Source organism: Lynx rufus, unplaced genomic scaffold (genome assembly GCF_022079265.1).
Source record: "Lynx rufus isolate CCGP_SWC_20201006 ecotype Redwood Valley unplaced genomic scaffold, mLynRuf1.p SCAF_3, whole genome shotgun sequence".
NCBI lineage: Eukaryota > Metazoa > Chordata > Mammalia > Carnivora > Felidae > Lynx > Lynx rufus.
The window spans coordinates 161,455,684-161,527,623 of NW_025814845.1; the positions used below are offsets into that span (position 1 = coordinate 161,455,684).

Genomic DNA, 71,940 nt, shown 5'->3' on the forward strand with positions numbered 1-71,940 from the left:
ATTACAAGCGTTGACTAGGCACTAACCAAAGCTGCATAGTTTAATTAGATATATGTCAGAAAGTGTGCTTAAAAATAGCCAGTTCAGGGTGCCTGGGTGACTCAGTTAAGCGTCTGAGTTCAGCTCAGGTCATAATCTCATGGTATGTGAGTTCAAGCCCTACATCAGGCTTTGCACTGACAGTATGGAGTCTGCTTGGGATTCTCTGTCTCCCTCTCTCTCTGCCCCTCCCCCCACTCATGCTTTTCTCTCTCTCTTTCTCTCTCTCTCTCAAAATAAATAATGAAACTTAAAAGTTTTTCTTTAAAAAAAAAAAAAAACTAGCCAGTTCGTCTTTCTAGCTTTCCAAAGACATGCTGTGGCCCAGCCACACTGCTGATTTTGGCCATGTCCAGCCCTAGCTCATTATTACTACTATATTCCAATGACAGAAACAGAGCCTGGTGAAAAGGATTTCTATTTTTTTTTTAATGTTTGTTTATTTTTTGAGAGAGAGACAGAGACAGAGACAGAGCATGAGCAGGGGAGGGGCAGCGAAAGAGGAAGACACAGAATGCAAAGCAGGCTCCCGGCTCTGAGTTGTCAGCATACAGCCCGATGTGGGGCTCAAACCCACAGACTGCGAGATGATGACCTGAGCCAAAGTCAGATGCTTAACCGACTGAGCCACCCAGGTGCCCCTAGGATTTCTATTTTCAAGACATTTCGATAATCATCATCTCAGTTGATCATCCCAGTAGTCCCATAAAATAGGCAAAGCAGAAAATAAATGAATTTTGCAAGTAAGTAAACTGAGGTCCATACTATCCTGGCCAAGGGCACATAACTAGTACATTACAAACCTGGGAACAGAATTCAACCTATCCATGGGGAGCCTGGGTGGCTCAGCCAGTTAAGCAGCCATCTTCAGCTCAGGTCATGATTTCACTGTTTGTGAGTTCAAGCCTCACATCAGGCTCTGTGCTCACAGCTCAGCCTGGAGCGTGCTTCAGATCCTCTGTCTCCCTCTCTCTCTGACCCTCCTCCTCTCTATCTCTCTCAAAAATAAATAAACATTAAAAAACTTTTAAAAAAATAACAATTCAACAGATCTGTCGATATGCTACCATGGCCCTGGGCCTCACAGTGCCTTTTTTCCACACCACACCTACAGCTGATCCTTTTACCTGAACTCAAAACCAACCCCATTCTGCAGGCCGGCAGGTCAACAGCCAGGCCCCCAAACCCAAACTCCCCTTCCCATGAGATCCCCTCACCGAGTAGGCTGTCCTGTGAACTTTCTTCTGAGACTTCTGAGACTGGCAGGGAAGTGTGCAGGCAATAAAATGGGACTAAAATCAGGGTAGGATAGGGATAAGTTTCCATTGCCCATTTTCTTCCAAGTTCCAGCTTCTTTGTTGGAGGTCAGAAATCAAAACCCTTTGCACAGAGCACAGAAGGCAATGTCAAGCAGAGAAAGCTTGAGGTGCTGGAATCCAGTGATTCCCAAACTGGGTTTCCTGTCAATATCTGCTGGAAAGTTTGTTAAAAATAAAGACTCCTGGGGCACCTGGGTGTCTCCACGGGTTGAGCGTCTGGCTCTTAACTTGGGCTGATGTCATGATCTGGTTCGTGGGCTCAAGCCCCACATTGGTCTCTGTGCTGACAGTGCAGAGCCTGCTTAAGATTCTTTCTCTCTCCCTCTCCCTCTGCCCCTCCTCCACTCACACTCTCTGTCTCTCTCCCTCAAAATAAATAAACTTTGGGAAGAAAGAAAGAAAGAAAGAAAGATCCCTGTGTACCACTTGCAGAGATCCTGATCCAGGGGATCTTCAGGCAGACCGAAGAATTTGTGTGTTTCTCAAACTCCCTCGGGGGCCCAGCTGGAGGGGGCGGCAAGGTGCACAGAGGTCAGAGCATCGACAGACTCTGCAAGACAGGAGACTGATTCCCAGAGGCAGAGGAGACTTGCCCAAGGTCGCACAGCCAGGCAGGGATTTACAACTTTCTAACCGAATTCACATGCATTATCACACTAGGGCACTTGTCAGCCCTGGAAGGCAAGTGAGAGCCACATGTCCTACTCCCTCTGGGGGAGAACACAGGGCCTCTTGTGCTTCTAAGAACCCTCTTCATCGAAGTCTGCTCAGGCTGCCTTAACAAATGCCACATGCTGGACAGCTGAAACAGAGACGTTGATTGTCCCGAAGTCCCGGAGACCAGAAGTCTGCACTTGACCTGTCAGCAGGCCTGCTTTCTTCTGAGGCCTCTCTCCTGGGCTTGTCCATGGCCACCTCTCCCCATGTACTCATGTGGTCCTTCCACTAGGCGCCACTATGTCCTAATCTCCTCTTCTTGTAAGGATTAGGGCTTGCAGATGAGGACTTCTCCCTGTGTCTTCACATGCTCTTCCATGGGTGTCTGTGTTCAAAGTCCCTCTTCTTGTAAGGACACCGGTCATTGGATTAGAGCCCACCTAATGACCTCATTTTAACTGAATGACCTCTTTAAGGACCCTGTCGCTAAACATAGTGACATCTAAAGTACTAGGGGTTAGGACTTCAACACAGGAATTTGGTTCGTGGGGGGCACACAACTCATCTTGTAATACTCTCCCTACCACACAGTGTTGAAATTGCTACTTGATTTAGACTAAAATCAAGGTAATCAGGAAGCAAAGACCAAGCTTTCAAGTTAAGCATTAGTTAAGCATTTTTAATGCTTTTTAAGATCCAAAATATCTTTGGGGTTATTATTGCAGAAAAGTTTCTGAGAAATGCTATTTATAAACCCAAGGGCTGAAAATCTGTGTTGAAATTTATTATTTTAAAAAATGCTGTAATTCACAAGTAATTAATATTGCCTCTATTTATAAAAATCTGATGAGCTTTGGTTTTATCAAGGAAACCTCTAAAAATAGGTGTAAGAAGGGGGAATGAAACACATTTTGGAGCAGCTGAGTTGGTGGCATAACAACCTATCCCAATGTTTCATTGAACAAAATAACCTTTGATCTTGCTTGTGTCCTGTGAAGGCAGGATTCTGGAGGTCAAAGATTAATTAGTCTGGAAATGCTAATATGTTTATAAGCAAAATAAACTGAGAAATAATGTGCGAGTGAAAGCCACTCTGTTCTCACCGTCTCAAATTCCTAGAAAAATACAATGAAATGGACCATCCAAGCAGTTTCTGCACAAAAAAAAAAAAAAAAAAAAAAGGATATGTTTCCTTTTTCGTGCGCTGAAGAGACTGTGCCAATACAAACTTCTGCTTTTCATCTTCTGGGCTGTCCAGTGCAACAGTGCTATCTCTGACCCAGGGACATGTTTTTAGAAGCATTGGCTCCTCTTCACACAAAATTAATTGATGGTATATTTCCAAATCTTTCCTAAGTGCCCCTTCCTTGTTGCTTCCAACCCTCCTTCCACCCATGACTTGTTTAAAAAATAAATAAATAAATAAATAAATAAATAAATAAATAAAAAAGTTCTGCAAGATGTGGCTGTGCTGGGACACTGGACGGGCACTCCATTAGAAGTCTGTGAAATTGGGTTCTAATTTCTGATTTCCCACCTTCTGTGTGACTTGAGGCAAGTCTTCTCAACTCTCTAAGCCTCCATTTTCTCATCTGTAAAACTACAGGCTGAGACTCAATCACCTCTTAAATATTCACAATGAGATTTGTATTCTTATTTTTTTTTTTAAGGAAAAGATGTAAGATCTTGAAAAATGCATTTAAGTCTTATTTGTCTGAGAAAAGAAAGAAGAGGTGAAGGAGGAGGAAGAAAGAGAGAATCAGCAGAAAATGAATGAACTTCCTTACTTGTGATCATCGCTGCCCCAACAGTGGGGTCCCTGCAAACACACATCCCAAGTGGAAAGCAGCCTCTGCTGTTAGAAACTGGGACAAAGCACAGTGCTGTCACCATCTAGCTGTGTGACCTTTGGAAAGTCACATAAACATCTCTGGTGTCTAGTTTTTTCATCTATAAAAGGAGAGAGTTGGATTAGATGGTTTCTTTTTCTTCTAGGATTGCATTAGTGAGACAGCTGGTATTGTCAATTGAAAAGGAAGCCATTCAAAGACGATCCATCTGTTTTTAATTAAATTCCATTTGCGACATCTTTATAAACGCTCTGGGTCTAGGAGATAACATTTTAGGAGATACTGACAACGTACATATTGGAGCCATATGGCAATGTATAAAGGACAGACCCAATTAAATAGAATTAAACCAGTGACTGGTAAGAACCGGAAAGCCTATGCTTTGAGAGATTTGGGGAGGGAGTTAAAGTTTATTGGGCATCAGAAAAGTAAGAGGGTATTTTCTATGGAAATTGGACATTAGCAGAAATGTCATGATAGGAAATTGACATTCCATGGACTCTGACAGAGTAAAAAGACGTAAGGAAAATAAGCAAACAGAAACCAGAGGTAAAATAGGGGAAACGGTTGGGAGTGTCATCCATGGGGATGGGGAACGAGAGGAAGAGGAGCAAAACCTGGAGCAGATGACAGTTCCTATCCATAACTCACATTTACCCATGGGTTGTGGTTTTAGTTTTTAAATCAATAAACTTTATTATTTTAGGGCAGTTTAGGTTCACAGAAAATACAGAGTTCCCATATGCCCTCTGTCCCCACACATGCACAACCTCCCCAATATCAACATCCTGCCCCATATGGTGCCTTTGATACAACCGGTGAACATACACTAACACACCCTCATCACCCATATTCATAGCTCACGTTAGGATTCCTCGTGGTGGTGTACATTCTGTGGGATTTTGACAAATGTATGACATGTATCCACCATTGTAGCATCATGCAGGATAGTTTCACCGCCCTAAAAATCCTCTCTGCTCTGCCTACTCAGCCCTCCCTGACCTCTAACTCCTGACAACCACTTAATCTTTTCATTGTACCCATAGTTTTTGCCTTTTCCAGAATGCCATAGAGTTGGAATCCTACAGAATCTAAAGCTTCTGAGTTTTGGCAGTTATGAATATAGCTGCTATAAATATCCATATGCAGGTCTTTATATGGACATATGTTCTCGATGATTAATGATTATATTATTAATTGGTTATACGGTTAATATTGACAATACAAGCTGAAATACAAGTAATCTAGTACTATCGATTTTTTTAAGACAATATTATTTAAAGGAATTCAAAACAGTGCCTGACACACCAAAGGTGTTCAACAAATACTTGTGAAAGAATGAATGAAAAGTAATGCTAGAAGGGGAACCAAACTAACATCCAGTGACTTACCAGAAGCTGAGTTAGAGACTTGACCTGAATTATCTCATTTCATCCTCATTACAACCTGTGAGGCCAGTAATTAATTGTGTCTGATTTCACATAAGGAAATTAAGGGTATAGAGTTTTTGCCCATTAAAACATGCTGGGTGAATTGGAAGAAAGGAAGGAAATAAGGAAGAAAGAAAGATAAAGAAGGAAGGAAAGAAGAAAGAAGAAAGAAAGAAAGAAAGAAAGATCTCAAGGAATAGGTATTGCTTAGAGATGGACCACAGAGAAGGACCCCCTCATCCTCAGAAGCATGGGATTAAGAGCCCATTTTTCTCAGGGACAGGGTGTACCTCACCTGGCTGGACATACAACATATCAGAGAACACCTGGTTTTTAATACCAGCAAACCTGGTCACCCCTTCTCGACTCCATTATATTTTGAAGCAGTTGATTCTGACAATCTGCTTACTTTTGAAAGGATCCTATCACTTATGGCAGAACAATGCCAGTAAGAGTAGGAAAATTTGTCTTGAGGGCACCCACCCCCCATTTTCCCTTGCCAAGTCCTTCCCCTGCCTTCCTGTTAAGGATCATCACACAGAAGCCCACTTACTTCAAACCTCTCCCTTCTTCCTCTGCTTAGTCCAGGCTCACCTGACCTTTGTCCTATTCTCCATGGCCCTGTGTGGTCACTGACTAATCTGACAGCTACTAAGGGACAGTGGAGAAAGGTAACTTCTCTGCCATTACAGGATAAATAAATGTCTTGTCCTGGACTAACTTTCAGCAATAATTGTTACTGAGCGCTACACCCCAAATAAGCCCCCACAACCACTTATTCATGCCTTCTCCCAGGCACCATAAGCCTTTAGGCAGTCTTGGGGTGCTCAGGAAACCCTCTGAAGACTCCTTTGGGTTAGTCTCTGTGCCCCAACTATTCCCCTTAACACTTCTACACAGAAAGAAAACTCACTCACAACCTGTTGTACCCTCTAAAGTCCTCCAGGCTTCTAGGAAAAAGAGAAATCAGGGGCATCTGGCTGGTTCAGTCAAAAGAACATGTGACTCTTAATCTCAGGGTTGTAAATTTGAGCCTGTGTTGGGTGTAGAGTTTAGTTAAAAATACAAAATCATTTAAAAAAAAAAAAAAGAAAGAAATCAATCTAAGCTAACACATTCCTCTCGTAAATGTACCTGGGGAAGAAATTTACATTCATCAATTGTGTGCTCCTGGTTAAAAGGTTTGAGATCAAAGAAGCAAATCTAATAGAGTCTTTTGGGTAGGAGGGCCTTGGGCCATTTCTTCACTTACACAATGATTTTTTTTTTAACCTCTATTACTCAGTGACCTTGACTATCAGTGACTTAAATGATGGATTAGAAACCCTGTTGACTAAGTGTAGAGATTCCCTAAATTAGGCCAGCCACAAATGAGACTGATTGTCAAGGGTAAAAGAGAGTTTAAAAGGGACATGATGCAAATCTTACATCAGAACTAAAAACATACCACAAACAATATGGAGATCATATGGTTCAATATCACCCAGAAGGAAAAGGTATGAGGGGCTCAAAGGGTGAGCACGCAGTGCTTTCTACAGAGAAAAGTTCAATAACATGTGGATGTACGGTTTAGAAAGCAGAAAGGATTCTAGAACATACCAAACAGAATTCTGAGTCTATGGCCACTGATGTGACCTTCTCATAAAAAATCCTCTTTAAGGCCTTCCATCTTCTCTGTTCTTTTTCAGGGGGTTCTTCACTTCATTCATTCTTCCTGATTCTTTTCCAGCCCTGAGCTGTCCAACTCCTTCCCTCTGTAAATATGTCTCCATGGCCAAATGTCCAGAGGAGAGCAACTTTACTTCCCCCAAAGCCAAGATCTAAATATGCATCCCTTCTTCGACAGGCTAGTTCTCAGGGGGAAAAAATTTCTTAAATTTACAGTCTCAATCCCTATTTTGCCAATGCCCTGGCACACATGTTACTGTAAAGATATTTTTGTGATTAAAAGTTCTTCCATGTTTTAAGAGACTCTTAATGATGGAGAACAAACTGAGGGTTGATGGAGGGAGGTGGGTGGCAGATGGGCTAGATGAGTGATGGGTACTAAGGAGGGCATCTGTTGTGATGAGCACTGGGTGTTGTATGTAAGTGATGAATCGCTGAATTCTACTCCTGAAACCAATATTACACTGTATGTTAAATAACTAGAATTTAACTAAAAATTTTAAAAGAAAAATAAGTAAATACCCTTATTTGGCAAAATTTTTAAAAAATGAAACCACACAAAAAATAAATAAATGTGAGTCAACCTGAAAGGACCTCTTAGGGAATCATGCCATCCTTCAAATAAGTGCCCTAGTTAGCCTAAGACAGGTGCCTGAACCACACACCTGACGGGCACTTCCAACTCTAGAAAGATGCAATTCTAAGGGAGATTTGTTTTTCTTTTTCACTTTGTCAAAATTCACATTGAACCAGGTTCTGTGGAGATATGGAAATTTAGGCATCTATCCCAGAGAGCGATGGTGTGCCCTCACCAGAGGCCCTCTCATTCTTCCCATCTGTAATTTGTGAGGTCCAGTGCAAAATGAAAATGCGGACCCCAAGTTCAGAAATTCAGAATTTCAAAATGATGACAGCAGAACATTAAGCCAAGCGTGGGGCCCCTGGAGGTGTGGAGCTCCGTGAGACCTTGCAGGCCTCAGGCCCTCAAAGCCGGACTTGCTTCCAGCTACAAGACTGTGCTGGTGCAGAGTCAAATCTCCAGACCTTCCACTCTCACCAGCCACTGCAGACACAAGAAGGTTGCAACATGAGCCCAGACAATAAAGGCAAAGGACCTCCATTAACAACATGGCTCAATCCAATCTCCTCACTCACAGCGAAAGAAACAAAAATGCAGGCGAGAGCTGCTCTCCCGAGAGAAGTGTTCAGTACAACAGTTCGGACATCTGTTCAGCCTGTTTCCTGAAATTGGGACACATGTTGCTCTGGATGGTGAGACTGAAATAGGAAGGAACAGATGCTGTCTACTCAGGTATGCTAACAGTGTTCACTCAAAATGCAGTAAAGACATACAAGCTTCTGAAACAGAAGCAGACTTCAAATTACCAACAAATGCAGGAAAACGAAGAGGCGATCGTCCTTGGAGTTCTGTCCATTGTGCGAGCACACCCTAGAAGCAAGAAATGAAAACTAAGAACACGGATCTGATCTGCCCATCCCGTGCTGCTCTGATGCCTTGGAAGGAAAGAACAATAAACAAAACAAGCAATGTTAGATGAAACAGGGGGCTTGGTGAGCACGGCCAAGAACACTTCAAATTTCTTTAGTGTAAGTACATCTTTCAGTTTAAGCCTTTATGAAGGGCCTGGGAGGATGTGGTTGGACACAGATAGAACAAAGCTCAGAAAGGACAGGAGCTACAGAGAAGAAATAAACTGCAGCGTGGAACGCTGTTCATAAGCAGGGCAGAAAATGATCTCTGGGTTGCAAGCCGAACGTGAGCCGGCGATGCAGAATGGGACCTACATTGAAAAGCTTGCTTTGTTCTGATCAGGAAAAAAAAAAAAAGATTTTTTTTTTTTTAAATGAAAGGAATACAGGCCAGTCTCCGATAACATTCAGCACAGATTAATGTGGTTATTGGAGTTCTGTATCTTAGTTCTAAACACCAGAAAGTTATGAGAGGCTTACAAAAAGACTGAAGCTTTGGAAAAGAGATCCTACCATACAAGACAAAAAGAACTGGCTCGTCTACATTGAAGAAACAATAGAGGGGCAAATAAAAGGATGTTACAATTTTATCACTATCTCTCTTCTTTATTAAAGATCTTTGGGGTCCCTGGGTGGCTCAGTCAGTTGAGCATCTGACTCTTAGTTTCGGCTTAGGTCATGATCTCATGGTTCGTGGGTTCAAGCCCCACATTGGCTCCACACTGACAGTGAGGAGCCTGCTTGGGATTATCTCTCTCTCCCCATCTCTGACCCTCTACTGCTCTCTCTCTCTTTCTCTTTCTTTTGAAATAAATAAACTTAAAAAAAAAAGACTATTAAAAAAAAAAAGAAGATCTTTTACCTCTACCCCCACCTTGCCCTCACCCAAGCAGACACCAACTCTGTCACTACAGGTATATTAGTCAAGGTTTTCCAGAGATCCAGAAAGTCTGCAGGTTGGAGACCCAGGAAAGTTGGTGGTGTAGTTTGAAGGCCTGAAGGCCAGAGAGCTGATGGCATAGAACCCAGTCTGAGTGTGGAAGCTTGAGAACCAGGGTCACTCCAAGCAGGAAAGATCAATGTCTCAACTCAGGCAGGCAGAGAGCAAATTCCATTTTCCTCCACCTTTTTATTCTATTCAGGCCCTCTGTGGATTGGGTGATGCCCATCCACATTGAAGAGAGCAATCAACTTTACTCAGCCCACCAATTCAAATGCTAATCTCTTCTGGAAACATCCTCAAACACACACACACACACACACACACACACAGAGAGAGAGAGAGAGAGAGAGAGAGAGAGAGAGAGAGAGAGAGAGAGAAATACTGTTTCACCAACTATCTGGGCATCTCTTGGCCCAGTCATGTTAATTTATAAATTTAACCATCATAGCAGATACCTCATTATTCCCTGGGCACAGGGTCTGGGATATCCAATTACCTCCCCATCTATTAAAAACCCTCTTCTCAAGGTACCTGGGTGGCTCAGTTAAACACCCAACTCTTGATTTCAGCCCAGGTCATGATCTCATGGTCACGAGATGGAGCCCCACGTAGGGCTCCACTCTCAGCACATAGATTCTCTTTATCACTTAAGATTCTCTCTCTCTCTCTCTCTCTCTCTCTCTCTCTCTCTCTCCCTCAGTGCCTCTCCCCTGCTCACATACTCTCTATCTCTAAAATAAAAATTTTTTGATCATTTTAAAAATCCGTCTTCTCCTTCAAATCTGTACCCTCCCATATTATTATTTTTTTTTGAAGTTTTTATTTAAATTCTAGTTAGTTAACTCACAGTATAGTATTAGTTTCAGGTGTAGAATTTAGTGATTCGTCACTTACATACAATACCCAGTGCTCATCACACAAGTGAACTCCTTCATCCTCATCACCTATTTAACCCTTCCTCCACCTCACCTCTGTTAACCATCAGTTTGTTCTCCATAGTTGAGTCTGTTTCTTGATTTGCCTCTCTCTCTTTTTTCCCCTTTGCTTACTTGTTTTGTTTCTTAAATTCCACATATGCATGAAATAATATGGTACTTGTCTTTCTCTGATTGACTTATTTCACTCATTTCATTTAGCATAATACAATCTAACTCCAGCTACATCATTGCAAGTGGCAAGATTTCATTTTTTGACGGCTAAGTAATATTCCATTGTTCATATATACCACTTCTTTATCCATTCATTAGTGGATGGGCTTTTGGGCTCTTTCAATAGTTTGGCTATTGTTGATAATGCTGCTATAAACATCCAGGTGCATGTTCCTCTTTGAACTGTATTTTTGTATTCTTTGGCTAAATACCAAGTAGTGTAATTGCTGGGTTGTAGGGTAGTTCTACTTTTAACTTTTTGAGGAACCTCCGTACTATTCTCCAGAGTGACTGCATCATTTTGCATTCCCACCAGTAGTGCAAGAGGGTTCCCCTTTCTCTACATCCTCACCAACTGCTGCTGTTTCCTGTGTTGTTGATTTTAGAGGTGGTACTTCATTGTGGTTCCGATTAGTATTTCCCTGGTGAGTGAGGCTGAGTGTCTCCCCACCCTCCTGGCCCCCATGAGAATGTGATTGGACTTATTCCAGGCTTTATTTGTCCTTTCACTCCCAGCTGTTATGAATAAGTGCTTAATAAATATTTGTTGAATGAATTTACTTTCAAATCATTTCTCGAAAATCTATCATGAACAGAGTAATAAATATATAGGGTTCAAAAAAATGAGATACAAAGAACTCAAATTCCAACAGGGAGGAAAGAATGAATTTTTAAAACTATAGACCTGTAGCTTTGTAACCGAACCAATGTGAGTTTGTTCCTTGGTGAGTCAGAAACTGCACCAGATGGAGTTGTCACACAAGAAAGACTTTATTTGCAGCAAATAAGGAGATCATGGGGAATAACTTCCAAAGCCATGACTCTCTGAGCAAGGGTGGATGAGTTCCTTTCATTTAGGGTTAGGATGAAAATTTAGATAGGGATGCCTTGTCATCACATATGGAGGCAAGCATGAGGTCACGCGTGTGTCTTATGGATTGTATGTTATGTAAATGAGGCCGAGGCTCTTCCTTGGGTGGAGATTTTAGTATAATTAGGTAAAGATAGTCATCAGTCATTCTAGAGGTCTCTCCATGGTCCATCTGCCTCTGTGTGAGTCAGGTATTAAGCTCAAACTGGTCTGGGTGGTCTGGGCCAGCGGGTGGTCTTGTCAGAGCAGCTGCTATCACTTGCTGGAAGGGCAGCTTTGCTTTCCATTTGCCTGAGTTAAGTGATAAGCTGGGAAGAAGAGCTTAAGAAAAACTGTGGGACAAATGTCTATGAGTACAAGCAGGTGGGCAGTAAAGCTCAGGTCTTGCTTGGAGTCTAACTGGTGAAAGATTGACTTCAGCATCTTAAAATCTTAAAAGATTTTAAAAACATATAAAAGAATAAGATGATTGTTTGGAGCTAGCACAGGTTCATGGATCACAGATAGTCTCTGATTCATATTATTATCATTCTTTGGCCAGGGGTACTAGATTCCTAGATGTAGTAAGGATTATATGAGATCATGCATATAGGCTACTCAACCTAGTTCTTGACACTAGTAGCTCAATAAATGATAGCTATTGGTATATTATGTTGATTTCAGCAAGATATTTGACTAACTCTAGTGATATAACAGCAATAATCATAAAAACAATGACCACTACTTCTTATTTATCATGTGACAAACACATCCTAAGTGTTTTACATACAATGTCATATTGAAACCCTGCAATTAGGCAGACTGGGTTGAATAGCGTCCCCAAACATTCATGTCCATCAGGAACCTCGGAATGTGACCTTATTTGGAAATGGGGTCTTTGCAAATGTAATCAAGGTAAACCGAGGTCACACTGGATTAAGGTGGGTCTTATATCCAATGATTGGTGTCCTAGAAGGAGAAATTTGAAGACATGGAGGAGACAAAAGGGAGAAGTCTGCATAAAGAGAGTGGAGTCATGCGGTCACAAGCCAAGGAATGCCATGAATTCTAAGCAGAAGGAGTTAGGGGTCCCCAGAAAAAGAAAGATGAAACATAGCTTTCTTGACACAAAAAAAGTCACTTTGGACCACTTGGCCATCTTGTACTCTATGCCTCACCAGCATGACTTGCTCAAAGCCTGTGTCTTACAAGAACTTCCCAAGACGTGTTGAAACTGCAGAATAGACCTCATTAGTTAATTACCTTAAGGGAACAAAAGGCTGTAAGAACAAATAGCCATTATGGGGCCAGGAGAGAACCTAATCCTATCAGGAACAACTTATTGTGGAGAACTCCCAGTGCTGATTCAAAAGTAAAGATTGACCTGACATACATTCTTGAGTTATCTTTGCAGGATCTAAACCCCTTTGAGCACTCAGATACCAGACCAACTGGAGCCAGAGAATTGTTGATGCTGACCTTTGCTAACCCTTGGCACTCTAACCAACTAAGACCTGGACACTGTCATCTTAAGATGATTTTTTACCTCAGTTCCATCCTGAATGCCCCATTGCACAAGCCCCTTCATGAACATGTATGTGCCCTTAGCTTAAAACTTCCCCAGCTTTGTTGTTCAAGAATACACTGTTTCGGGAAATATTCCTAGGGTTCTCCTTTTCTTGTTGCAAGTTAAATGCTCCCTTTTCTTGTTTTTTATCATTTATTTGTTTTATTTAAATCCAAGTTAGTTAATACATAGTGTAATAATAATTTCAGGAATAGAACTTTGTGATTCATCACTTACATATAACACCCAGTGCTCATCCCAACTCCCTTTTCCCATTCTTTGGCTTGGTTGTGTCTTCTGGATTGACATCCACCAAGAGGTGCACCTGTTTCAAGTTAACAGGCTAGTCAACAATCAGAAACTAGAAGAAGCTAAACGAAGCAAGGAAGGATCCTTCCCTAGAGCCTTCAAATGGAGCAAGTTCCTGCTAACACCTTGATTTTAGACTCTTAGCCTCCAGACTGTAAGAAAATAAATTTTTGGCTTTTTAAGCCACCCATTTTGTGGTAATGCCATGGTAACCCTAGGAAACTAATACAGTAGGAATTATCACATTCATTTACAGTAAGGAAACTGAGATGTAGAGAGGTTACACATCTTGGCCAAGGACACAAAGCTAGTGAAGTGCAGAACTCACATCCCAGCTCATGTCTATCTGACCCCAAAGCCCATGTTCTTAACATGCAGACTGCTCCATAGATTTACAGCTGGCTTATCTTTTGCCATCCAAGAATGCTAATCAGCATGTTGATATCAACATGAAGAGTTCTCTGATGATTTTTTCTTTCTTTCTTTCTTTCTTTCTTTCTTTCTTTCTTTCTTTTCTTTCCTTTTTTCTTTCTTTTACTGTTTGCCAAGTAGTGAATATTATTGATAATAGCTAATATTTCTATGTCACTTACAATGTGCCAAGCACAATTTAAGCACCTTATATATATTAACACATTTATTTCTTAACCTCATATGAGGCAAAGGGAAGATTGATTACAAAAATGGTCCCAATTCATGAGGGAGATGAGTGAAATAGGTGAAGGGGATTAAGAGTACTCTTATCACGATGATCACTGAATAATTTATAGAATTGTGAATCACTATGTTATGCACCTGAAGCTAATATAACACTGTATTTAAAAGACAGACAGAAAGAAAGAAAAAAAAAAAGGAAAGAGAGAGAGAGAGAGAGAGAATTTATAACCATCCCCTCCCTCTCCCATCCTCTTGAGGCCCTCCATGATTTCCCTCTCCATGTCATGAAAACAGGCCCAAGCTGGCCTGCTGGAAAATGAGCTGAGACATTTCAACTAATGGCTAGCCCACCCCCAAAAACAGACCTCCTACTTAATCTGCAGCTCGCCCCAGACAAATGAAGGAGCCTACCTCGGACCAGAAAAACTGACTAGCAGAGCCTAGTTTAAATTGCCAACTTGAGAATTATAAACTAAGTAAATGATTGTAGTCATAGGCCACTAAGTTTCGAGGTACTTTGTTAGCTAAAGGACACAGGTAGGTACAATCATAATAGCATATTATTATTAGTTTCCTATTTTACATATGAAGAAACTGAGGCCCAGAGGGGTTTAGTAATGTGCCAAGATTATAGCTAAAAGAGCCAGGAATTCAACTCAAGGAATCTGGCTCCAGAGTCCATTCTCATGACCACCACAACATCTTCCCTCTCAATCATTTCCATGAAGTCAGGGAAGGATTGCCTTTAAGATCGGCCAATGACACCAAGCCAGGAAGGATGACTTCTTGCCATGGATGCCAGAATCAAGATCCAGAATACTTTCAACAGGCATGACTCAAAATCTATTGATCTTTAAAATAAAACTTCACAGGAAAAAAAAACATATAAAGTCCTGCATTTGAGTTTTTAAAAATACACAAACAAGAGGGAAGGCTTGACTTAAAAGCAGCTCATGTGAAAAATTCAGAGGGGTCTAAAGAAACAAAACTGAGTAAAAATCAACCATGTGATGCCCTGCAATGATGAGGGTCTGGTGTTCGAGCCCCAGGCAGTAATACTACTCCTGCACACGTAGCTGGGAGATAACAATGTCACACCAAAACTCTGTTACAGGAGATAGTACTTAATCTGAGAGGATGGGGAGGGGCACGAGTCTGTGAACTCTTACAATATCTAAGATTTGTCAAAATGTTGAAGAGAAAGTATATTGATTCTGTGATACTTTGGGGAGAAAATAGAGATCAGGGATTGGAAGTTTTATTGGGTGGAAGAATGAATTATGGTATTCTTCCTCCCATTGCCTCTCCCAGGCTACTTCCAGGGCTTGTTCTTTCCCATCCCTCAGTGAAATCTCCAGCAGACCCCTTAGCTTTCGGGCCCTTTTGATCAACTGAACAGTTTTGTTTCAGTAACTAAAATATCCCTTCAGTGTAACATCAACTCTCCAAGCTCATCTAAACTTAGGGCTTCTCCCTTTGCAACGTGGAAGCTAATGGGACACTTGGAGACGGATGCTTGGGGCTTAGTCTCTCTTCTTCACTCCATCTCCTTCCCCAGATTGCCAAGTCACCATGTTTCCTCCTTTCAGGGCAAACCCAAGGGGAAAGGAGATTAGAGACAAAGGGCAAAGTGGTAGATATAGGTGACATCTGGTAGTAGTGCCCTCTTGGGGGCAGAAGGACAATTATGTTTCTTTCACAAGCACTTGGGGGTTTCCCCTCAGGTGTCACACTGAGCTCCTTTGACTGAGTCAATGCCTCTCCTCCCATGAGTGGCTTACAGTTTTCCCTGGCCACCACTGTCTATTGGGATCCCTTTGCCTTTCCAGAAGTTCCTCTTCCATTGGATCTCTTTTAGGAAACCCAGACCAGTTCCCTACCACATGACCATTGGACCCCTGGAAAATACGTACCTTTGCTGCACCAAAACAGAGAAAGTGAAGCTCCTTCCCAACATAGCCTCTTCAAGTAGGTCACTGGAAAGGGGCAGCTACGGGCACAGCCTCCAGCCTTTAAACATTTCAGGAATGACGTCCTCAAACGCCAGGGAACACACTGAAAGCTCTCAGAATATTAGACTTGAATTCAAGTGTCTTGAATCCCCTCTAGTTTTGTTTGATATGAGATACCACAGCGCTCTACTAATCCTTCAGTAAAGAAGGTTCTCAAGGGTAACAGAGAGATGGGTGATGGGCTAATGCAGATAGGGTAGGTTTTTCAATTTCCTAAATAGGTCCATATAGATAGTCAAGTACCCAGCTTAAGCTACTGTTCTTAGCATCCGCTTGGTGGAATTCTAAGTTTCACTGTAACATACCATCTCAGAAGTTACACAGGAGTGGATTTCCCATCAGTAAGAGGTTATCTTCCTAACAAAACAAGTGGACCCAGATCAAACAGCTGTAGTCTACCAGTCTCTAGAATTAGTACTCAAACAGAGGTTGTAGAAGGAATTTCCACACAAAATGGGAGACAGGCAGGTAACATCTAACATCTTCTTTCTCACTCTAGAGTTCAATTATTTCTATAACAATATCCATTCTCACAGCTTTTATACATACATATATATATATATATATATATATATACATTTTTTTTTAAGAAAGCAATCTCAAGGAGTCACAAAAGTGAGTGCATGATTATGTAGCACACATGGTATTCACAAGTGCTCAGGGCAATTTAAAGGAAGGAAAACTCTTGGTAGAGTACACAGTTTAGTTAGAGAGGATTTGTCTGCCATTATATTACTCCATACTTTTAAAGAAATTTGTTTCAGGATGCCTGGGTGGCTCAGTCAGTTGTGCATCTGACTTTTGGTTTTGGCCTAGATCATGATCTCACGGTTCATGGGTTTGAGCCCTGCATCAGGCTCTGCGCTGACAGCTTGGAGCCTGGAGCCTGCTTCAGATTCTGTCTCCGTCTCTCTCTGCCCCTTTCTTCTCTTGCTCTGTCTCTGTCTCTCAAAAATAAATAAAATGTTTTAAAAAAATTTTAATAATAAAATACCTACAGGAAATGAGTGACATCAGCAAAATAGAAAAATAGGAGTTTTCTACTGTCTCTTCCCCCAAAGAACACCAATTTTGACAGTCATCCAGGGATGAGAGTGTTTTTGGGTAAGTCTGGGAGTCCAGTGGAGAAGTTCCAGCACACCTTTAAAGGAAAGAAAGAAAGAAAGAAAGAAAGAAAGAAAGAAAGAAAGAAAGAAAGAAAGAATCCAAGACTGGACATATTGAAGAGGATAAAAGGAACAGCTTCACTTTACCTGCACCACCTCTCCCCTAAAGATGCACAGCTAATTGCCAAGAGAGACATTCCCAGCCTGTGATTTCTCCCTCAGGGAAAGTGAGAGCATGTGAAAGAGAGCCCAGCTTCCTCGGTTGCATGGAATGCTGCCAAAGAAAGAAAGGCCTGAAACCATAAAACTCTTAGAAGAAAACACTGGGAGAAGCTCCTTGACATAGGTGTTGGCAATGATTTCTTGAACATGACAACAAAAGCACAGGCAAGAAGAACGAAAATAAACAAGTGGAACTATATCCAACTAGAGAGCTTCTGCAGAGCGAAACAAAACAATTAATATATTTAAAAAGTAATCTGCGGAATAAGAGAACATATTTGCAAACCACATATCTGATAAGGGTTTAATACTCAAAATAGATAAAGAACTTATACAGCACAATAGCAAAGCATAAGTAAACAATCCAATTGTAAAATGGATTAAAAGATCTGAATAGACATTTTCCCAAAGAAGACACATAATGCCCAACAGGTACATGAAAAGGTGCTCAACATCAGTAATCATCCAGGATATGCAAATCAAAACCACAATGATATAACACCGCACACCTGTTAGCATGGCTTTTTAGCAAAAAGACAACACACAACAAGTGCTGGGGTGGGGGGGTGGGGGGCGATGTAGACAAAAGGAAACCCTTGCACCCTGTTGGTGAGAATGTAAATTGGTACAACCACTATGAAAAACAGCATGGAGTTGCCTCAAAAAATTAAAAATAGAACTGCTATGTGGTCCAGCAATCCTTCTTCTGGGTATTTCATTTCCAAAGGAAATGAAATCAGTATCTCAAAGACAAAACTGTGCTCCTATGTTAATTGCAGCATTAGTCACAATAGCCATGATATGGAAACAACCTATATGTCCATAGTCAGATAGATGGGTAAAGAAAATGTCATATATATATATATATATATATAATAGGTATATTATATGTAATATATATAATATGAATATTATTCAGCCATGATAAAGAAAACCCTACCATTTACAACAACCTAAAATGAATCTAGAGGATGTTATGCTAAGTGACATCAGTCAAACAAAAAGACAAATATTGTATGATCTCAGTGATACGTGGACTCTAAAAAAAAAAAAAAAAAGTCTAACTCACAGAAACAGACAGTATAATGGTGATTACTAGGGGCTAGAGGTCAAGGAGATCTTACTGAATCAGTAAAAAAGTATCAACTTCAGAGACAAACCCTAGTCTTTAATGCAAAACAGGGTCAGATGATAGAACAGAATAGAAAATCCAGAAATGGCCACATATATACATATAAAAAACTGATTTTTGACACAGCTATAAAGACAATGAAGTGGAGAAAGGAGAGCCTTTTCAACAAATAATGCTGGAATAACTGGATAATTATATGAGGAGAAAAAATGAACTTAAATCCATATCTGTGGTAGGCAGAATAATGCCCTTCCCGAGATATCTGCACCCTAATGTGTTCCAAACCCAAGGATATGTTAAGAGAGTGAAAAGTCAAGCCACAGAATGGGGGGGGGGAGGGGCGGGGAAGACTGCAAATTGTATATCTGATACAGGACTATTCTCTAGAATATACAACAAAACTCTCAAAACTCAATAATTGGAAAACAAACACAAATTGCAAAAAAACTAGAGCAAATACTTCATCAAAGAAGATATAGGAATGGCAAATAAGTACATGAAAAGATGTTCAAAATCATTAGTCACAGAAAAATGAAATGTATAACTACAAGAGGATATCTCTATACAAACAGGGGGCAACCCTCATATACTATTGGTGTGAATGTAAAATGGTACAACCACTTTGGAAAATAGTTCGACAGTTTCCTAAAAAGTTAAACACTAGATATTTCGCCAAGAGAAATGAAATCATATGTCCATACAAAGACTTGAATATGAATGTCCAATAGCAGCTTTATTTGTAATAGCCCCAAACTGGAAGCAACTCAAAAGTCCATCAACAGATGAATGAATAAACAAACAATAGGAAATCCATACAATGCAATACTATCCAGCAACAAAAATGAATGAATTCATAATAACACAACAGATGAATCTCAAAATACTGTCTATGTGAAAGACAGCAAATGGTATGATTCATTTTACATAAGATTCAAGAAAATGCAAACTAACATATAGTGACAGAAAGCAGATCAGTGCCTAGGGAAAAGGAGCTGGGTAAGGATAGGGCAGAGGGATTACAAAGGAGCATAAGGAATCTCAAATTTTGAGGGAGATAAATGTTCACAATCTTGATTGATATGATGAGATGATGATTTCATGGTTGTATATATATGTCAGAATTTATTACATTTTCCACTTCAAATACATTGCGTTTATTGTATGCTATTTATATTTCCATAAAACTTTTAAAAATACAGTAAGAGAATATTCTTTTTTTTTTTTTTTTTTTTTTTTTAAATTTTTTTTTTCAACGTTTATTTATTTTTGGGACAGAGAGAGACAGAGCATGAACGGGGGAGGGGCAGAGAGAGAGGCAGACACAGAATCGGAAACAGGCTCCAGGCTCTGAGCCATCAGCCCAGAGCCTGACGCGGGGCTCGAACTCACGGACCGCGAGATCGTGACCTGGCTGAAGTCGGACGCTTAACCGACTGCGCCACCCAGGCGCCCCAGAATATTCTTAAAATATATAAAATTCAGGATGAGATAGTGGTGCTAACAAGTTACATCAGCCAGCACCAGCAGACAAGTTTAAGGTGGGGTTTCCTTGGCTGCCTTGCAAAAGTATGCTGAGTTAAGTGAGAGCCCCAGTGGCCAAGGAAATGAGAACTGCTTGTCCTCTCAGGCCACCTGAGGGATGTAGACTGGGGTACTGGATGAAAATCTTGGGGTAGGAAGATCAGTAACACCTCAGAGAATTGGAGGAAGGATGCTGGATGACAAAGCCCAAGCAGGTTCTTTGTCCTCTCTTCCTCCCACCCCTTTGCCAAAAGGGTCCCTAGGCTTCTGTTTTCTGTTTACAAATTTGTGTGAGCAGTTTATTTGGTATAGAGTTGGGTGGTGTCTCACGTGCAAGCTAGGACATCCAATCAAGAGTGAAAATAACACCTTACAACAGTGATCAAAAACTACCTGGACGATCAATAGGGAAATGACACAATGTGACAAGGAAATGACACAACGGGGAAAATCCCGAGTTTTAGACCTCAGCAACCGTCGGCAAGACACCGCCCTCCAAAGTTCTCCCCTTCCCCGCCCCGCCCAGGCTTTTCCTTCCTTATTGACTCCTCCGGGAGGGGCGGGAGGCGGAGTCAGCCTGGGCCCCGCCCGCTGAGCGCGCCTCCACCCCGCAGCGCGCAGCCTCACCAGAGTCGCTTTACGGCCGAGGAGAGGGTGGGTCCTCACCTCGAGGCAGGACGCCGAGCTGAGGGGCGGGGAAAGAGGTCTTTTGCGGCAAGACGTAAGTGACGGCGTAGGCGGTGCGACTGCAGCTGGAGGGCAGAGGAGGCGGGTTCGTGTTTCCCGGGCCGAACCGGGCTGTGGGGGGCGCGGGGCCTGGGCCGGGGCTGTAGCTAAAGGCCCGCGGTGACAGCATGGGTGAAGGGGAGTGGGGCGGAAGAGGCCTTGGGCTGCTTTGGCCGGTGGGAGGGGGGGGGTGGGGGGGCTGTCTTTGGTCCAGGCCGGGGATCTGACCCGTGGTTGGTGTCTCCCCGAACCCGCAGCGCGCCCGTCCTGTCCTCGCCATGAGGCCGCAGCAGGCGCCGGTGTCCGGGAAGGTATTCATTCAGCGAGACTACAGCAGTGGCACACGCTGCCAGTTCCAGACCAAGTTCCCCGCGGAGCTGGAGAACCGGGTACGCAGACTGGCTCCCCACACCTGCTCTGGGGCGAGGGAGGGGGCTCTTCAGGGACGGGAGGGAGTATGGGCCGACACCAGACCCGTTTGATGCCTGCCTCGCGGTTCTGAGGAGGGGCAGGCAAAGGAGGTGCCTTGGTCAAAGGAGGGCCACTAAGCAAGATGCGGTGTTGGGAGGAGGACGAATAAAGCCAAGCCCCTGAGTGTGATGGCCTTATAGAACTCGGTGGTGCCGAGTGCCGGGAATCTGTACCCAGCCAGCTGTCTTCTTACCCGGCCGTCTCCACACCTCCACCCGGGTTATTGACAACAGTGATGAGGAACTAATTCCTGAGGTTCCAAGCCACCTAACTCAGCATGTTGTAAACTGTGACCTCCTACTTCGCCACGCAAGAGTAATCATCATCATTCTTGTGACTGGCGTTTGTGGCCATTGTGCTGGTCGCACTGCTCAGCAGAAAGGGTTTATTAAATGCTGTGCCAGACAGTTACAGACAGGCTTTCTTGGAACCTGAAAAACCTAGAAAACCTGGACAGGGAAATGTCTCCGAACAAGGCCTTCAACTTGTTGTTCCCAGTTAAGATCACTGGGAGCCACCTGCGTTGTGATGCTTGCATATTGAAACTGTCCTCAGGATATAGGTCCCTCAGACAACTCTGCACACAGAAATGGAAGAAGGCACTGTTTCCTCTTTCGTAAGAGTTAGGGGGAAAAAAATCAGTGAATTTTATTTTAAAAGTACAATGAAGTGAGCATATGTGACTGTGTGTTTTCTTGGGCCCGCATGTGCTCACCTACCCAAAGAAAGATCTTTTGGTCTTGAGCCATGTTACCTTACATTCAGTTTACTTTTCAGAGGTCAGTTTCTGGTAAGATGGGAGCAGAGTTTTGTGCTCTTTTCTCCTTGATTGGGAAGTGAGCGACTGAGGTGATGAGGTGTGCTGTGGGTGTGGGCGTAAGAAATACTGGTCATGGGATAAGTGGGTGTAGATGAGTCTGTGCTAGAGAAATGTGTAGCAGTCCTTTAAAATCAGCTTGTAACAAGGTAGGTTGTTCTACCTGATTGCCAAGTTTGGGAAATCAATGTATATCAATTATAGTGTCCTTCAACACTGTGGTCAAGTTAGTGACCCAAGTATGTTTCTTTAAATGCAAATGAAAGATCAGATATGCTTTTCTTTTCTTTCTTTCTTTCTTTCTTTTTTTTTTTTTTTTGAATGTTTATTTATTTTTGAGAGAGAGAGAGAGAAACAGAGCATGAGCAGAGGAGGGGCAGAGAGAGAGAGGGAGACACAAAATGGGAACCCGGCTTCCAGGCTCTGAGCTGTCTGCACAGAGCCCCACACGGGGCTTGAACCCACAAACTGCGAGATATGACCTGAGCCGCAGTAGGACGCTTAATAAGACTGAGCCACCCAGGTGCCCCAGATCAGATATGCCTTTTAAAGAAGGTTTCATATTAGTTTGTCTGTGAAATGCCACATAAACGCTACAGTTTATCATTTCGATGTTATGAGTTAACTCAGCTTGACACTGGCTGGACATTTCCACTGTGGTTTGAAGAGGTAGAAATTGAGCACAATGCCTGCTGGCTAGAGCTACCAAATGTTTTTTTTTCTTTAAATAATTTAACATCACAGTTAACATGTTTTCTGTGTTAGGGTTTGTATGAAATGGATCAAATGTTTTATTTGCAAGCCTTTTATGGAAAGTCTGATGTACACTATTTATGTACTTTCAAATCAGAGTGTAAACTATACACTTATTTGGATGTTACAAGATTTCTTTGTTTAAAGGTTTTAAAGTCAAACTTCTAACTCATAACTAAGCCAAATATATGTATGCAGAAACACATTAGCCTTCCACTCTGTGTGGTAGAGCCTTTATTTTATAGTCTGAATACAGAAACACAATGTAGTCACAGTACTCCACTGATTTTTATCGAAAATTGATGTTTCTAAATTCTGGAGGCCTTTTTACTTCTTTGACTTCAGATTATAGACCAGAACTGCTTATGACTCTGAGTACTATACGGAGTGTTATTTGGTGCTGTTCAATTGTGTCTTTGAAGGATTTTTCTTCTTTTTTTCTTTTTAAATGTTTGGGTTAAAACACTAGTTTATGCTTTAAACTGCTTGGGAGAGCTTTTGATTTTTCTTTTAATGTGTTGAAATCAAATTTAAATTACAGGTTTAAATTTTCCTTGCTTTGTTTGATGGAAAATTGGAAGGTTTCTGTCTTTGTTTCTCTACTCCTTACCCTAGAAATTGTACTGATTGCTCTGCCACTGGGGCTGATTTTCCTTTTGTGAGAACATCACACTTGGCAATTTAATAGAGGAAGAAACTAATATACAATGTTTTGTATTACTTTAAAGCAACACACACACACACACACACACACACACACACACACACGCAGGCATTTGTACCCTTTAATCTGAGAGTGAGGGCACGTTCTGCCTGTTAACAAGTTTACTTTTTCCGTTGCCTGTTAGAATGTAATACTTTGATGCTTAAGTACTTTGTTGCCAGGACAATTCTTAAAGAAAGCCTTAGTCTCACTTTAGCCAAAATACAGACATCTAGACACCCTGGGTCTGGGTAGGAGAGAAATGAGTAAACTACAATTGAAGCATTTGTTCCCCTACATACCTTTAAAATATGTGTCTGCATCTGGTTCATAGAAATTACCTTTGACTTGTGATCACTTTAAGCTTCAGCCCCATGCTTTCTACCACATTATTCAACAAGAAACAAAATTTCTGGGAAAAGGAGTCTGATTCCTATTTCCGTTCTGATTTTCAATGTTTATTAGTCCAAATTTATGTTGGGCTCCCACTTCACAAATCTCCCAATTTTGTCATAGCACCTATATCAGTCTTCAGGTACTCAAGAGAGAATACTGAAAGGTATTTTTCATAGTGAAGGGAGTGAAAGAAAAATGCCCACATTTGTTCTGTTGAACCCTCATATGTTAGGTCCTTTGCCCTTGCTGCTGTCTACCCTGCTGTTTACCTTTTTTCCCCTTTTCTTTTTTAGTAATCTTTCAAAGAAATTCTTGACTTTTTAAATTTCTTTTTTAACCTTGTAAAAAAGTCCTTCATGTTGGTGGGCTGGTTTGTTTGTTTTTCTTTAATGATCTATGATTTGTTTCCATCCTATAAAGCATTACTGTCTTGGAATAGCTTTTTTAAGAATTCATGTTTCTAGTATGATCAGTAATTCTGATCTGAAAGAAGATGTTTCTGGGTTGGAGCCCATGGTTTTGAATCACGAAGCCAAAGAAACGTAAATAATTCATGGAACCTTCCTTATCAGATCATAACATTTAAGTAAATCAATTGTGAGTGTTTGAAATTATTTAGACTTTTGTGGATTTGCTGATGTGACAAACTGAAGGTGTTATTTTAGGCATAATTAGGTAAAGATAACAATTTGTTACAAATATTTGTTTGCAGAGTGAATAGAATTCATTTTCAGGGAATGAGAACTCTTGACGTCAATTCTCCAAATGACTGCTCTTCAAGTGGCGGCTTCCCGCACCATCTCTGCCCATCCAGCCCTTTTCAGAAACTCTTAATATTCTAGGAAATTAAAAGTAGTTCCTATTGAAAAAGCAGGAGAGCCACCACCATTTTAAAGTTCACATTAAAGTTTTTCATGCCGTTGGCTCACCGCATCCTCACAGTTTTTCCACACGCAGAACAAAACAATGATCACAACTGCCTCTAACCTAAAGGGTTTTAATAGCTTAAGGATGATGACCATAAATTGTTTTACATTTTAAAAAATTATGTTCGTGGGACTGTTTTGTCTCAAACTGTATATTGAAGTCCTTTGACTTTTTTCTGAGTCTATATGTATAGACTTCATAAAGGAGAGCATTCATATGTAAGGAGTTACTCTACTCGTTTCAGGAATAAGGGAGTTTGTGTGAGAGGGGCCCTATAGTAAGGACAGATAAGTTGTCCTTTGTTGCCAAGAATGATAGTGTGGCATGAAATACTCTACTAATGGGATGAAAATCCTAGGGTAGAGCACTGAGATGTGAAAGTACTGTTAGCAGAAGAAAGTGAAAGCAGATGATTAGAGTGAAAATGGAAGACAATGGTAGTATTAGGGTCAATGTGGGATAATGGTGTCACTGAATAGAAGGGTAACAGGAATGACTTGGTGTGAAGCATTGTGTGATAGTTTGAGATTTTGCCTTGTTCAGTGTGAGCTTTTAGTAAATTCCAGTGTTTAGGGACTCAATTTAAGATTACCTGCTCTTAGAGATTACCAACTTACAGGTGATGGAGAGTAAGGAATGCACTTGTGATGAGCACCAAGTGATGTATGGAAGTGTTGAATCACTATGTTGTACACCGGAAACTAATATTACGTTGTATGTTAACTCACTGGAATTTAGATTTAAAAAAACTTTAAAACAATAAAAAGATTACCTGTCCTTTCCAGATAAAGAGAACTTCTCCTTCCTTTTGTGCTCCCGCCATACTTTATATATGTGCCCACTGTAGTACTTTGTCAATTTATTATGTCTTTATGTTTACATACCTGTTCTGCTTACATGACTTGTCAACTCCTGGAGGACTGAGTGTCTTGTTCATCTTCCTCAAAGGCCTGTCCTAACATCTGATGATAGGTGCTCAGTAAATGTGAATATAAGTGAATGGAAAATGGAAGGATTGTATAATTTTATTAAGTTACTTGAAACTCAGTGTAGAGAATAAAGAGACACCATACTGAGCCTTGAAGATATCCAGTGTCCATAAGAGGGATAAGATTTAAAAAAAAAAAAAAAACTAAGCAGTTTCAGTAACATAGGTCCTGATTTAATCATCCAGGAGGTTTGCCAACTATTAGATAAGAATGTTGACAGAACAGCAGAATCAATTAGTGATAGCCAGCATTAGTGAGTGGCTGATCTTTTTTCCAAAACTTACTTTAAATTCTTTTTTCCATACAGATTGATAGGCAGCAGTTTGAAGAAACAGTTCGAACTCTAAATAACCTTTATGCAGAAGCAGAGAAGCTTGGGGGCCAATCATATCTTGAAGGCTGTTTGGCTTGCCTAACAGCCTACACCATCTTCTTATGCATGGAAACTCATTATGAGAAGGTGAGCCAACCTTTGTTTTCACGAAATCTCTTAAAATCATAAAAAAGGTGAATTGATATATTCATGTTTACATGGTAACAGTTGCCATAAAATTTCAAGGGGCATTTATAATAATAATTCAAATTCTGTCATTGCTCCTGTGTAGAGAGCACATAGTAGAGATTCCTGAGTCTTCAGAAACCAGTCAAAATTCATCTGTTAACATAGAGTTGACATACCAATGTTCAAATTGACTTACACTTAAGATTGTAGAAGATCTGTATTCTCATTCTATCTAGCTTTTTGAGAATCCTTTTACTTTTTTCCCCAAGTCTCTGTCTTCAGTCTTATCCTCCAGCTTGAGTTCTTCTCTTTGCAACTGCCTGCTAGACCTGGAGGTGCCAGCTTCTCAATGTAGATGTCCAAAAGGCAAACCTCACACCTCCCCATTTTGTTTAATAACACCCTTCCTTTTTCAGTACCATCTTTAGGTGTGGGGGATGAAGAAGAGGGAAAAATTTATCAGTTGTCAAAGACTGAAATATCTGCTATTTTCCCATTCATTAACTTTTCATGATTTCTTCTGCCACTTTTCTAATGTACACCCTTATTACCTCTTAGACTGTCGAAATAGTGTGATGAGTTTCATTTCTTCCATTCTTTCACTTGCCCAAACCATCTATTGCTGCCTTCATGGACACTGCATTTCTTCCTCTAGCACTCCTATAAATTCGGAGGCCTCTCCTGGCTTCCCATTCACTGCCAGTGAGTAAAGCTCAAGCCCTTTCTCCAGCTGACCTCAGGCCTCCCTTTCCAGCTTTCTCCCGCCCTTTTCTCACTGTATCTTTTGGCCAAACCCGCTTCCTCGCTGGGCACCAAACATACCCTCCTAGGTTTTCCTCCACCTATAGTGCCACTCTCCCTGTGTTCAAGTCTCACCAAACCCTTAGGTGCCTCTGTCCTGTAACCTTTCCTTACTCTTCTAATTAGTATCTTTCTGACCTATGTATCCCCGCATTTTATTTATGTCTCTTTCCTGGCACTTACCTCTCTGGACTTTTGAATGTAGCAGTTTGCTTTCTTATTTGCCCTTTAAGTATGTATTTTTCTTGAGGTCAAGGACAGTGCCTTAACTGTTTTGTGTCCCTCTTCATGCATAACACCATGCCCTGGGTGCATTAGGTGCTCACTGAATGTGTATTGAATGAATTTAAGCCAATCAGAGTAAACCCCTAATACATCATTTAATTTTGAGCATGTTTAGCAACTGAAATGCTATACAGGTATCTGTACTATACCCCACACAACAGAACTGTCCCCGTGATTGTCTTGCACTCTGTGTAGTAGAGAGCAGAGAGTTGCAGCTAAATTATTTTTGTGAGTTACTGGCTGGAGATGCTGCCATATTCATTAGCATCCTGACATGAATTGTGTTAGTGTTACTAAAAAGGGTATATCTAAATAACTAAATCAGTTGTTATATTTTTCTCCATATTACACAGAGAAGCAGCCAACTTTCATTCCTGTTTAATATTCAAAATCAGAAGTTGTAAAGGATCAGTATCAGCTTTCAGTCTGTGTTTTGTCTTAGCAGCTTCTCTTTAATAGTACACTTGCTGAGTGAAGGGACAAGGGTTTCATTCATTTGATAAATATTTATCGAAAGCCTACTATGTGCTAAACAATGCACAGGGGATATAATGGAATAGGACAAACATGGTTACTGACCTTGTAGTATTTATAATTTAGTGGTAACAACTGATGTTAAGGAAACAAAACCAACCAAATTATTAATGGCAATAAACGTCTTGAAGAAAACAAACTTTCCCATGATAGAAAATAATAGGAGAGACCTAATTTAGATTGTGTGGTCAGAAAAGGCCACTGAAATGGTAACATTTAAGCTGCTAAGTGAAGGCTGCAAATCGTCCAGACCATTCAGGCAGAGAGATGGTAAATAAAAAGGCCCAGAGAGCATGATGGGTCCTGGGAATTGTAAGAAGGCCAGTGTGGAAGAGAGGGGCTGTAGGTGAATTTGGAGAGGTAAGGAAGGAGCTGTGTCATGTAGGAGTGTGTAGTCCATGGAAAGATGTTCAGACTTTATTTTCAGTGCAGGGGGGAAGCTATTTCAAGGTCTTAAGCGGGAGAGTGATATGATCAGATTTTCATTTTAAAGCAATTTCTTTGCTCTGGAGGGAAAAAAAGATACAAAAGTGGAAGTAGGGAAACCAGGTACAATGCTCCATAGAAATCCAGACAAGAGATGACGATAGCTTGGACAGGGAACAGAGCAGTAGAGATAGAAGGAAGTGAACAAATTCAAGGAATATGTTGATAGTAGAACCAAGATTGAATGAGAAGCTGGATGTAGGAGGGGAGGGTAAGGCTGAATTCATATGGATAGAAACTAGGTCATCCGGGGATGGTCATTTAAAGAAGTATGTAATATTGCCAATTTAAAGTAGAATTACATCCTCCAGAGAGAGTATTTTGTTCAAGCCTAGTAGAGTTGTCATTTCACTACATTTCACATTTGTTGATACGATTTCAGTTAACTTTTATTTATCCATGTGCATTTACTGAAATAGATACAGAAACCTCCTTCTAATGTCAGTTGTAAAAAGAAATGGGTAATTGGGTTCCAGCCAAGTCATTCACTAATTATAGGATCATGGACAAATTAATCTGAATTCTTTCAACTATAAAATGGGTATTAGAATTAATGTATTGTCTTACATATGGTAGATGCTTAATAATAAATAGTGTTTTCTTAAGATAAATATAAGGGGCACCTGGCTGGATCAGTCAGTAGAGCGAACGACTCTTGATCTTGGGGCTGCGAGTTCGAGCTCCACGTTGGGTGTGAAGATTACTTAAAAATAAAATCTTTAAGAGGTACCCGGGTGACTCAGTTGAGCATCTGACTCTGGATTTTGGCTCAGACCATGATCCTAGGGTTGTGGGATCGAGCCCCACGTTGAGCTCTGCACTGAACGTAGAGTCGGCTTAAGATTCTCTCATTCTCTCTCTCTTTCTCTCTCTCCCTCTCTCCCTGTAGCCCTCTCCCTTGCACAAGTGTGTGCATGTGCTCTCTATCTCTAAAATAAAATAAAAATAGAGATATTATTATAAAAATAAAATTTTAAAATAAGTGAGAATTTAGTGTATCTACATATATACACATACACTAACTTAAGTGTTTACATATATACACACATACATGATTTAATCAGGCATTTGTGAACTCATATACAATTTTTTTTCAAATATGAGTAATCTTTTTTAGCAGCTGCTGGCTTATTTAGCTGCTAAAACATTTGGTAGCTTTTAATTAAAATCCCTTTGACTGGGGGCACCTGCCTGGCTCAGTTGGTAGAGCATGCAACTCTTGATCTCCGGGTTGTGAGTTCAAGTCCCACATTGGGTGCAGAGCCTACTAAAAATTAATTAATTAAAATTAAAATATATATATATCCCTTTAATTACTAGTCTTGAAAGGCAGTTCTCAGTATCAGAAATAAAGTGGAAATGTATTGATCCTAATATATGTTTTCACTTAGGTTCATAGGCAATATAGAAGGCACTACTTTATATGTCTAACCAAAGTTTCTTTTTACGGGGTTTTATAAAGCGAGTAAAGACCAAATAAAATTAGTCAAGAAACCAAAATTTAAGGTGTGGCTACATGTTTTAAGTAGGTGATTTTACTGGACAATGAATAACTAGATCACGCAAAGTGAACAGCTGGAATGGTCCTAATTAAGATATGATGTATTTATACTTTCAAAAGAAAAATTTTAAATGTATATTTGTAGTTTTGATAAAATGATAAAAGTGTAAGAAAAGCTGCCTTCTCCCTCCCTCCAGTTTGTCCCTTAGGAATTTCTGTGCTATTATTTTCTACTTTATGAAAGGACAGGCTTGAGTCATTTAGTCTGTATTGTTTTAAAGACTAAAATTTTCAACCTACAAACAGAAAGCCTAATATAATAGTACTTACGCTTTGTCATGTGGGTTAAATTTTTTGAAATTGTAAATAAGCCTTTTAAAACTCACTAGAACAATCATGCTTTTTTTCCCCTGTAATGTGCTATTTATTGATTTAAAATGAAGATAAAGACTTCAGTGTTATTTCTCTATTGTTGCTGCCCATTATAATTGGGGAACAAATGGGCTCGTAGAAGCTTCTCCTCGCAGTAGCTGTCTGCCTGGTTCATAACATCCTTTCTGCTTATGTGCTGTAATCTGTAAAAGGAACACATTAGAAGGAACTTAGATATTTTCTGAAAATACTAAGATCCTGCTTTTCTTGCTTAGCCGCACTTAGGATAGTTTTTCTTAAAGGTCTGTATTTCTTCTTGAGGCTTTCTCCAGTTTAATATTCTCAAGGAGGATAATAAATAGTCTTTGCTGAGGTTGGATTGTCTTCAGCTTTGTAAATATTACACAGATTGAGGTTTTGTTGAGGGTTTGAGGATAACAGATAATTTTGTCCAATATTCTTGTTTGTTTTGACATTGATTTACCAAAAATAATAAACTGTGAGCAAAATGTCAACATAAAGCTTCCTAGGAGTGAGCATGCTGATTTGTCCTGCCTGGGACGCAGTGTGAGTTTACTCATGTTAAAGCTTTCTTGTTGCTGAAGAGACTAAGACAGTCCTGCCTTCCGCAGAGCAATATTAAGAGGATTTGGAGCTTATGCAAAAAGAAGACATTGTTTTGTTTCTGAACTGATACCTAAGTGCACATGAATGTTATTAAAATTTAAGTAAAAACTTTGCACATCAAAGTTAATGCTTGAATCAAATAAAGGCATGCTATTTCTTTGCTCGTAACCTGTGCCCAAGGAGTGAGGGAGGAAAGCTGTTCTGAAGGAATCCTTTCTTTGCAACCAGCCATGCAGACGCTTTTCTGACTGCCACCCCCTAGTGTAAAGGTACTGGAGTGAGGGCACACCGACTCTCCAATTTCCAGTTCTGTCAGATAAGCTGGGAAAGAAATTGGACAGAAGATTGAGAGTCCTGACTTGGGCACCTTTATGGGCTACTTCCTTACATTTGTTATTTTAGCATGATTGATAAACTGATAAAAAGTACCTAAGATTTTTTTTTTGCCCATAAAGACCAAGCATTACTCAGGTTCTTTGTGAGTTGAAAATAGAATGATATTTGTATTACTTCAGGTAATTAGGTAAAAAAAAAAAAAAAAAAAAAATTCTTTAGAAGTGGTATTTTTTAAGTTTTTTCTTTTAATGTTTATTTTTTGAGAGAGAGCATGAGTTGTGGAGGGGCAGAGAGCGAGGGAGACAGAATGTGAAGCAGGCTTCAGGCTCTGAGTTGTCAGCACAGAGCCAGATGCAGGGCTCGAACCCACAAACTGCAAGATCATGACCTGAACCGAAGTCAGACACTTAACCGACTGAGCCACCCAACTGCCCCAGAAGTGGTGGTATTCTTAATTCACTACTTAACCCTGCAGACTGCTCTTTTAATGATATCATGCTCTTTTAGAACATGAGATTGTAGTATTCCCAAAGATGTAACTTGAATGAATTTATTTAAATTTCACTTTCCTTCAGTAAGAAAATCCACTATACAGACTACCTAGTGTTTTAAATTCTAAATCAATTTATACGAAAGTACCTAAATTGTAGCATCCTAATTTTGTTAGTTTGCCCCAGTGCATTGTAGACCCACTCTTAAATTGTTTCTTAATTTCCAACTATTTTCATACAGTTCTTTTTCCCCTTTATGTTGTGATTGCGCTTATCTGTGACTTTATTGTATTCTCGTAGTATGAATTTAAGAAAATATATAGTAATTAAAGAACTGGATCAAAGCCTTTTTGAACATTAGAGCCAAAAAAAGGGTTATTATGATGACTTTGAATCTGAAATAAAACATGTAACTCTTTGATTTTGTATATAACTTTTAAGATTTATTTTCCCCTAGCTTATCGGTCTCAAAATTGCCCTTATTAAAGCTGGATATTTGGCAATTTCCAGAAGTTCCTTTGTATCCTATCTGGTTTTTGTCTGCATTTGCTTTGACTTTTACAACCTTAATGCTAAACTTATAAATTGAAGTTCCCATCGAGGACACAAGAGCAAACTACAGAGTAGCACTATATGCAGACACGGAAATGATGGAAGACACTTGTCATCAGAAACTCCATAGCCACTGACAGTCACGTGCTTTACAAAGGAAATAAACTTTTCCGTTTTAAACTAACTGGGCTATCTTCTATCTTTTGTTATGGGCCAACTTTGTATCATTACTTACAATTGATGAAAACATACAAACGAGAAACAGCAGTTCTTCAGTGTTAAAGGGGACGGAAGGCCAAGAAGTACTCTTGGTATTAGAAGGTATCACACTGACAACACATTATGAGTGGGAAAGGGAAAAGTACAACTAACTTTTGTGTATGTGAGCATCCACTTATTTCTCTGTATCCAGGATTGAGACGACAGGGCGGGGAGGAGGGGCCGGCACTCATGCTTTTGTGTGCATTTGCACTTTCACCGTATTGAAGATAACTTGTGACTCGCCGAGTCCATCAGACTGTGCTGAATGTCGTGTACAACTGGTGTGTGCCACATACTCAGAGCTGTATCCCTCCATATGAATATCTGTTTCTGGTTTTGAAAACTAATTCCACTGCCTGAGTATTTGGAGATCCAGCTGCTACCTAAGGTAAAATCTGATGATGACATAAAAAGCTGTGGTGTTTCTTTTCTGTCAGGTTCTGAAGAAAGTGTCCAAATACATTCAAGAGCAGAATGAGAAGATATATGCTCCCCAAGGCCTCCTCCTGACAGATCCCATTGAGAGAGGACTTCGAGTTGTATCTTTTTAGTCCAGATCATAAGGTCTAAATATCTATAAAAAGAAAATTTTGACAGTACTCTTGGGCATCACCTGGAGAGAATTTAACTCCTTTCTCATGTATTTATTTGCCCTAGAAATCTTCTGTGTGAATTGCATACCTACCATAAGCCTCTTGTCTCCAACATTTTTCTTAAAGCAAGTCTCCTTCCTTTGCAATTGTGCAGGTCTCTGGATTGTTTAATATTCTGGTTACCGTCTTTCTTGGTGGTTCTGAGGGCATCTTGTAGTAATAATGGGGGTGGTATGAGTAATGCATTTCAGCTGCAGAAACTCTGAACCTATAGCCTCTTTGAAATGCATAAACTCATGTGTGGCGAGACTTGTCATCCAAATGAATTGCAGTTCCATGGGGGTTCATCTGACTAGTTGAAATCAGTTACAGCTGCCAGATGTATCATTTCATTACCTTTGACATACTGTGCATATTTTTAGAGGCAGTAAGCTTTGAAACTCACTAAGTGAATTTGGTAAATAAAATTGCAAGAAAACTAATTTAACTTGATAACTGGAGTAATGAGTAAAATAAATTTTTTTAAAAACCTAGGTCAGATAATCCCAGGCCTTCCAGCTGATAATAATTTCAGCAGTTTTATTATCTTCCACAGCAGTGGTTCTTAAACTTTTAGAGGTCATGAACCCTCTCCCAGGAAAAAGTTAGCAAATAATTTCAGGGCATTTTGAACCCCTGAATTCATTACCTCCTTCAGTTCTCAGCCAAGAACCCTCTAGCTTCTACACTATAGCATCTTTTTCCAGAATTTTTTTTTTCTTTCTTCAAAAAATAAATAATCAGTGTTTGAGAGGGAGGACATGTGGAGTACTGCAGGCAGTTACATTTCTTGAAGATTTTGGCAAGATGGAGAAAGCATCATGTTTAACTTGGGTAGGAGAAATCCTTAATAATTTAAAAATGAGCAAAGCGAATTGACAGCAAAGTGCACAGATCACACACACCATCTTGCCATGGTCCCCTTTTATATGTTCCACTCTACAGTGTGTTTTCTTAACAGCCATGCTGTTTAGATTGAAATCACCATTTATGAAGACAGAGGCATGAGCAGTGGGAGATAAACCATCGAATTAAAGGTAAAAATAAAATTATATGACATATATGCAGTTTTTATCATTTGTAGCATGTGTGAATTTTCTTTCCTGCATGGTAAATAAATCTTTAGATTATGGCATATTCCCTGTATTGGCTTTATATTTAAAATGTGTATTTAGCCCAAATTCCATTTGGTGATCTAGAATTTAATCCTGATTTTTTTTCCCCCTGTACTATTTTCAGACTGGTTTTCTTACTTTGTTTTAGGGCATGTTTTGTTTTTTTTTGGGGGGGGGGTTCTTGTTTTAGTATTTCAAGGCAATCCTAGACATTCAAATAGTTGGATTTTGCATATAAAAATCATTTCAGCGATTGCCCTGCCCATATGATGAATGGCTTTAATAACCAAAGAAACATTTCAGAGTGGAGGGGGAGATTCTGAATATTTCATTTATTTAAGTGGCTTCATTGCCCTGTAGAAGAAACCATACCCTTAGTAGGTAGAACCATAAATGTAATTCTTTTGTTTAGAATATTTATGTTCTTCTATATCCATATAATGACTCTGAATAAGTGAGAAATACATTAGTCAGTACTGATGGGAGTCTGTAAGCAAATAACGTGGAAGCCATAGTACATGAGCATAGCCTTCTAAGTAACAGAAAATCGTACCTCATGGTTTCTGCTGATTTCAGTCACATACACTTTCTACAGTGCTCTGCTACCGTACTTTCCTGATTGGCCGTTTGCAGGTATGTGTCACTAACTCACAGCACAGAAACAGATGCTACCAAAGCAGACATACTCTTCCTTCCAGGGCAACAACAATAATAACTGCCACTTTGAGAGCACCTGCTCTGTGCCAGGTATTATACAAATGGTATTTCTCATTCTTATAAGAATTCTGCAAAGTATTTTCTCCATTTCACAGATGAGCAAACCAAGGTACAAATAGATTAAATGGTGTTCTCAAAATCATTCAGTTTAACACGTTTTGGGATATGAACCCAAGCCTGATTGACCAGAAAACCAGTTTTTACACCATGCTTCGTATAAGTACTTGCAGCAGCAGAAACATGGGGAAAGGGAAGAGTTCATCAGATTATTGTTTATCTTCCCCTTTTTTTTTTCAAGACTTTCTTTAAAAATACATTTTGTCTGCCCCTGCACAATTTATCAAACCCTATAAACCAACCAGCATTCCAAGGCTGCCACCTTTTAGCACTAGTGAAGTTGTCACCTGAATTCTTTGACTTTGAAAGCCGAAAATCTAAATAATGACATCCTCTGCCAAGTGTCTCATTTCTTTTAAAAAGGACTTGTTTGGGAACACTTAGTGTTACTTGTTCATACACTTTCTCGTGTACAATTTCCAAACTGGCATTTCTCAGTTGAGCAACCGGGAACCTTAAAGTGTGGTTTTTGTTATGTGCCATTGGAATAAGTTTATTTTATCAATTGCAGCTGTGTTGACTTGGCACAACCCATTTGTCATGACTCGTTTTGCAGCTATTATTGCTAAATATAATGTCTTTCTGAGGTGGTGTGGGGTTTTGAGCAATTACACACCAGAGACTAATCTATCAATAGTTAGGCAACTGTGAAATTTTGAAATGGGAAAGATTTACTTTAGGAACTTCTGGATAGTTTCATGAATGCAAATATTTTTGTTCAATTTAGTTTTTAGAGCTGTGTGTTCCTCAGGCCAGGATCTAGCATGGGCTGAGGTCTTGGAGGAGGGGGAGAAACTGTAAGAATAATTAATTCGATTCTGCCATTTTTCTTAAGTCTCTAAGTTTTCTGCAGGTTGAAGCATTATATGAGAGCTAATGATTTTAACAACAACAACAAAAAAGAAAATACACAAATCATGGAGATGGCCTTTATTAAAAAAACACTTAAAATATCTTTATTAAAGATTGATGGTGTTTTCTCTTTGGATTATCTTCTTTATTTAAAAAATTGGAATGTATCATTCTGTCACAATAAATTAGTGGTGATAAAAATAGCTAACTTTTGTTGGTGTTTATTATGTGCCTGCACTATTCTAAATGCTTAATTTTAATCATCACAACAACACTACAAAGTAGGTAGTATTATCCCAGTTTTTTCAGATGAGGAAACTCAGGCACAGAGAACTTAAGTTACTTATCTAAAGCTAAAAACTAGTAGGCAGCAGTTGAGGCAGCCTGGCCCCAGATTTGCTACTTCACCCTGTGCTGTACTATATTTTATGGCATGATTGGTCAGAGATTGAAATATAGAGGGCTTGGGGTGCCTGGGTGACTCAATTGATTAGGCTTCTGCCTCTTGGTTTCGGCTCAGGTCATGATCTCACAGTTCATGAGTTCGAGCCCCATGTCAGGCTCCATGCTAACAGTGCAGAGCCTGCTTGGGATTCTCTTTTTCCCTCGCTTTCTGCCCCATTCATGTTCATTCGTTTTCTCTCTCTCTCTCTCTCTCTCTCTCTCTCTCTCTCTCTCTCTCTCAAAATAAATAAAAAGAATCATCCTTCTTAAAAAAAAGAATAAGAAATATACAGGGCTTGCATTTCTGGACTGCTGGGCTATGTACTTGCTTATTAGTCAATTAGTACAGATCCAAGTATTCTGTTAGATAGACCGTAGCGCACTTATTAGGACCTCTGATCAGTTGGTGTGAGAGACTTGTTTTAGAGGTTATTTTTAGCATCCCTTTCTAAAACTCCTCCTTTTCCTAACTACAGATCCCTCCTCCAGCTGGGACCCTCATCTATCCACTGGCCGATCGCAGAGTGTCCCCTACCTCCTCTCCAGAGCATCATTCCTTTGTATCTGCTGCCAGAGCCACGGTGCCATTTACTCCAAGGACTAACTTTCTAAAATTCCACACCTGGAGTGACCTCTGGTCACTCAGCATCCACTTTGTGTCTCCAAATTGTGTAGGACTCTGTAATCTCTTGATTAGTTTCTGAGAAAACACAATGAAGCATTTCACTTTTTTTATTCAAAGCCGTTAATAAAATAAGCCGTTGGTCAGCCCAACACAAAATTCATTTCTTACCTGCCACCAGGACAGTGGTTCTCTCATTCCTGGGGCCAGCTTCCCAGGTGGCTTGAGACTTCAGTGAGTCCCATCTTAGCCAGTGTTCAGTCTTATTTCCCCCAAATTCAGAAAATGCTTTTCTCCGGGATTTTGGTGAAAGGTAGGCCGTGTCTGTGGTTTTGCTAACGCATCTCCCAGATCTCATAGACCTACCAGTTTTGCCATGGCCAAAATCTTAAAGATCTATTTCTGCTGTTCAGTTTCTCCAACGGAAGCTCATTGGAAAAACAATGTATAATGTTACTTGTTCTATTATAACAGTTATTCCTAATTAAAACAGTATTTAATGCAATTTCCAGTTATTTTTCTTTGGAGAATTTTGTTATTGCATTACCTTGAATGTTGGGAAGATGTAGTATGTGTTGCGTGTTCCTTACAAAAATAAGTAAGCACAATAAAGTGGATGCTAAACCATCAAACACATAAATGTCCCTGCTGTGTCCCTGAATGTGTAATAAGCAAGTATAATAAATATTTTAATTATAGTTTTGTTATAAATATAACTTATGAGAAAAAAATTTGATAGGAATAATACCGTATATTGCTAATTTTTAACTGTCCCTACTGGCAAACCTTATGATTCATAGACTTTTCCTCATATACAGTATTCAGTGCACAGAAATCTTAGGATTGGTTCAAGTACAGTAAGTTCAGTGATTTCCAACTAAAACTCTCAAGTCCGAGTTCGTGTTTATAGTTCTTCTGGCTGTATGTTCTTAGTGTCAGGGTTTCTTATGCCCTTCATTCATCTTCGGGGTTTTGAGAGCACTGTATTTGCAAGAAAGTTAAGAAATATATTAGGAAAGAATGAAACAAAAGTTTTACTTTCAGAGATACTGTAGGTGCTAATACTGGATTTAATCTTTCAGATTTAGTTTCTTTTATGGATCTGTTATTCAGTAAATCCCATCAGTCTGTGTAATATTTTAATTGTATAAAATTCCTTTGTTACTTTATAGCCTGTGATAGTGTATCTCTCTGCCTTTTAAACCTGTTGCAATAACTTTGCTGAAATAATAACACATTAGTAAAACTTTTCTTAAACAAATTGTCTCTGTGTCGTATTTGTTGTGATTTGGTAAAGTGATACGGTATTAAATTTGGCAGATAAATAATACTTGTAGAATCTGTGTAGACAATTTTTAGACACCTTACATTCATCATACTTTTCAGTTTATATGCTTTATCTCATAAGAGGCAGATATTTCAGCTAAATATAAACACCAAGAAATAGTCCCTAATAGTAAAAAATGTATTCGATTAAGGAAATAAAAGATTAGGATGTTTGGGGTGCCTGGGTGGCTCAGTCGATTGAGCGTCCAACTTCGGCTCAGGTCATGATCTCACAGTTCATGGGTTCAAGCCCCACGTTGGGCTCTGTGCTGACAGCTCAGAGCCTGGAGCCTTCTTCGGATTCTGTATCTCTCTCTCTCTCTCTCTCTCTCTGCCCCTCCTCCACTCCTCTCTCTCTCTCTCTCTCTCTCTCTCTCTCTCCCTCTCTCAAAATTAAATAAACATTTAAAAAATTTAAAGATTAGGATGTTTCATTAGGAAAAAATCAGTATTGTTAGCTATCTTGGATCATCTGATGACTGTTTTTAAAATGAAGTGCATTTGTAGAGAATAACTGCTTATATAGTCCATATTCTGATTTTTGTGAAATTATTTTTCTTTATAAGATTTTCAGCTTCCCAATTACACTAATAAAGAGTAAATAGTACTCAGGTAGCCAGTATTCAGAAAGGAGGTCATTAGACCTGAATTGAGTTCCTTCTGTATTCCACTTGGCCCTGGCTCCTAGCCTAAAGTCATAGTTTGTCAAGAGTAACATGCTTTGTTTCCTGTTTTGTTAAGTCCATATAAGGGAGGTCAGAGTGTTGGTGCTAGATTTCATTTATACACTGCTCTTCCCTGCCCCACCCTAACCCTTCAGACTCCATGAGGGCAGAAGTGGTTTCTACCTACCCTTGGATCTATCCCTAACCACGCATCATCATGCAGGGTGTTACATCTATTTAACACGTTTGTTAAGTGAGTAAGATACAGGCTGACTGGTCATTAGCAGAGTTACTTCATTACATCTTGATTAGTAAGGTGTTTGACTTGATAATATAGTGATTTGTATACTCCCCTTGTAAAGTTCTAAGACTGGAAAGATCTCTGCGGTTTAAACTCCACTAGAGTAGACTTGCATAGAGATAACTACTCTTGAGGATTCCAGTGTCCTGTAGATAAGAATTCCCAGGGAAAGGAAAGGAATTACATTCAAAAAAATCTGAAGTACATTGGTATGTAAATAATGAATAAGCCACCAACTCCTACTTTGTCCTTTTTATTATTCTGTGTATCATTGACGATGCCAATAAGTGATCCTCGTCCTCATCTGTGTTTGGTTGGAGGATAAACAATATAAGCATTACACAAAAACCAACTTTAATCTGCAAATGTGTAAGGTGTGAGGGATTTTATTCTTCCTCCCACCAAAGCTGTAGTAAGTGGTTTTACAACAGTACTCCACAGTACTCAAAACTTGGAAATGTGTACAGGGTAGCAAACATGGGCTGTGAATTATAAATGCCAAAAGGTAGGTTCTTTAACCACCTAAGTTCTAGGATCGTTAGCTTCAAAATGAGTAAACACAGAATTATTAATAAAGGTTATAGCTCTTCTGTATTGTATCATAAGTTCTTCCCATATATCTCAAATGGTGCAGATGTGAAGTTCTATGAAATTCTACCTACAACCAGGAAGCCCTGTAGGAATTGAATGTCTGCTTTAAAAAAAAAAAAAAAAGCCTCTACTGTGCAAAAAGAAATAATTTTATAAATCAGGCACAACCAATGATTTTTGGTTAAGAGTCACTGTCAAGTTAAAATGAATTTACGCCAGCAGAATTTTCTGATTTTTTAAAGTAGCATCTGAGCAATAGAAGTATTTACTGACCTTATAAAAACTTGTTTAACTTTGTACTGCCACTTTTTGCTTTGGTAGTGAAATCTTTAATCTTCAGAATCGTAAATCACCTGTCTTTGAAGAATTTTTTTGTTTCAATTACAAAGAGTTCTTTTTTAAAAAAGAAGGTGGGCAGGGGGAGCTAAAAATTAGTCCATTGGCTGCCAGATCTGCTCTTGATCTTAATGTTTCTGTCCATGTATATATGTTCTTACCCCATATTTTCACAGAGCCATTTATTGCTAGGAAATGAACATCATAATTTGTATTCAAAACGTTTTGGCAATTAGTCTTCTGAGAACAGCCAAATGCCAAACAACATAACCGTCTTAGAGGCTTAGATTCTGTGATATATAAGGACTCAAAAACAGATGTAATGTGACCTTTTCTTTCCAATTAAAGGATTGGTGTGCACATTTGCATATCTCTGTGTATCTCATACAATGTACAAATGTTGTACTTAGTCTAATTCCTAATTTCTTAGGATTATGTGCTTGAAAAAGCAACATGATTATAGATGTTGCTGTCTACTTTTAAAATGAGTGATGCTTCAGTTAAACCATTAGGAAAGGCCTAACAGCATGTTGTGGGCATTTTTAACACTGCAGAAAAAGATCTTCACTTAATGTCTAATGATACGGAGGGACTGCATCAGGATAGGAGAAATCACCTTTTAAGTAACCAGAATTCCCAACAGAAACCATATTGACAGAAACTTCACCAAACCCTGCCGGCAAGAGCTACATATTAAAAATATCATCCTTGATAGAGATTCTGTGAGAAAATTCTGAGGAGGGAGAAAAAGTTGCTTGTATACACGGATTTCTATTCCCAAGTTCTTTTTTTTTTTTTTTTAATTTTTTTTTCAACGTTTATTTATTTTGGGGACAGAGAGAGACAGAGCATGAACGGGGGAGGGGCAGAGAGAGAGGGAGACACAGAATCGGAAACAGGCTCCAGGCTCTGAGCCATCAGCCCAGAGCCTGACGCGGGGCTCGAACTCCCGGACCGCGAGATCGTGACCTGGTTGAAGTCGGACGCTTAACCGACTGCGCCACCCAGGCGCCCCTTCTATTCCCAAGTTCTATGTAGACTTGGAATTCACCACAATCTTTCTATTTATCAAGGAAATGTGTGGTGTCAGGATAACAATGCAGCTACATATTAACTATATGGAACAGTTAAAGACAGAAAGGAAAAATGCCTCTGGGACTAGAGGGAGCACTTAGGGACAAATTTAGCCTAATCAATTCATTCCAAAGATAGGCTTATTAAGAACTTAAAGAATTATTTGCCTGGCAAAGTTCTAATACGATTTTTTTATGGGACTTGACATGCTGGTTCTAGAAAATGTGAGACATGCCCTACAACTAGCAAGATCTATTAAGTTGCAGTACTTAGCATGGGGCACTGTTACAAGCATAAACTCACAGAACAATGGAACAGAATAGAGACCCAGATGCAGACTCAAGCCTGTGTGGTGGGCTGGAGAGTCTCCTTTTGCCCTTCTAGATTCTTTCTCCTCCTTGTGCTCCTTTATGTTCTAGAAAACTGATCCCTGTGGACTGCATCAGCCAGGCTCTCTTGGCTTCCAATGAGAGGAATGAATGAGCAGGAAATCTGAGCATGGTTCACTGGTTTGTGGGGGTGGCTACTTGGCCAGCTGCTTGGGGATGTAGGAAGACAAAAGTGGAAGGCTGGTGAGTAGAGGGACACTCTGGAAGAACCTCTAGGAAAGGTCTCAGAGTGTGAAGAAATCCATATGCCATGTAAATGCTCACTAGATATAGCATCCACCGCAAAGAGGTTCTCACTGTGGAAGTGGAGAGTCCTTTGGTGGCAGTCAGCCTCTTCCCAGCCCCCTGGGACCATGGGACCATGTAAACTAATCATGGCGGCACAGGTGGAAGTTACCTATGACTCAACAACACAGACTTCCTCTCGTTGTGACTGATCTGGGTACTGCCACTGCTGAGTGCCTGAATGGCAAACAGAGGTCAATGCTAAGCCCCAAACAGGGCACTATTCTCCAGAGGGGGTTCTGATAATAACAAACTGGACTTTTTTTTTTTTTTTTAAGATGGGGAGGAGGGGCAGAGGGAGAGAGAAAAAGAATCTTAAGCAGGCTCCACACTCGGTGCAGAGCCCGACATGGGGCTCGATCCCACAACCTGACCGAAAACGAGAGTCAGACGTCAACCGACTGAGCCACCCAGGTGTCCCCTAGACATTTTAATTACTGAATTGGGATTGTGTTTTGTGACTTATAATGATCATGGGATTTTTTTTTTTCAACCAAAAGTGACAAGAGTAATCATGGACCTTCTTCAGTTTTCATCCATGGGCAGGGGAAGAACTTTACCCAACAAATCAATGTAAAGGCACAAAAATAATATTGGAGACAAAAGTAAAGTTGCTTTATGCTGACATTCCATAGGCTATGCTAATTGATATATGTACACACAATTCATGCATTATTACCATGTTATTTTTGGATACACACATATATGGTAAAAATATGTCCATACGCCTGGGAACAATAAACACTAAGTTGACTGAAGCTGGTGGTTACCCACAGAGAGGGAGGAAAGATAATGGGGTATGAAAAAGGAGCATAGGGCTTAGATTGAATTTGTAATGTGAAATGGCTTATTATTTTCTATACATTTACAAATTTTGTAAATTTTATTACAAAAACAACCACATGTATTTGTCAATACAAATGACTATGTATACACACAAGCTAACATCCTCATATCACCATGGGCTTTGATAATTCGGACACAATACCCACCACCCCCTGGGATTTCACTTAGGTCTCTATTTTCAATTTTCTCTAAACATTCTAGCATATTTGTCTTGTTGGTCTCATTGTCAAGAAGCACGGGCCTCTGAGTTCTGCTACTTCTAATTATACCCCTCCAAAAAGTGAAAAGTATGGACAAATGGCTTTTTCCTGCTTACAGACAGGTGAAGAGCTCTTTAAAATAAATGAATTAAACTTCCAGCCTAGAAGCAGTATATAGCTGAGGAAGTTCAGGGTTAAGCTGAATTTCTCATGTAAACATGTCTAAGATGAAAGAAAGAGAGGCTGATGAGGAAACTTATGATCTCACTTCCCCATAAAGAGGGACAAGTCCAAAGTCACTGCAGCCTTCCCAGAGCTCCATGGGTCACATCCAAAGCTTACTGATTCTAACAAGTTAGCAGCTCATAGGACAGTGCTCACAGCAACACCAGCTGCAATAGACCAAGTGACCCAAAGCTTCTGGGTCTTGTTTCAGAAAATATCAACATTGGGGCGCCTGGGTGGCTCAGCTGGTTAAGCATCCGACTTCAACTCAGGTCATAATCTCAGGGTTCATGAGTTCAAACCCCTGCATGGGGCTCTGTGCTGACAGCTCAAAACCTGGAACCTTCTTTGGGTTCTGTGTCTCCCTCTCTCTCTGCCCCTCCCCTTCTCACATTCTGCCTCTCTCTCTCTAAATAAACACTTAAAAGAATTTTTAATATCAACAGTTAACACAATTTCATGACCAGACTTCAGTATTTTCAGCTGATAATATTTATAACTGAACTGGATCTAACAGAAACTGAAAATTTTAACAGTTTTTGTCACTTTGAGATACTATTCTAAAGGTGGAGTTGTTACATTATCTTTGCTAGCTAATTTTATAGTAAAATACCCAGATAATGTTCTGTGATATGGAATACAGTTAATCACTATTCTTTAGCCTTCTGATAGAGGATGAACACTTAATTAATGAACACTCAATTAAAATCTTTAGTGCTCCAACAAGAAACCTGTAAGTGGGGTTTTTTAACTTTTTTTTAATGCTTATTTATTTTTCAGAGAGACAGAGTGCAAGCAGGGGAGGGGCAGAGAGAGAGGGAGACACAGAATTTGAAGCAGGCTCCAGGCTCTGAGATGTCAGCACAGAGTCCAATGCAGGGCTCGAACTCACAAACCATGAGATCATGACCTGAGCTGAAGTCAGACGCTTAACCAATTGAGCCACCCAGGCACCCCTATAAGAAGTGTTTAAATGAAGAAACCTAGACATATGCCAGAGGTTTGTAAGATGTCACAAATTTTTTAATTTCACACTTTTATATTTATCCAGGCTCTATTCCTTATTATTTCAAGCACTGACATCTGCAGAGATGTGTAATATTAATGTTCCACGTACAAATAAAATAAAATGGTAATAATGGCAATAAAACTTCATCTCTGTAGCTCTAACTAGAAAGTTTGGAACTTAAAAAAATTTTTAAATAAATCTTAATGTATTTTGTCAGCTCAGGAAAACCATTACATATATACAGATGAGTCCACTTGTATTCTAAAAGTTGTCCCTACACAGAAAAATTACTTCAATAAACTTTACTCTGAAGTGGAATGACCCATTTCATTAGTCATATGAAGTTCTCAAAATGGTGCCATGTCCATAATCCACTAACATGCAAAAAAGTAAGGCATTCAAATAAAAACCAATGAACGGAACTTTGATACAAGGTGCACTCGAGCAAAGCTACCTTTTAAACCTCTTCCTATGACTATCATCAAACCTTTACCTATGGCTACGTACTTAAAAACAAAAACAAAAACAAAAGTGCACTGTCCTAAGCTGTAAGTATTTAGAAATACTGAGTTTGGCCTGGTTTTCATTTAGACCTAAAGATAATTCACTGAATACATAGACCCTAGAATAGACACTTCTCTAAAGAAGACATCCATATGGCCAACAGGCACATGAAAAGATGCTCAACATCACTTCTCATCAGGGAACTACAAATCAAAACCACACTGAGATATCACCTCATTCCAGTCAGAGTGGCTAACATGAACAAATCAGGAGACTATAGATGCTGGAGAGGATGTGGAGAAATGGGAACCCTCTTGCACTGTTGGTGGGAATGCAAACTTGTGCAGCCACTCTGGAAAACAGTGTAGAGGTTTCTCAAAAAATTAAAAATAGATCTACCCTATGACCCAGAAAAGCACTGCTAGGAATTTACGCAAGGGATACAGGAGTGCTGATGCAAAGGGACACTTTTACCCCAATGTTTATGGAAGCACTTTCAACAATAGCCAAATTATGGAAAGAGCCTAAATGTCCATCAACTGATGAATGGATAAAGAAGTTGTGGTTTATATATACAATGGAATACTACTTGGCAATGAGAAAGAATGAAATATGGCCTTTTGTAGCAACATGGATGGAACTGGAAAGTGTTATGCTAAGTGAAATAAGTCATACAGAGAAAGACAGATACCATATGTTTTCACTCTTATGTGGATCCTGAGAAACTTAACAGAAGACCATGGGGGAGGGGAAGAGGAAAAAAAAAAAAAGTTACAGAGAGGGAAGGAGGCAAACCACAAGTGACTCTTAAAAACTGAGAATAAACTGAAGGCTGATGGGGGGTAGGAGGGAGGGGAAAGTGGGTGATGGGCATTGAGGAGGGCACCTGTTGGGATGAGCACTGGGTGTTGTATGGAAACCAATTTGACAATAAATTTCATAATAAATAAATAAATTAATTAATTAATTACATAGACCCTAATAAACATGAGGACCTGACAGCACTTAGACATATGAGCTTCTCATCAGATGCCCGTGACCTAAAATCACATGAATTTTTTGATGGAAAGATGACATTTCTCTTTGCAGACTCTTATCCAGAAATTTAGAAAATAGTTTTATGTAACCTGATAAGTAGTATATTGGCCATAATTTTTCAGAAGATAAATCGCTTAAAAAAAAAAAAGGCAAAGGTGGGACACCTGGGTGGCCCAGTTAAGCATCCACCTTCGGCTCAGGTCACAATTTCATGGTTCATGAGTTTGAGCCCCAGGTTGGGCTCTGCGCTGATGGTGTGGAGCCTGCCTGGGATTCTCTCTCTCTCTCCCTCTCTCTGCCTCTCTCTCTCTCCTTCTCTCTCTCTCTCTCAAAATAAATAAACTTTAATAAAAAATAAAATAAAGAAAGGAAAAGGCATGGTCATTGTGTATTCTGCAATGAGCACGTGACAGTACTGTTTTCATATCTCACCACAGTGTTTCCCATTCATGTGCAAAGAAAGGAGACAAAATCCCTCGTGTCCTTGAGTAGTTCAACAGGACTGGAGCAAAGAGGGTGTAAGGGAGGAAGACCTATCCTACAAGAAAATCAGCAGCACTGTTTTCCAAGAGAATGACTAAAATCACACCGGCACCTGCTAGCCTCCCTACTTCTCTCAAGGGAGTCTACTTTGTCCTCCAACAGCCTGCTCCAGTGCGGGAGTCTAGGCCTAAGCGCAAGGAGGTGCTGGCCTTACAGGTGTTCTGTTCACTCTCCTCTAAGGAAAATGTCAACCATGTAAAATAGCAGAATAGGAAACCTAGAAATAAACTCACAATTTTATGGTCAGTTAATCTTTAGCAAAGCAGGAAAGAATATGCAATGGGAAAAAGTCTCTTCAACAAATGGTGCTGGGAAAATCAGATGGCCACTCGGAAAAGAATGAAACTGGACAACTTTCTGTCACCACACACAAAAATAAATTCAAAATGGATTAAAGACCTAAATGTGAGACCTGAAACTATAAAGATTATAGAAAAGAGTACAGGCAATAACTTCTTTGACATCAGCCGTAGCAACTTCTTTCCAGATATATCTGTAGAGAAAGGGAAACTGAAGCAAAAATAAACTATTGGGACTACACCAAAATAAGGAGCTTCTGCACAGCAAAGGAAACAATCAATAAAACTAAAAGACAACCTATAAAGGGCACCTGGGTGGCTCAGTCAAGCATCAGACTCTTGATTTGGGCTTAGGTCATAATATCATGGTCATAGGATCGAGCCCCACATCGGGCTCTGTGCAGAGCACAGAGCCTGCTTGGGATTCTGTCTCCCTCTCTCTCTGCCCCTCCTCCACTTGCACTTGCACATGTGCACGCACTCTCTTTCCCTCTCTCTCAAAAGAAAATAATGATAATAATAAAAGGCAACCTATGAATGGGAGAAAGTATTTGCAAATGACATATACAATAAAGGGTTAGTATTCAAAATACATAAAGAACTGAGACAACTCAACACCCAAAAAACAAATAATCCAATTTAAAAATGGCAGAAGATATGAACAGACATTTTTCCAAAAAAGACATGCAGAAGCCACTGACATGTGAAAAGATGCTTGTCATCACTTACCGTCAGGGAAATGCAAATAAAAACCACAATGAGGTATCACCTCACACCTGTCAGAATGGTTGAACTCAACAAGAGACACAACAGGGCACCTGAGTGGCTCTGTCAGTTAAGCAACCGACTCCAAAAGGTTTGCCATACAGTATTGATTATGTATATTTTGTCTCTTATCCTTGGTGATTGAAAAAAGTAGATTCATACTTATTAATGTGTATTTCCATAGCGATCCACAAATATTTTGGCTATTTCTATTTGCTGTGTCTATACCTGCAACTAATTTCTTCACTAAGCAACACCCAGAAACTACATGGACTTTTCAGTTTCTTCAGTTGTACAGGGTCCTATTTTCTGGAACTTTGGGCAGTAGCTTTTCCCTTCTTTTGCCATGTTTGTGGCTTCATGTTGAACTTGTCTGAATCCAGGTTAGCGTGTGCATCTTCAATCCCTTCAATCATCAGAACTTGCCTTGCATTTATCAAACTGCACCCAACTGCTATCATAGCCTCTGTGATTCTCTTCTGCATGTGATTGTTTTAATGAATGGCATTCCATTTATATGGTTATGTAGTCATTTTTTTTTAATTTCTTGACAGTGGGTGCACACGAACCAGGTGTTCCTGATTGCTGTCTTCATTGTCCATAATGTAACTTAAGACGTGTCTTTTCTCCCACCTTCCTGAACTTGACATTGCCATGTGACCAACGGTTTCATCATTGTTTGTGCTGCTTCTCCCCAGGTAGTTCTATATATTCTTTTTTGGGCATCTTAAATTCTCCTTTTTGATGCAGTATAAATCTTTCTCTGAAAACTCATTTTACTAATGTGGTTTTGTCTGATGCGAGTCAAAGATCTTAGAAGTGAAAGAGGGCCCCTCGATTTTTTATCTATCCCTGTGACTTCAGGAAGACACCTATTGTTCTCACTTAACAGGCAGCGCAATTAAAGCCCAGAGAAGTGACTTGTTTATGCTACACCTCTACTGAGTAAGGAAGCAGGAATTGGACCCCTGCTCCCCAGTTAAGGAGAAGAGGGAGACTGGACAAGGCAGTTGGCACCAGAGAAGGGAAGTCTCTGGGTCAGTAAATTAATTAATTGGCACTTGTGTGGAGAAGTTATCAGGGCTTGGACTCAAATCTACAACACTTAAGAATATTAGTAATGACACTAAAAAGCTATGCAGTAATGAAAATTATGGAAGAATGGGATTGAGCTCAAAGACTAATGTTTTAATCATCTAAATCTGCACAATAAACCACCCCAAAACTTAGGAGCTGAAAACAATATTTGGCTCACAAATCTGCAATCCAGGCAGAGTTCTGCAGGGACAGCTCATCTCTCCATGTTAGCTGGGATTGCTCACAGTCTGAGAGTTAGAATCATCTCAAGGGTCACTCAACTCAGGCATCTGGAGGACAGAACATGGGACTGCTGTGGCTCGTCAGACAGCAGTCTCTATCTCCATGTGACCTTTCCATGTGGACCTTTCAGCATGGCAGCTACAGGAGACCCAAGCTTGTGTATCAGCTCATTGCTCCCAAGGGATGTAGCTCAAGAAAGAGAATCATGTGGAGCCTGCACAACCATATGTGACTTAACTCTGGAGGTCATTCAGCATCACTTCTGCCACATTCTCCTGATCAAGACAATTACAAAGTGTTGTCAAAAACTGACCTCTTGGCTCCAGAGCCAAAATATGTAACATGAAGACAGAGTTTGGGTACAAAGAAGGAAGATAGTTTATTACTCTGCCAGGGAATAGAGGCTGCAGCAGGCTAATGTCCCCCAGGACTGCAAGCCCACCCACAGTAAAAGGCTGAAGGGTTTCACAAGAAAATACAGGATCAAGGTAGTTTCAATAGGAATCTGGTACATGCTGCCAGCCACCTTCATTATGCCCTCAAGCTGGTCTCATGACTAGCACTGGCACTGGCCATCCCAGTCTCATTTCTGAGTATGCGCTGAGATCAGTGAGATGTCAGCATCAATACCAAGTTCCTGGAACAAAGGATTCTACAGAAAAACAAGTGAAGGGGAGGAGGAGGCTTCAAGAATTAGGAAAAGAAAAATTTGTTCAGTTGAAAGTCAAGCCTTGCTGAAGTGTTTACATCTTGATTTCCATCCATCTTTACATTTCTATAGTGGTCTCAGAAGGTCTTCCCAGATTTAAGAGGCAAGAACACAGACCCCCACCTCTCGGTGGAAGAGCATCAACATCGTAAGAAGAGTATATGGGATGAGATCTATACCAGAGCATCTGTCTTTGGAAAACTTAACAATGACTGAAAACCACTGGACTACCAAACCATTGAAACAGAGTTGAAAGGGACCTTGAAAAGGCCATCCATTTGTCACTAACAAAACTCATTCTGAGAAGACAAGCTCAAATGTAAATGTCCCTTCCTTTTGGAATCCCTCTTTGATGTCCCCCCAGCTTCTATAGCCCTTTGTAAATACTCCACTCTTCTAATCAGTATATTCCATTTTCAAAACATGGTTGTAATCAGGCAGGTACTACCCACCTGTCAATTAGCCAAACTTCTTTTTCTAATATGAGTATGGCATAGGAAACATCACAAGGAAAAGAGTCTTCTGACTGCTGGGGAAGTGACACTTCAGGGGAGCAGCGACTGGCACTTTGCACAGAAAACAGAGCAGAGGGACAGAATCAGCAATTCAGAGAAAACCTGACATCACGCAAAGAAAAAATATATATACATATATATGCTTTTGTCCTACATTAAAGGTAGATGGGGCGCCTGGGTGTCTCAGCAGGTTAAGGAACGGACTGTTGATTTCGGGTCAAGTCATGATCTCACCCTTGGTGGGATTGAACCCCATGTCGGGCTCTGCACTGACAGCGTGGAGCCTGCTTGGGATTCTTTCTCTGCCCCTCCCTGAGTGCTCTCTCTCTCTCTCAAAATAAATAAATAACCATTTTAAAAAATGTAGAAGGCATAGCAGTACAGTAAATGTCAAAACCTGGAGAGTGAAGCAGCTAGGATAGAAGCATAGCCTAAAGCAGCGTTCTCCAACCTCACCTGCGTTAGTTTTGCTTGGAGTGCCTGTTGAAACACCCCCAGAATTTCTGACTCAGTAGGTCTAGGTCAGGCCTGAGAATCTGCATTTCTCACGGGTTTCCCGGCAATGTTGCTGCTTGTGGTCTGGTACCACCCTTTAAGAACCACTAGCCTCAAGGGTTTTAGACCTGGACGTAGTGGCCACAGTGAAGCCCTGGCAAGAATGAAGGAACCAGAGGGCCACAAGAGCGGTGGGCAGAGAAGATGACCCAAGAGACGGAAGTGGCCTGATTTTAACAAAGCCCATTTCTGTTGATGGCCTCCCTGCTGGCCAGGGCGCGCTCTCGGGGCATTGCATCCCAGGGACCCGAAGGCTGCCTCCGACGCACTCCCGCAGTCACGAGGCGCCCCCTCCAGACCTTCCCTGGGCGGTGTCAGACGCGAACGCACAGGAAGGCGGCCGAGCGAAGTGGGCGGGGCTCACCTCCTTTCCTGAGGCCGCAGGGCGCGCTAGACGCGGAGAGCCGAGTCCCCGCCCCCGGCCGTGATTGGTCAGCGCCGCCCGAGCGTGGTGACGTCGTGCGGGGGCGGTAAGTTTGGGAGAAGAGCGCGGGAGTTGAGAAGGGTCGGCTACAGCCGGGAAAGGCCTTGAGATTGTCGTTCCGCCGCCAGTTGCTCCTTGGGAATCTGGGGCAGCTCCCCAAGAGTTTCCAGTACCGCCTGCTACCTCGGAGTGCCTCTCTGCCTCCCCGGTGCCCAGGTGAGCATCCAAGTGGGCGAGTGGGACATCTGGGTGTGTGTGTGTGTGTGTGTGTTGGAGGAGGGGATAACTGTGCTCCTGTGGCACCGAGAGACGAGAGGAATATGCTCACTTTCCCGGATGCTCCGAGGGCATCCTCTCGTCCCCGCCACCCACCTTCTTAGCCTTTGGGATCACTGGTCTGATGTTGCTGGGCCTTGTGGCTCTAGGAAATTAAGCATTCATTAGTTCTTCCAACAGGTTTAAGTGTCTGCTGTGAGTTAAGCACGGCGCCAAGCGCAGGAGTACACAGGTAATGATGTCCCAGTACTTAGAAGTGCCAGGGACAAAGCAGATGCGTGATTTATATTTGAACTGAAGTGAACACAGCCCTCAAGGAAAGGACTTCTACCAGGAAGACAAACAGTTACTGCCTGGTGTGATAGATGCTTGATTCGAGATGTACCTGGAAACACTTTTTAAGGGGTGACCTCTTTGGGGAACTGATACCTGACTTAAGGTTCAAAAGAAGAGGCAAAGAGTTGGAAAAATTCAAAGCCTATGAATTGACCAGCCACTGCCAAGGAGCCTCTATAACACCAGTTGTAGATATACAGTTGCATATTATTGCAAATATGTGGAAAACACATTGCAGGGTATTGGTTCTTTTATTCCCATTAGGTTCCTGGTTTCAGAGAAGATGACAGAGGAACTGGACCCCACAGCACAGGACTCTGATGGGGGTAGTGAAGAGGTGGTCCTGACTCCTGCAGAGCTCATTGAAAGCCTGGAGCAGGTATGCATTAATAAAGGTGGTTATTTCACAGAGTTGCTGTGAGGGTTAAATGAAATGATATATGTAAAACACTTAGTATATTATTTGACACAAGATAAGCACTCAATGTTAGCTGTGAGTAGTAATAATTCTTACAATAATCCAATAATGTAGGTGTTACTGTCCAATGTGAATCAAGTCTCTTTGACTCCAAAATGTGTGCTCTTCAACTACTACACTCGTTGCCTTATTCTTGTCTTCTCCCTTTAACAGCCCCTTTCCAGAACTGCCTCATGTTTGTTACTTTAGTATTCATTCTGTCCTACCATGCATGTTATGAGTGACAAAAGAAGGATAATTTTAAAACTGTATCCTTATATGATAATCTGTGATGATAATTAAGGAGTAATTCTTAATTTGTTTTTATATCACAGACCTTTTTGAAAATCTGGTGAAAACTGGCTCTTTTGTCCAGAATAATATATGCATACACACACATGCAGAAATTTTACATATAATTTCAGGAGATTCACAGACACCCTGAAATCTGCCCACCTAGTTTAAGAGCCCCTGTTTGTTAGGAAAGGATTCATTAAAAAAAGTCCAAAAGCACAAAGCATAAAGGAAAAAACAGATACATTCAACTGGATTAAAATTAAAAAAAATTTTTTTTTTTTACATCTTGATGACAGTAAAAAGACATGCTGCAAAACTGGGAGAAAATTGTTCACAATATTAGTATCCACAGTATCTAAACAAACTTTACAAACTACTCAATAGAAAAAATGAAGTCCGAACAGGCATCTCCCAGAAGTGGAAACCGGATGGCCAGTAATACCTTGAAAAAGATGTTCAATCTTTTTAGTGATCAGTAACATGAAGATTTAAATCCCAAGGAGATACCATTTCATACCCGTCAGATTGGCAGAAATGAAAAAGGTGAATAATATAAAGCAAGGACATAGGGCCATTTGCACACCTGTATATACTGTGGTGAATTGGTGCACTTTGGAAAATAATTTGTTCTTGTATTGTCAGGTTGAAAGCATACATATCTTGTGTCCTAATCATTCTACTCCCAGGGACAACCCTAGAGAAAACTTCCAGGAGACATGCACAAAACGTTAATAGTATTGCTTGCAAAAGTTAAAAACCAAAAATAGCCCAAATATCCATCAACAATAGAATGAATAAAAATCATGAGATATGTGTGTACACACACACACACACACACACACACACACACACACACAGCAGGAAAAAAACCAGCAATAAAATGAGTGAAAGGTAGCTCCTGCGACAACATGGGTCACTCTCAAGAGAATAATGTAGAACAATAAAAAGTAAGTTTTTGAAGAAACGATTTATGTTAAGCTCCACCATTTGCAAAACTATTGTTCGAGGCCGAGCTTGTGGCACACACTAGTGCACTGCCGTGCCTCATCATGTTGACCATCTACCCTCTGGGACAGCCGGAGGCAACCCAGGCTGGTTGCCTCTTTTGGGTACGAGGGGCTCCTTGGAAGGAAGCCTGAGGATAGTGGGGTCTGACAACACAGCCCCGGTTGGCGGAAGGTGAGCATGCCTCACGTCTCGGGCCTGAAGCTCCGTTGCAGTGCCCCGAGTATGCCATGGCATGGGTCCACCACCTGGACAGCTGCCGGAGCCGGACACAGACTCGGAGGCTGCACAGCATGGCCTGAGGAGCAGCCTGATGGGCCGTTGATAAACACAGCTCCGGAAGCATGTATAGGATACTCATGAATACCTGTTAAAAAAATGATTTAAAAGTTATTACCTACAGTGCAGATTTTCTCATTTTAATGATTGTATTAGTTTGCTAAAGCTGTATAATGAAGTGCCACAGATTGGGTGGATTAAATAACAGACCTGTATTTTCTCATCTCTGGAGGCCAGAAGTCTGAAATCAAGGTGATGACACTGTAGGTTTCTTCTGCAGCTTCTCTCCTGGGCCTGTAGATGGCCATCTTCTCCCTGTGTTTTCACATGATCTGCCATGTGTGTCTGTGTTCAGAGTTCCTCCTCTTGTAAGGACATAAGTCACTGGATTAGGGCTCACCTAATGACCTCATTTTAACTTGATTACCTCTGTAAAGACCTTATTTCCAAATACAGGCACATTCAGAGGTGCTAGGAGTTAGGACTTGAATATATGGATTGGGGACACAATTTAGTCCATAATGATGAACAGCTTGTCATTAAAATTTTTGATCAGGAACCAGATACAGCTATTTCAAACATAGAACCTGATTGTTAAAAAAAGCCCATGGATTTAAATGTAAGTTTCTCACTAAATATACTAAAAACTTTTTTTTGAAGGTTTTACACTTCTATAGATTTTCTCCTAATGTTTTATACATTTTTATCAAAATAATTTCATAATGTCAGTGAGAAATCTCCCTCATATCTACCCCATTTCACCCCAGTGTATACCCAGAAAGTGCTTTCATTTTCTTTGAAATCATTGGGAATTGTTATGTAGAGATACAAACAAATGTAGTGACACTGTGGAGAAAATTAAATACTAAGGTCAGGCTAACGAATACCTTTGAAGAGGGAGGGAGACACAGAGACTTTTAAAGAAATGATAATACGTGTTAATGAAGTTCTGTGCACACACGTATTTATATTTCCATTCATGTTGTATGTACTAAATATTACTGTACCTATTCAGTATTTAATAAAATCAGTTAAAAAGAAAAACTCCTGCTTTATTAGTCCTGTATGATAATTTGGGCTTTCCTCACGTATAATGCTACTTGAAAATACAGACTGTCGGGGAGCCTGGGTGGCTCAGTCGGTTAAGCGTCTGACTTCAGCTCAGGTCATGATCTCGCAGTCCGTGAGTTCGAGCCCCGCGTCGGGCTCTGTGCTGACAGCTCGGAGCCTGGAGCCTGTTTCAGATTCTGTGTCTCCCTCGCTCTGACCCTCCCCCGTTCATGCTCTGTCTCTCTCTGTCTCAAAAATAAATAAACGTTAAAAAAAATTTTTTTTAAAAAAGAAAATACAGACTGTCTGGTTGCAGGTGCTTGAGCATGTGAGAAACATTTTTATGATAGTACCAGTACCTAGTATTTAATAATGTGTCTTCATGGTGATAATTGGAGATGCAGAGACTCAAGGACATCAAAAGGAATAAAGTGAGCCTGATTGGCATGTAATTCTGAGCTATGCTGAAACTAAATTTCCTGTAATTGAAAGAGAAGATTAGTTTTCCTCAGTCACTTGTGGATATTTCAGTTCTCTAAGCCTTGGTAATTTCTGAAATGTACCAAGCATCTGGGCCTGAGTCATACATAAATTAAGGATTTAACCTCTTGTTCCAAAACTATTTAATAGATGAATATCCTTTTATATTGTGATCCTCTATACTTTTAGGCAGTTAGTAAATAATCTGTGTTTTCTCGTTAATAATATAAGGATAACTGTATCCATTTCCTCTCAGATGGTATAGTGATGAATGAAAAAGTATTTGTAAATTGGCTCTAAGCTTCAAGAATGAGATGTGTGGATTTATGTGTTACTTCATCTCTTACAATAGAATGGTGCTGGTGCCCCCTGGTGGGAAGTAGCAGGTGAAGAAGTAGAAATGTGTTGTTATTTGGTGAAAGGTACAGTTTGAACACCAGGTGGTGTTACTCTCAGTAGTAGGTATCATACTGACAACATTTTTGGAATGAAGTAATTTTTCTTTTTTTGTAATGTCAGCTAACTATAAGATTGTAAACACAGCCTACCTACTAAAAAAATAGAAAAGCTATCATAAACGTAGCTTGTTTTGAAAGCATTTCCAGTATTTCCAACTCACAGGCAAACAGTTTTCTTTGTCGGAAATAGCTGTGGTTTTCATGGGATATGTACAGACTTACAGGGTTATTTTGCTCCATTGTGAATGATACTGATATATATTGGGGGGGGGGCATTGTTTTTTAGGCCTGGATGAATGAAAAGTTTGCCCCTGAGCTGCTGGAAAGCAAGTCTGAAATTGTAGAATGTGTCATGGAACAGCTAGACCACATGGTAAGAATTGCTTATGTCAGGGTTACAAAGGAAGAGAATTTTAAAAGGGTTTGTCAGCATAGTGAGAGGTTGTAGCCTGTTTTGTTTGTAGTCTTTTTTGTTTGGCCCAGCCTTGTTTTGTTTTGTTTTGTTTTTAATATTGAGTTGGTTACCTACATTTATAAAGCATGAGTGTTCCTTTGAATATCTAGACATCAGCTCTCCCTGAAAAGTCTAAAACCCTGTCAATACCAGACCCACATTTCTATATGAGAACAGGTGACCAGAGCTGGGTAAGGGCAACCCCCCCCCTTTTCATGTGCTATCTGCTCCCCACAGTCCCTAACTGCCCACCTTTCTCAGATACCTTGCCTGCCTGACCCCCACAGACACTTGAGTTTGTGGCCCTTGGCTTTCATGAGCTGAGCTTAAGTCCTTATCAGCCTCAGAGTACCTTTAAAACATTGGTATTTTATCATTTCTCAACTGGTGATTTAACACTGCTCTTGGACATTTTTTCTGCTATACTCTCTCCTTTACAATTAGACCAGAATTCTTCTAGGCCCTTCTGACTGACCATATTCAGATTTGATTCAGATGGTTGTTTTCTAAAAGTAAATGAGAATTGTTTGAACTTTTTATAATGAGGCTGTAGTCACATCTATATTATTTGTGTATGCAAATGAGAACTCTCAGGAGTTTTTTGGTTCTCCTTTGACCTAAATGTAGTCTTTGAGTCCTCAACACTGCCAGGGATGATAGTCCCTGTGGAATTGTGCAGATTAAACAAAGAAGGTCCTTAGTCTGAATATCATCTTTTTTATACACTTCATTTTCTCTTTTAACAGGAAGAAAATCTCAGGAGAGCCAAGAAAGGGGACCTGAAGGTCAGTATCCATCGAATGGAGATGGAGAGGATCCGCTATGTCCTTAGCAGCTACTTGCGATGTCGGCTCATGAAGGTTTGACATGGAGATGCCTGTGGGTGTTAAGGCAGTGCAGTTTGTAATATAGATTGAGTGTCTTGGGGGAGAAGTTGGGCTGGGGCCTGGGAGAATCCAGGGCCTGAAGGTGCTGCAAAGACCAATATCAGGGTAGCTAAAGAGTAAAGAGGACAAAAGATTATTCTGGAGAAGCATGAATGGAACATGTGTTGCACACTTCTGAGGACACATTTATAGTCTGTTTATCAGCTGTGTGGATGGTGCCCCGTTGAATTACAACATGGCAGTCCTGCAGAGTCGTTTGCATCAGTTGGCCAGGGAATAATGACCAAAGGAAAACCAGTTTCAGAAATTATTTTGTACCCATCTTGTCGCCAGTGTCAAATTGACCCTGATAACTTGACGTTCAGCTATAGTTCTGAGGTCGTCTAACTTACGTCTAACTTTGCAATGAAATTGCAAAACTTAAACTCCTTTTAACAGATAAGCGCTCATTTATCTCGGCTCCAGGTCCTTCCCATTGTCATTTCCCTGCTTGCATTTCCTTCCACATTTTTTCCAAGCTTGCCTCATTGTGGACTTCATCCTTGCTAGTTATATTCTTATAATTAAGAGTCACTATTCTGTCTGCTTGTGCATTCTGTATTCATCTTTCCAGCTTTTTTATGTTCTATCTCATAGAAAACAACCTCTACAGTTACCTAGAAATGTTAAGTGATATCCCCTGTCTCCCTCATAAATATCATTTACAGCTGTATTTTCATATTTTCTTTCATGAAAGCCTCTCATCCTTTTAATTTATTTTTATTTATTTTTTTAATGTTTATTTATTATTTTTGAGACAGAGAGAGACAGAGCATGAACAGGGGAGGGGCAGAGAGAGAGGGAGACACAGAATCCAAAGCAGGCTCCAGGCTCTGAGCTATCAGCACAGAGACCGATGCGGGGCTCGAACTCACGGACCGCGAGATCATGACCTGAGCCAAAGTTGTATGCTTAACCGACTGAGCCACGCAGGCACCCCCCCTCTCATCCTTTTTAAATGGTCTTCCTTTTTAGAGCACTTATCTTTGCTCGGAATTCTTTGAAACCTGCCTTCTTGAAATCTTGAAAGTCTAGAAAGGGTCATGACCATGAAGACTTGCTTTTTTTTTTTTTTAAATGTTTATTTGATTTTTTGAGAGAGTGAGCAGGGGAGGGGCAGAAAGAGAGGGGGACAGAGGATCTGAAGTGGGCTCTGTGCTGACGGCGTGAGAGCCCAACATGGGGCTCAAACTCACGAACCACAGGATCATGACCTGAGCTGAAGTCCAGATGCTTAACCGACTGAGCCACTCAGGCTCCCCAAGACTTGCCATTTTTTGAAGTCAATTCTAGATTAACCTCAACCCATTTCAGAAAACTAGTATATTTGACTCTTGAATCCTGACACATTTTCACGATTTTTATTTATCCTCAGATAGAGAAGTTTTTCCCTCATATCCTTGAAAAGGAGAAAACAGCCCACGAAGGGGAGCTATCTAGCCTTTCTCCAGAGGAGCTGGTCTTTGCCAAACAGTGAGTAAGCAGGACACAGGGGGACTGCTTTCTTTCCCTGGCTTGTGAGCATGAGTTTTGGTGGTTGTCTCCATGGATCCGATGGCTGGGCCACTGGTGTGCATCCACCAACCCGGCAGCTCCTGCCAGTCATGTGGTCACAGCAATTTGGATTCCTGTCTTTCAGGTACATGGCTAACACAGAGACGTACCTCAAGAATGTTGCCTTAAAGCATATGCCTCCTAACTTACAGATGGTGGACCTCTTGAGGTCAGGTGAGCAGAACGCTCTCTTTTCAGACATAGCTTCAGGTGCCTTGGAATAAGATCTTCATGTTTACTCTCAAGCCTGGAAAAGTAAGTATTGTAGATAAGCAGAAAAGGGAAGAGAGGAAGTGTTGTGCGTTAAAAACAAATCATTAAAAGCAGGTGTAAGGGTAGCCATTTCAGCATGACTTTTGTGGTCTTCAGCTTAGGCTGAAATTCTTATGACTGCCATTAAAAATGTAGACTTGCTCATGTTCAGTCATTCATTCCTTCAATCGGTATCTGCTGGGCATCCACAGCATGCTACACTCTTCTGAGACTGAGGAGGCAAAGGTCTCTACATTCAAGGGGCTCGCACTTTTCCACAGATTCCAACCCATGCAGGGACTGCCTAGCTACCAAGGAGGAGTTAAATAGGCTAAACAGACCTTCAGTGATTGCCACTCACTTCCCAGCCACCCAGAGGAAGGGCTCCCAGTATTTTTTGTTGTGTGGGTTGTCTCATGGAAAGGGGAGCAGGGCTGAGAGCGAGAGGAGAAAGGGAAGGCAGCCGGGAGAAGGGAAACCCAGCCAAAGCTTCCTTTGTGCTCATCTCGCACAGTCCCCCAAACATCCTGCTGAGCCAAGGGAAGGGAGTTATGGTAGTCACGCTCAACCCTGGATCAGCCAGTTGGGGACCTCTGATGTGTAGGTTAAAGTCCATGGCCCTCAGCTGTTGGCAGCTTGACATATCCCAGCAGAACCTCATCCAGCAAAATTGCCAGGCCAAATGAAACCGTTCTCTGGGATCCACCTTGTTCACAACCTGCATGTAATGTGCTGAGGTCACAAGTTCAAGTACAACTGAGCCCTGGGAATTCATCTCCCACACATCCTGTGCTGGGGGCCACTCTGTGACCCCTGTGGCAGGAGGATGGTTGCCCGGGCGTCTCAGTCAGCTCAGGCTGCTATAATGAAGTACGAAGACTGGAAGGCTTAAAAAACATTTATTTTCACTAGGCCAGAAGCCTGCGATTGGGGTGCTAGCAGGCTTGGTTTCCTCTGGGGCCTCCCCCATGGCTGCCGCTCTGTGCACACAAACCCCTCATGTCTCCTACTCTTCTTATAAGGACACCAGTCAGCCTGGACTAGGCCTACCCTAATGGTCTCATTTCAGCTTAATTACCTCTTTAAAGGCTGTTTCCAAATACATTCCCATTCTGAAGGACTGGGCTTAGGGCTTCAACAAATGAGTGTTGAGGGGACACAGTGCAGCCTATGACACCAGGAGCAAGGCAGACCCATAGCAGATTTGTGGAACTCTGAAGTGGTCAGTTGGTGGACCTGCCTGAGGAAAACAAAAGCTCCAGTCCGTGTCCAGTTCAGCCACTTTTGTCTGCACCTTGGAAGAATAGGAATGAAGCAAGGACCGTATCCCTAATCATTGCCCAGCGCTATCGCATCTAGTTGATTCAAACAGCCATGAGCATGCTTCTGAATTCCTGAAACTGACTTGAACTGAATTCTACTCACTGCTGGCGGACACATTCTAAAACACTCACATGCCACTTGCCCCAGATCCCTTCCAAGGACTAGAGCCAGGCCCCCTGGAATTGGAAGCTTGCAGGGGGATCCACCTGCCCCAGTGAAATCAGTCGTGCTTAGTTAGCCCAGGTGCCCTGAGTCCCCCTCAGACCTCTGGAGTACTGTAGACCCCACTGGCAGAGTGGGGGAAGGCATTTTGAAATCTAAGCTGGGTTCCCTAGAATGAGTAGCTGCTCAGTGGGGGCAACTGACCCTGTGAAGTTGGAGTCTCTTTGGCAGGCCCCAAACTGTGGAGCGGCCCGGGGAACCCCCTTACACCTTTGAGCCAATTATCCTGAACCCCCACCTGTGGGTGAGGGAATCAAGGGCAACATGAATGCTGAGCTAGCCTCTTAGAACTGAGAGTTATCCAGTAGGTTCTCAGAACCTGCAGCTGATGGGAGTCCTCTGGGCACACATGGAGCTCTGGGAAGTGAAGAGCTGTTGAGCGACCCAGCACAGGGCACCTCCTTACATGAAATGTTGGCTGATGGTGGAAGAGGCAACAGCCTCTTACCCTGTAATCAGCCAGTGAAGGACCACTTACGGTGAAAGCCTGTATTCCGTAGTCTGACATTCAAGACTATCCCATCACCCAGTCTTTTTCATTCTCCCTCCTCCCACTCCCTTGTATAAAAATATTGCTCACTAGATTTATACACTCTGTCCTCCCAGAACGTCATGTATATTTCTACCTTGGCCCTTGGTATTACCTCCCAGGCTCACTTTCCCTCATTAAGTCTGCATTGACTCCTTTCTCCCCACTTCCCTGAGTGAATGTGCCACCACTGTGAGGCTTTATCAGATGCTGCTGGTAGCCCTTTCCAAAGAGACCACGTGTTACGCTTGCTTGTGTCTTCCATGGTGTGTGGCGGGATTCCCAGCACATTTTACATATTGTCATCTATTGCACGAGCTGTTGCTGTGTGAAACCATGGATGGGAAGCGTGCTGTTTCCATAAAGAGCCAGATGTCTCCTCAAAGTTACCCCTCCCCCAAAATGCTTTCACATCAGGGGTCCCTTAGTGCTCGGGACAGTTAATCCCAGCAACTTTCCCATATTGATCTTGTGAGCTGCTGAACATTTTCTGACTGCATTATCATTTCTCTGGCAGTTCCCAAACCAGATCTAGATTCATATGTGTTTCTGAGAGTAAAAGAACGACAGGAAAACATACTGGTAGAACCAGAAACAGACGAGCAGAGGTGAGTCCCTGACCATGGGAAATCTTACTCCATTGGGGCACCAGCTCAGCTCTGTGGATACATTTTTTTCCTTCTTTTTCAGGGACTATGTGATTGACTTGGAGGAAGGCTCACAGCACTTGATCCGTTATAAAACCATTGCACCTCTGGTGGCTTCTGGAGCTGTTCAGTTGATTTAAAATCAAAAATAAATAAACAAGAATGATGGGCTGGAACCTTAAAGGAAATATTTAGAAACTTCTTCCCACTTTGTCTCTCAGGACAGCAGATCTCCTCCGCAGTGCTGTGGATCCCTTGGGCATTGAGAAGGAGCTCAAGGACCTACCTGGCCACACAACCTGACTGCTGTTTTAGCCACAGTCAGTAGATGGAGCCATCGCTCTGCTGATTCCACGTGCTGGGCAGGGACCTGGAGATTCTCCCTTTGTGCGCCTGTTCCAACAGAAGATAAAATATCTTCTAGGGTATCTCACTAGATTGTGTGAAGTAACCTTCTGAAACCTCTCATATTGGACTTACAATAGTTTCTGTCCTGGCTAACTGAGAATCACAACTAAACCAATAAACCATTATTAAGTTTCTGTTTTGTGGCAGAAGGAGCCTCGGGGCAGTTCTCATTTTGTGGCCTAATGAAGGATGTTCTCCCTGCTGCTAAGCTGCAGCCCTTCCCTGAATCTCAGGCAGCTTGGCCAAGCCACGCTCCAGGCCATCTGGCCATTCTTGGCCAGGAATGTTAACAGCAACATTATCCTATCTTGTGACCTCAGCAGCGTTTCTGTTTTTAGCTCTACTTTCTCAAGGGAAGTGGATGAAATTAAACTAATATGAGGGGTGAGTATCACAGGGATACCTGAAGGGAGGATGTAGAGACAGTGAATGAATCGTCTTTTCCTTGAAACATGAGAAAAAGGAACCTGCATTCCAGTCCTTTCTTGCTGACGAGAAGGCAGCAGATTTTCATTTATATGATGTAGGCTTTTAGAGTAATCGATGTAATATGGTTATCATTTCCAAGAGAAATCACAAAGTGGAAGCAAGGAAGGTTTTATTCATTAATAAAAACATTTTCTATTTCATGCAGTGCTTTGTTTTTTCCACAGTGACTTTACTCTCTTCAGCCATTTATAAAACAAATATGTATTGAGCATACAGTGTGCCAGCACAGTTCAAGGCACTGAGGCTCCAACCCAGAATAAGACAGTCACTGTCACTGTTCACATGGGATAAGTGCTTTGCAGAGGATTGGAACAGGGTGACTCCCTAGAGAGTAACTAGATTGGGGTTAAGAGGTTCTCGCCGAATTCAGTGAATCTCACTGAATTAGGCTGAGACCTGAACACCAAGAAGGAGCCAGACACGCAGATCAAAAGGAAGGTCATTCCCAGCAGAGAAAATAGATTGTACAAAAGCCCTGAGGCAGAAATGAGCTCTGGCTGCAGTGTGCCCAGAACACAATGAGCAAAATGGAAAATGGTACACAGGAGGGTCTGAGGAGCAGGCTGGGCCCAGATCATGTAGGGCTTTGTTAGCAAGGATCCCTGTTGGCCCTCACAGCAGTCCTGAGAAGGAGACCGGGCTGGTAGTAAGTCATAGGTGGAAAGTGGGTGTTCAGTGGTAAGTCTGAGACTAGAACCCATGTGCCCCTCCTGATCACATGTACGCAGGCTCACTCCCCATGGCCTCCCTTGCGCTGAGCAGCCTACAGAGGGATGTGGGCTATGACACTATTAGCCAGAACAGTGCCTCCGGAGCCTTAATATGAACGCCAATTGCCCAGAGATCGTTTCAGATGCCGACTCCAATTCAGGAAGACTGGGGTGGGGCTGGAGTTCTGCCTTCCTGAGCAGCTCACAGGCTATGCTGTTGCTACTGATCCAGGAGCCGCGCTTTTGAGTAGCAGGGCTCTACGTCATCACCGGCTCCTGCCCTGAACGTGCCAGGCCACACGGAGGAGTTCAAGGTCTCAACGAAAGCCACAGAGTGAATTGCTCCATTTCCTAGGCCCCCTCTTTAAAGGAAGACTGGTTTAAATCAGTCATTTGAAGGTAAAGGGAAGTTCGGTTTCAAAACCAAGTAGCAAAGGAAGTGAAGTGGCTTAGTGTGACATTGACTTCAACTTTTCCACTTCGTATTTTGCTCTATTGATAAAAACTCATCATGGACGCATGACGTGTTTTCTTCAAATAATTGCATCATACCTCATCCTAAGCTTGTTGTTAGCAAACTGGCTTTTCCCGAGAAGTGCCTACAGATCTGCAGGCACTTCTCAGGAAAAGCCAGTTTGCCAGCAATACTCATGCTTCAGCTGTGACCTTGCGACGAGGTCAGCTGTATTTACTCTGTGTGCAGGCCCCAGCCAGCAACGTGACTTTAGTGCCATCCTCGTATGCATCAAACTTCCTTCTGTGATGTACACGAGTTGACCATAGAGCTTTCAGAGCACATTGTTAGGCAAGCACCTTATGTAGCAATTTTAATATAATTTTTCATGGGAGGCTAAAATTCCAAATATCTAGATTTCCTCAGAAATTCACTTTTTTTCTATATTGTAAAATACACATTCAATTTCCCATCTTAGCTATTTCTTTTTTTTTTTTTTTCAACGTTTATTTATTTTTGGGACAGAGAGAGACAGAGCATGAACGGGGGAGGGGCAGAGAGAGAGGGAGACACAGAATCGGAAACAGGCTCCAGGCTCCGAGCCATCAGCCCAGAGCCCGACGCGGGGCTCGAACTCACGGACCGCGAGATCGTGACCTGGCTGAAGTCGGACGCTTAACCGACTGCGCCACCCAGGCGCCCCTCATCTTAGCTATTTCTAAGTGTACCACTCAGTGCATTAAATCCATTTATATTGTCCAGCCATCACCACTGTTCATCTCTAACTTTTTATCTTGTAAACCTGGACCTCTATACCTATTTAACAATAGCTCCCTGTTATCCCCTCCCCCCCAGCCCCTGAAAATCACCGTTCTACTTTGTACTACTTTGCATTCTACTTTGTGCCAATTTGTACAACACGGATGTACAAATATCTCTTTGAGGGGTGACTGGGTGGTTCAGTTGGTTAAGCGTCTGACTTCGGCTCAGGTCATGATCTCGCGGTTCATGAGCTCAAGCCCCATGTCGGGCTCTGTGCTGACAGCTCAGAGCCTGGAGCCTGCTTCGGATTCTGTGTCTCTCTCTCCCTTTCTGCCCCTCCCCCGTTCACACTCTGTCTCTCTCCCTCTCTCTCTCTCTCTCAAAAATAACCATTAAAAAAAATTTTCTTTAATCTCTTTGAGACCCTGTTTTTAATTCTGTATACCCAGAAGTTGAATTGCTGGATCATATGGTAATTCTATTTAACACTTTGGAAATGTTATGCTGCTTTCCAGACCAGCTGTACTATTTTACATTCCCACCAACAGTGTGGAAGACTTCCACTTTCTCTACATCCTCACGCTGTTTTCCATTTTTGTTTTATTTTTTGTTTTATCTTTTTAAGTTTATTTATTTTGAGAGAGGGAGAGAAAGAGAAAGAGAACAAGCAGGGGAGGGGCAGAGAGAGAGAGAGAATCCCAAACAAGCTCCACACTGTCTGCGTGGAGCCCGATGAGGGGCTTTGAGCCACTAGATCATGCCCTGAGCTGAAATCAAGAGTGTGACACTTAAATGACTGAGCCATCCGGGCACCACTCCATTTTTGTTTTATAATGGCCATTCAAATGGGTGTGCAGTGGTATCTCATAGTTTTGATTTGCATTCCCCTAATTGTTGTTGATGTTGAGCATCTTTTCATGTACTATTCCTGTATCTTCTCTAGAGAAATGGCTATTCAAGTTCTCTACCCATTTATTTTTAGTTTACTTTTTAAGTTTATTTATTTATTTTGAGAGAGAGGGAGAGAGAGAGAATCCTAAGCAGGCTGGCACTGTCAGCATGGAGCTTGACGAGGGGCTCAAACCCACAAACCATGAGATCATGACCTGAGCCAAAATCAAGAGTTGGATTCTCAACCAAATGAGCCACCCAGGCACCCCTCTTCACCCATTTTTTAATTGGGTTGTTGGTTTTTTTGTTGCTGAGTTTTAGGAGTTCTCTATGTATTCTGGATATTAACCCCTTATCAGACGTATGATTTGCAAACTTTTTCTCCCATTCTATGGGTTGCCTTTTTACTCTGTGAATAATGTCTTTTGATGCACACAGTTTTAAATTTTTCATGAGGTCTACTTTGTCAATTTTTTCTTTTGTTACCTGTGCCTTTGGTGTCACATACAAGAAATCATTGTGAAATCCAATGTCATGAAGCTTTTCTTGTATGTTTTCAGAGTTTTATTGTTTTAGGGATTATGTTTAGGTCCTTGATTTATTTTGAGTCAATTTTCTATATATGGAGTTAGGTAAGGGTTCAACTTCTTTTTTTTTTTTTTTTTTTTTTTTTTTGCTTGTGGATATCCAGTTTTCCCCCCACCATTTATTGAAAAGACTGTCCTTTTCCCATTGAATGGAAAAAATCATTTGACCATATATGTGAGGGTTGATTTCCGGGCTCTGTATTCTGTTCCACTGGTCTATATGTCTGGCTTTATGCCAATACCACACTATTTTGATTACTACAGCTTTATAGTAAGTTTAGACATCAAAGAAGTGTGAATCCTTCAGTTTTGTTCTTTTTCAAGACTGTTTTCATTATTTGGGGTTTTCTTGAGATTACATATGAGTTTTGGATGTATTTTTTCTATTTTTGCAAAAAATGTTGGGATTTTGATAGAGATTATATTGAATCTGTAGATCACATTAGGTAGTATTAACATTTTAACAATATTAAGTCTTCAAGTCCATGAACGTGGAGTGTGTTTTCATTTACTTATGTCTTTAATTTCTTGCAGCAATGCTGTTTAGTTTTCATTACACAAGGTTCTCATCTCCTTGGTTAATTCCTAAGTATTGTATTCTTTATGATGCTATTGTAAATGGAACTGTCTTTATAACTTTTCATTGTCTGTGTATAGAAATGTGACTGGTTTTTGTGTGTCTGACTTTGTATCCTGCACTTTGCTGAATTCATGTATCAGTTCTAACAGCTTTTTTGCGAAGTCTAAGGTTTTCTACATATAATATCATATTATCTGCAAAGAGAGATCATTTGACTTCTTCCTTTCCAATTTGGCTATCTTTTATTTATTTCTTTTTCTTGCCTAATTGCTCCAGCTAGAACTTCCAGTACTGTGTTAAATACAAGTGGTAGAAGCGGTCATCCTTGTCTAGTTCCTGATCTTAGAGGAAAAGCTTTCAGTCTTTCACCATTTAATATGGTGTTTGCTGTGGCTTTTATTGTGCAGAGCTAGTTTACTTCTCTTCCTGTTCTGTTGAGTGTTTTTATCCAGAAGGGGTGTTGAATTTTGTCAAATGCTTTTTCTGTATTAATTGAGATGATCTTATGGCTTTTTTCCTTCATTTTGTTGGTGTGGCCTATTACAATGATCAAGTTCATATATTGACCCATTCCTGTATCCCAGGAATAAATTCCACTTGGTCATTGTATATAATCCTTTTTGCATCAGTGTTTGTAAGGAGCATTGGTCTGTACTTTTCTTGTAGTGTCTTTGTCTGGCTGTCTTTGTCTTGTAGTGTCTTGTAGTGTCTTTGTCTGTCTTTTCTTGTAGTGTCTTTGTCTGGGTTATGCTAGCCTCAATGAATAAGGAAATGTTCTCTCCTCCTCCATATTTTGGAAAAATTTGGTAAAGATTGGTATTACTTTTTTTTTTTTGAGAGAGAGAGAGAGAGAGAGAGCATGAGCAGGGGAGGGACAGAGGGAGAGGGAGACAGAATCTGAAGCAGGCTCCAGGCTCTGAGCACAGAGCCCTCTGCGGGGCTTGAACTCATGAACCACGAGATCATGACCCGAGCCAAAGTCGGATGCTCAACCAACTGAGACACCTAGGCACCCCAGTATTAATTTTTCTTTAATTGTTTGGTAGGAATCACCAGTGAAGCCATCAAGTTCAGGACTTTTTCTGATTTGAAGATTTTTTATTACATATTCAGTCACCTTACCAGTTATAAGTTGGTTCAGATTTTCTATTTCTTCATGATTTAGTCTTGGTAGATTTTGTGTTTCTAAGAATGTGTCCATTTCATCTGGGTTATCCAATTTTGGTGTACAATTATTCAGGTACTCTCTTATAATCCTTTTTATTTTTCTAGAATCGGTAGTAATGTCCCCACTTCTTTTTCTGATTTTAGTAATCTGAGTCTTTTCTCTCTCTCTCTCTCTCTCTCTCTCTCTCTCTCTCTCTCATCTAGGCAAAGATTTGTCAATTTTATTGATCTTTTTGAAGAACCAACTTTTGGCTCTATTGATTTCCTCTGTTGTTTTTCTATTCTATATTTAATTTCTCTCTTCTCCAGTCCTTACTATTTCCTTCCTTTTGCCAGCTTTGGGTTTAGTTTGTTCTTCTTTTCCTAGTTTCCTAGGTTGTAAAGTTAGGTTTTTGATTTGAGAACTTTTTTGTTTTTAATGTAAACATTTATGGCTATAAATGTTCCCATTAGCACTTCTCTTGCTACATCTCATAAATTTTGGTATGTTGTGTTTTCACTTTTCACTTATATCTGTTTTCTAATTTCCTTTATGATTTTTAATTCGAGCCATTTGTTGTTTAATCATGTATTGTTTAACTTATACAATTTTGTGAAATTTTCAGCTTTACTTTAAAAAAAATTTCTTTTCAACATTTACTTATTTTTGAGAGAAAGAGAGAGAGAGAGAGAATGCGAGTGCAAGAAGGGCAGAGAGAGGGAGACAGAGGATCCGAGTCTCACAGCACAGAGACTAATGCAGGGCTTGAACTCAAGAACCATAAGATCATGACCTGAGCTGAAGTCAAGAGTTGGCCGCTTAACTGACTGAGCCACCCAGGCTCCCCTCAGCTTCACTTTTGTTATTGATTTATAACTTTATCCTGTTGTGGTCAGAGAAAATGCTTTGTATGGTATCCATCTTTTTACATCTAATGAGACTTAATTGGTGGCCTAAAATGTGGTCTATTCTGGAAAATGTTCATGTGTACTTGAGAAGAATATGTATGCTACTGTTGGGTAGAGTGTTCTGTATATGTCTGTTAGATCCAGTTGGTTTATTGTGTTTAAGTCCTCTGTTTCCTTACATAACTTCTGTTTGTTCTGTTCATTATTGTGGGGGGAGGCACTGAAGTCTTCAGCCGTTATTGTAAAACTGTCTATTTCTCCCTTCAATTCTTGCTTCATATATTTTTCATGATCAGTCATTAGATGTACAAATATTTTTAATTGTTACATCTTCTTGCTGTATTGAACCTTTTATTAATATATAATGTTCTTCTTTGTCTCTCATAAACTTTTGTGATTTAAAGTCTGTTTTGTCTTGGGGCACCTGGGTGGTTCAGTCTATTAAGCGCCCAGCTCTTGATTTCAGTTCAGGTCATGATCTCATGGTCATGAGATCAAGTCCCATGTCAGGCTCCATGCCCAGCATAGAACCTGCTTAAGAGTCTCTTTCTCCCTCTCCCTTTCCCCCTCCCCGACTTGTGTGTATGTATGTGCTCTCTCTCAAAGAATATAAAAATACTCTATTTTGTCTGATATTGCCATAGCCACCTGTGCTCCCTTTTGATTAGTATTCACATGGAATATCTTTTTCCATCCTTATCCTTCCAGCCTGTTCATGTCTTTGAACCTCAAGTGAGCTTCTCTTGGACAGCATATAGTTGGGGGTCATGTGTTTTTATCCATTCTGCCAATCTTTCAATTGGAGGTTTTAATCTATTTACAAATTTAAAGTAATTACTGATTAGTTCTATCATTGCGCTGTTTGTTTTCTATATGCCCTGCAGCCATTTTGTCCTTTATTTCCTGTCCTTCTTTTGTGTTTAGTTGATTTTTTTTTTTTTTTTTTTTTTTTGCAATGAAATGTTTGAATTCCTTTAGGGGCACCTGGGTGGCTCAGTCAGTTAAGCATCCGACTTCAGCTCAGGTCATGATCTCGTGGTTTGTGAGTTTGAGCCCCGCATCGGGCTCTGTGCTGACAGCTCAGAGCCTGGAACCTGCTTTGGATTCTGTCTCCCTCTCTCTCTGCCCCTCCCCTACTCATGCTCTGTCTCCCTCTCTCTCTCCCTCTCTCTCTCTCTCTCATAAATAAACAAACATTAAAAACAAATAAATTCTTTTATTATTTCCTTTTGTGTATATTCTATAGCTACTTTGTGGTCATCATGTGGATTACATTTAATATCCAAGAGTTAAAATACTCTAATTTTAATTCATACCAGTTTAACTTCAATAACATAAAAACTTTGCTTATTTGCAGCTCTGTCTCGTCCCTTTCAGTTGTTGGTGTCACAGAATTACATCTTTATACACTGTGTGCCAAAAAACATAAACTCATAATTCATTTAAATTCATTAGTCTCCTGGGGCGCCTGGGTGGCGCAGTCGGTTAAGTGTCCGACTTCAGCCAGGTCACGATCTCACGGTCCGTGGGTTCGAGCCCCGCGTCGGGCTCTGGGCTGATGGCTCAGAGCCTGGAGCCTGTTTCCGATTCTGTGTCTCCCTCTCTCTCTGCCCCTCCCCCGTTCATGCTCTGTCTCTCTCTGTCCCAAAAATAAATAAACATTGAAAATAAATAAATAAATAAATAAATTCATTAGTCTCCTAAATTATGTAGGAAGCAAGATTTGTTGATACAAACCAAAGTTACAGTAATACTGGCTTTTACACTAGAACTCAGGGTTTTTTTTTATCATTTATTTATTATTTAGAGACAGAGCATGAACATGGGAGGGGCAGAGAGAGGGGGACACACAAAATCTGAAGCAGGCTCCAAGCTCTGAGCTGTCAGCACAGAGCCTAACATGAGACTTGAACTCATGAGCCGTGAGATCATGACCTGAGCCGAAGTCGGACACTTAACTGAGCCACCCAGGCACCCCTAACTCAGGTTTTCTCTTAAAATATATCTCTTATATCACGTAGAAAACAAAATGTACAGTTATAAACCATTATCACAATAATACTAGCTTTTATAATTGCCCATGTTTCCTTTATTAGATTTTTATCTCTCCATGTGGCTTTGAGTTACTATCTAGTGTCCTTTCATTTCACCTTGCAGGACTCCCTTGAGCATTTCTTGCAAGGCAGGTCTAGAGGTCACAAACTCCCTCAGCTTTTGCTTACCTGGGAGTGTCACAATTTCTCCCTCACTTTTGAAGAACAGTTTTGCTGGATATAGGATTGGTTGACATTTTTTTTTCTTTTAGCATTTTAAATATGTTGACCCACTGTCTTCTGGCTCTGAAATTTCTGATGAGAAATCTACTCATAATCTTATTGACGATCCCTTGTTATATGATGATTTGCTTCTCTTTTGCACCTCTCAAGATTCTCTGTCTTTGGCCTTTGAAAGTTTAATTAGAATGAGTCTTAGTGTGGGCCTCTTTAAATTCATCTTACTTGGAGTTTGTTGACCTTCTTGGATATTGATATTTATGCCTTTCATCAAATTTGGGAAGTTTTCAGCCATTATTTCTTCAAATGTTCTCTCCATTTCAGTCTCTTTTTTTCTGGGATGCCCATGATATGTACATTGGTCCTCTCAATGGCATCATGTCCCACAGGTCCCTTAGGTTTTGTTCACTTTCCTTCAATTTTTTTTCCTCTTCCTCGGCCTCAATAATTTCCATTGGCCTGTCTTCAATTCACTGAATCTTTCTTCTGCTGTTCAAATCTGCCTTTGAATCTGCCAGTTAATTTTTCGTTTTAGTTATTGAAATTTTCAGCTCCAGAGTTTCTTTTTGGCTTCTTTTTAGGTTTTCTTTTCTTTTTTTTTTAAGTTTATTTATTTTTAAAAGAGAGCGAGAGACAGAGCACAAGTGGGGGAGGGGCAGAGAGAGAGGGAGACACATAATCCGAAGTAGGCTCCAGGCTCTGAGCTGTCAGCACAGAGCCCGACACAGGGCTAAACTCACGAACCATGATATCATGACCTAAGCCAAAGTCAGAGGCTTAACCAACTGAGCCACCCAGGCACCCTTCTTTTTAAGTTTTCTGTTTCTCTGATATTTCCATTTTGTTCACACATCATTTCTTGACTTTCCACACATCTTCTTCTAGTTCTCTGAGCACCTTTAAGACAATTTTAAAGTCTTTGGCTAGATTATCATTAGGTCTTTTTCAGGGACAGTTTCTGTTAACTTATTTTTTCCTTTGAATATGTCATACTTTCCTGTTTCTTTGTATACCTTGTGATTTCATGTTGAACACTGGACATTTGAAACTAAAGATATGGTATCTCTGTAAATCAGACTCTCTCTTTTCCCCAAGGTTTGCTAGTTTTGTTATTGTTTGTTTTTATAGGTTTTGCTTTTCTGTTTGTTTTAGGCTGTCTCAGTGCCAGGGAGCAGCCTGGGGTGTAAACTTTAGGTCTTCTCAGTTCTTTTCTGAACCTTCCCCTGGGCATGTGTGGTCACTTTCTAATCTTCCCTGTATATGCAATTAGTTTTTAATGCCCTAGTCTTTAAGTCTGGCTCCTTAACAGGGAAAAAG

At 40.8% G+C, this 71,940-nt stretch overlaps 2 protein-coding genes across 5 annotated transcripts; both read left to right on the forward strand.

Annotated features, from left to right (window-relative positions):
- The first annotated feature begins 20,569 nt into the window (after positions 1–20,569).
- GOLGA7 (golgin A7) lies at positions 20,570–38,211 on the forward strand. 4 transcript variants are annotated; one of them, XM_047091170.1, is made up of 6 exons: positions 20,649–20,693; positions 20,905–21,036; positions 26,011–26,163; positions 32,889–32,990; positions 34,053–34,120; positions 36,805–38,211. In XM_047091170.1, the coding sequence occupies exons 2-5, from the start codon at positions 20,926–20,928 to the stop codon at positions 34,089–34,091; spliced, it is 405 nt and encodes a 134-aa protein (XP_046947126.1). In that variant the 5' UTR covers positions 20,649–20,693; positions 20,905–20,925; the 3' UTR covers positions 34,092–34,120; positions 36,805–38,211. The 4 variants fall into 4 exon arrangements, with proteins under 4 accessions (XP_046947124.1, XP_046947126.1, XP_046947125.1 ...); XM_047091169.1 differs by having other exon boundaries at positions 34,058–34,120; XM_047091168.1 differs by lacking the exons at positions 20,649–20,693; positions 32,889–32,990; positions 34,053–34,120 and adding an exon at positions 20,570–20,642.
- Positions 38,212–50,943: 12,732 nt separating this feature from the next.
- GINS4 (GINS complex subunit 4) lies at positions 50,944–62,451 on the forward strand. The gene is made up of 8 exons (XM_047091455.1): positions 50,944–51,085; positions 51,746–51,860; positions 55,794–55,880; positions 56,708–56,821; positions 58,263–58,360; positions 58,527–58,615; positions 61,285–61,375; positions 61,458–62,451. Exons 2-8 carry the CDS (start codon positions 51,765–51,767, stop codon positions 61,552–61,554), a joined length of 672 nt encoding a protein of 223 aa, XP_046947411.1. The 5' UTR covers positions 50,944–51,085; positions 51,746–51,764; the 3' UTR covers positions 61,555–62,451.
- Positions 62,452–71,940: the final 9,489 nt, after the last annotated feature.

Coding starts and splice junctions, on each gene's coding strand:
- GOLGA7 (XM_047091168.1), top strand. CDS start 20,926: ATGAGGCCGCAGCAGGCGCCGGTGTCCGGGAAGGTATTCATTCAGCGA. Junction 21,037..26,010: donor CCGCGGAGCTGGAGAACCGG/GTACGCAGACTG, acceptor TTTTCCATACAG/ATTGATAGGCAGCAGTTTGA. Junction 26,164..36,804: donor TGGAAACTCATTATGAGAAG/GTGAGCCAACCT, acceptor TCCTAACTACAG/ATCCCTCCTCCAGCTGGGAC.
- GINS4 (XM_047091455.1), top strand. CDS start 51,765: ATGACAGAGGAACTGGACCCCACAGCACAGGACTCTGATGGGGGTAGT. Junction 56,822..58,262: donor TGCGATGTCGGCTCATGAAG/GTTTGACATGGA, acceptor ATTTATCCTCAG/ATAGAGAAGTTTTTCCCTCA. Junction 58,361..58,526: donor GAGCTGGTCTTTGCCAAACA/GTGAGTAAGCAG, acceptor CCTGTCTTTCAG/GTACATGGCTAACACAGAGA.